Source organism: Panthera onca, chromosome A3 (assembly GCF_046562875.1).
Source record: "Panthera onca isolate mPanOnc1 chromosome A3, mPanOnc1 haplotype 2, whole genome shotgun sequence".
Taxonomy (NCBI): domain Eukaryota; kingdom Metazoa; phylum Chordata; class Mammalia; order Carnivora; family Felidae; genus Panthera; species Panthera onca.
The window spans coordinates 61,422,699-61,494,787 of record NC_138341.1 but is presented as its reverse complement, the minus strand read 5'-3'; the positions used below and the strand labels follow the sequence as shown (position 1 = coordinate 61,494,787).

The window sequence follows — 72,089 nt, the reverse complement described above, 5'->3', positions numbered from 1 at the left end:
AAGTGCCCACTTGAATATCATATCTAACATCACTGAAACTATGTGTAATCAGTGATTCTGTGAAAGCAGACATCACCATCCTATCTAATCAGTGTATCAGCAACAATTATATAAACAAGGTATGTGACTTGGTTTCACTGTTAGTATTAAAATGTTTGTTTTCCAAAATGAGTGAGTTTTCTAGATGTAATTTTGAATACATTTTCCTTATGTGTTTTGTAAGTGGAAATTCTATGTGGTAGATGAAATACATATATAGATACATATTTATTATTGCAAGAGTAAAATACTACAGTAATCAATGATGACTGTGAAGCTAATGATTTTGCATACAAAGTCAATTTGAAACTTTCAAATTATTAAATAGGGAAATAGATTGCACTTAATATGAAGATTTAGAAAGAGTGAAGTAGCTGAATAACTTTATGAAACATATTTTTGAGCCAACATGCTTATAAAATTTTTAAGAATAATATAACATAGCAGGGCACCTGGGTGGCTCAGTTGGTTAAGCGTTTGACTCTTGATTTCAGCTCAGGTCAGATCTAGCAGTTCATGGGTTCAAACCCCATGGTGGGCTCTGCACTGATGGCATGGAGCCCGCTTAGGATTCTCTATCCCCCCCCCCCTCTCTACCCCTCCTACACTCATTCTCTCTCTCTCCCTCTCTCTTTTTCTCTCTCAAAAATAAATAAACATTTTTAAAAATAATAAAATGTAGAGTAAAACAGATTCTATTATAACTTATGGGAGCACTTGGTGTTACTAGCCTGCATTTATAATACAAAATAACCTGTAAGAACTGTATTAAAGTTTTCATTACTTAATTCCATTTTGGCCATGAGTCTTTAAAAAAAAAAACTTACACCTGTCAAATCGGCTATAATCAAAATGTCAAGAAATAACAAGTGTGAGCAAGAATGTGGAGAAAAAGGAACCCTCCTGCACTATTAGTGGGAATGTAAATTGGTGCAGCCACTGCATAAAGCAGAATGGAGGTTCCTCAAAAAATTCAAAATATAAATCAAATATGATCCAATAATCCCACACCTGGGAATTTACCCAAAGAAAACGAAAATACTAATTTAAAAAGATATGTGTATCCCTATGTTTATTGCAGCATTATTTACAATAGCCAAAATATGGAAGCAACCTAAACGTCCACTGATAGATGAATGGATAAGGAAGATGTGTATACACATACAATGGATTATTATGCAGCTATAAACAAGGATGAGACTGTGCCATTGCAATAACATGGATGGACCTAGAGAGTATTAGGCGAAGTGAAATAAGTCAGACTGAGAAAGACAAAAACCATATGATCTCACTCATATGTGGAATTTTAAAAACAAAACAAACGAATGAACAAACAAAAAGTGGAATCATATCTGTAAATACAGAGAACAACTAATGGTTATTAGTCAGGGGAGGGGGAAGGGGATGGGAGGATGGGCAAAATGGGTGAAGGGGAGTGGGAAATTTTGGACTTTTGGTTATGGAAGGAATAAGTTGTGGGAGTAAAAGGTACAACATAGGGAATGTAGTCAATGGTATTATCATAGTGTTGTGACAGATACAGCTACACTTCTGGTGAGCATAACATAACATATAGAGAATTTGGATCATGATGGTGTACACTTGGAACTAATGTAACATTGTGTGTGAGCTGTACTAAAAAAATATTTTTCAAGAACACTTATTTGGGTGTTCTTTAATCCTGTGAAAGCATGGTGTCAACTCTGATACTTCAGAATTTTACTCCTATATCAAGCACCACAGCATCCTTGATACCTTATCTTTAATTGAGATATAATAAGGAATATAAATAGCACATTTTTTAAAAAGGAAACTTTTAGAGAAAAATGAAGTTCTCAAAACATATTGCGATTTCACCAAACTTCTATCATTTTCACTAGGTGAAGTAAAAAAATCTTTTGAGATTTCCCAAGTTATAAATCCGAGGTACAAAGTTTCTCCAAGAACTCAAGGTACTGGAAAATCTTTTCCAGAATCTAATTTTCTGAGCACAAAAAGGATAGTGCTTTTATTGAATGTGTTCCTTTGGTGGTGTTTGTGTAGACATTTGGGCATGTGGAGAAAATACGGCATTTTTAAGTTTAACGGCTCTGTGGAATAATGACTAAGTCAACTCTCCTATTTTCCTTGGTGGCTGAGATAACTTAAGATCTCCCTAAAGCTAATAGCATGGTAAATCTGACTGATGAAACAGTAACAGAATGGAAAAGCATTTAGGTAAACAAACAAGGTAAAGAATGATTAAGGAGTCACAAACATTCAGTATTTTATTCAAATCCGTTAGCTATATTCAATAAGGTAATTACAGTAAAGCATAATATAACAGGGTTACTAGCCAAGGATTAGCCAATGGTGGGCCCTCTCATCATTTTCAGCTAAAAGCAAGCTAATGAACATAGAAGAGGTTTAGAAGCTCTTTTACTTATTATGAAAGATGCTGAAATAAGATGGAACAGTAGCTGCTACATGTTTTTAAAGCATTTGAACAGAAGAAAGGCTTAATGTACTCCACAGAAAACAATAGCAATGAAGCAGGCTTAGCAGCAGGTTGATGGTTGCTTACAGAAAAACTGCTTCTGGGGCTCCTGGGTGGCTCAGTTGGTTGAGCACCTGACTCTTGGTTTCAGCTCAGGTCATAATCTCATGGTTCATGAGATCGAGCCCTGCTTCGGGCTCCGCAGTGAGCCTGCTTGGGATTCTCTCTCTCCCTCCTTGACCCTCCCCTGCTCCTGCTATCTCTCTCAAAATAAGTTAAAAACTTATAAAAAATACAATGACATAGTTAAGTTGAAGTAAAAGGATGAAAAAAAGTTATGCAAACATTAATCAAAAACATCTGAGGCTCTATTTTTTTTTTTAATTTTTAATGTTTATTTTTGAGAGAGAGAGAGACAGAGCACGAGTCGGGGAGGAGCAAAGAAAGGAGACACAGAATCCGAAGCAGGATCCAGACTCTGAGCTGTCAGCACAGAGCCTGACACGGAGCTCAAACCCATGAACAGCAAGATCATGACCTGAGCCAAAGTCAGACACTTAACCAACTGATCCACCCAGGCACCCCTGAGTACCTCTATTAATACCAGATAAGTACACATCAGAGCAAAGAAAGTTACTAGAGACAAAAAGGGACGTTATGTAATGATAAAAGGTAAATGATAAGTGTTCATCTACCAGGAAGACATTGCAATCTTAAATGTGAATCCACCAAGTAAATGAAGCTCATACATGAGCCACAAATCACATGAAGCAGACACTGATAGAGCTGAAAGGAGAAATAGACAAACACACAATTATAGTTGGGGAATTCAACACTCCATTCACAATGATTGATAGAACTTCTTAAGCAGGAAATCAGCAAGGATATCTAAGAACTGAACGAGACAGTCGACCAACAGAATCTAATATCCAATACCCAACAGCAGTGGAATATACATTTTTGTCATATATCCACAGAACACTCTTTAACCTAAAAGAGTTAAAGTCATAGAGAGCATGTTCTCTGACCACATGACATCAAACTATAAATCAATACCAAGAAAACATCCAAACATTTAGAAATTAAATAACACACTTCTAAATAATGCATTGGTAAAATAGGAAGTCTCAAGTCAAAAATACATAATTGAATGAAAATGAAAATATAGCATATCAAAATTTGTGGAATTTAGCTAAAGCAATGCTGAAATCAGGAAAACAAATTGTAACGCTAAAAGCTGTATTGGAAAAAAGAACAGGCTTCAAACCAAATCAATAATGGGGCACCTGATTGGCTCAGATGGTTAAGCGCCTGACTTTAGCTCAGGTCACGATCTCACAGTTCGTGAGTTGGAGTCCCACATCAGGTTCTCTGCTATCAGTATGGAGCCTGCTTCAGATCCTCTGTCCCCCTCTCTCTATGCCCCTTCCCCCTCTCAAAAATAAAGAAACATGAAAAAAAAAAAAAAGAAAAGGCTTCAAATCAAATCAATAATATAAGTTCCTAAATTGAGAAACTAGAAGATAAGAACAAAAATACCCAAAGCACACAGAAGAAAGTAATAAAGATAAGAGTATACATCAACAAATTTGAACAGAAAAAGAATGGAGAAAATTAATGAAACAAAAAGCTGGAACTTTTTGGAACTTTGAAAAAAATCAATAAAGTTGATCAATTTTTGGCAAGAATGACCAAAAAAAGGAAGAAAAAATGAATTACCAATATTAGAAATGAAACAGGGAATATCGCTACAGATTCTGCAGCTACTGAAAGGATGACAAAGAAATACTACAATTTTACATTTATAAAATTGACAACTCAGAAAAAAAGGGGATAAATTGCTTAAACACTACAAACTACTAAAACTCAACCAAGAAAAAAATAGGCAACTTAAGTAGTCCTGTAGCCATTACAAAAATTCTATTTGTAATTTAAAATCTCCCCCCACACACACACACACAAATCTTCAATTCCAGATGGTCCCACTAGAGAATTAAATAAAACATTTAAAGAATTAACATTAATTTGACATAATCTCTTCCAGAAAATAGAAGAGGAGGGAACATATCCCAACTTATTTTATGAGGCTAACACCAAAGACAGTACAAAAATAGAAAACTGCAAACCAATATCCCACAATATCTCATTTAGATACAAAAATCCCCAACAAAATATTAACAAACCTAATCTAGCAGCATATTAAAAAATTGTACACCATAGCCAAGTGGGATTTACTCCAAGTATGGAAGACTGATCCACATGCTTAAAAATAATCAGTGCAATCCACCATATCCACAAACTAAAGAAAAGTCATATGATCATATCCATTGATAGAGCAAAGCATTTAACACAATGCAACACTCATTTAAAAAAAAACTCTCAGTAAACTAGAAATAGAATGTAGTTCCCCAAACTGGAAAAGAGCATTTACTAAAAATCCTACAGTTAAGATCATACTTAATGGTAAAATACTGAATGCTTTCCCTCTAAAACAGGAGGTTCTCTCATTATTGTCATTCAACATATACTAAAAGTGCTAGCCAGTGCAACGAGTTGGAAGAAAGAAAGAAAGAAAGAAAGAAAGAAAGAAAGAAAGAAACAAAGAAACAAAGAAAGAAACAAAGAAAAGAAGGAAGGAAGAGGGAGGAAGGAAGGAGGGAAGAAGAGAGGGAGGCAAGAAAAAAGAGGGAAAGAAAGAGAGAAAGAAAGGGATGGAAGAAAGGGAGGAAAGGAGGAAGGGAGGGGAAAAAGGAAGGAAGGAAGAGAGGGAGAGAAGGAGAGGAAGGAAGGGAGATATAAAGACGAAAGGAAAGAAAGAAGGAAGGAAGAAGGAAAGAAAGGCAAAAAAGGCAGTCTGGAAAGTAAAAAATAAAATCCCAATCTGCAGATGACATGATTGTCTAAGTAGAAAATCCCAAAGAATATACAAAACAAAACAAAAACAACCACACATAAAACAGGATACAAGATCAACACATAAAGTTTGTTTGCATTCCTATATGCTAATAATGAACATGTGGAAATTGAAACTTAAAACACAATACTATTGGGGCGCCTGGGTGGCTCAGTCGGTTGGGCATCTGACTTCGGCTCAGGTCATGATCTCACAGTTCGTGGGTTCGAGCCCTGCATCAGGCTCTGTGCTGACAGCTCAGAGCCTGGAGCCTGCTTCAGATTCTGTGTCTCCCTCTCTCTCTGCCCCTCCCCTACTCATGTTTTGTCTCACTCTGTTTCTCAAAAATAAATAAATGTAAAAAGAGGCCATAAGCTATTTATAACCACCCCAAACAAAATGAAATACTAAGGTATAAATTTACAAAACGTGTACAGGATCTGTATGCTGAAAATTAAAAAATGCTAATGAAAGAAAAAATACCTAAATAAATGGAGAGACATACCATGCTCATGCATTGGAAACAACCTAGCAAGAGTGTGAGCACTCCCCAAACTTATCCATTCAATTTCTATAAGAAATCGTGGACATAGACAAACTTATTCTAAAATGTATATGGAAAGGCACAGGCCCTAGAACAATTCAAACAATCTTGAAAAATAAGAATCAACTGAGAAGAATCACTCTATCCAATATTATCGTTTACTATGTAGCTGGTGATCTACAGAGTGAGGTACTGTTGGAGGGATAGTCACATAGATCAATGGAACAGAACAGAAAACCCAAAAATAGATCCACACACGTATGACCAACTGATTTTTGATGAAACTGTAAAAAGCATTTCAATAGAGGAGGGAGAGCCTTTTCAACAAATAATGCTAGAGCAATTGAACATCCTTAACCAAAAAAATTTAACCTGCCTAAACCTCACACCTTCTATAAAATTTAGCAGAAAATGGACCCTAGACTTAAATGTAAAATATAAAATTATAAAACTTTTAGGGGCGCCTGGGTGGCTCAGTCGGTTAAGCGGCCGACTTCGGCTCAGGTCATGATCTTGCGGTCCGTGAGTTCGAGCCCCGCGCTGGGCTCTGTGCTGACAGCTCAGAGCCTGGAGCCTGTTTCAGATTCTGTGTCTCCCTCTCTCTGACCCTCCCCCGTTCATGCTCTGTCTCTCTCTGTCTCAAAAATAAATAAACGTTAAAAAAAATTTTTTTAAATAAATAAACTATAAAACTTTTAGAAAAAAATGAGAGAAGGTTTCGGGGCTATCAAGCTAGGGAAAGAGTTCATAGACTTGGCACCAAAAGTATGATCAATAAAAGAAAAAATTGATACATTGGACCTCATCACAACAAAAAAGTTTGCTCGATAAAAGAGTCTGTTAAGAGGATAAAAAAACAAGCTACAGACTAGAGGAAAATGTTTCCAAACCTTTAATCTGGCAAAGTATGATTACCTGGAATATATAAAGGATACTCAAGTCTCAACAGTAAAAATGTAAACAATCCAGGGGCACCTGGGTGGTTCAGTCAGTTAAGTGTCTGACTTGGTTCAGGCCGTTATTTTATGGTTCATGAGATCGAGTCTTCCATTGGGCTCCACACTGACAGCGAGGAGTCTGCTTGGGATTCTCTCTCTCTCCCTCCCTCTGCATCTCCCCTACTCTCTCTCAAAACAAATAAATTTAAAAACTTGAAAAAATAAGGTACACGTTAAATGTGATTTCATAAATTTAACATGAAAGATGATTGCATAGATCAGAACATGAGCACAAGACATGAACAGATATTTCATCAAAGAAAATATTCAGAAGGCAAATAAGTGCATAAATGGATGTTCAACATCGTTGGCCATTAAATAAATGCAAACTGAAACCACAATGAGATGTCACTACACACCTATCAGAATAACCAAAATAAAGTGTAGTGACAGCTCCAAATGCTGGCGAGTATGTGGAGAAACTGGACCACTCACACGTTGCTGGTGGGGATGTAAAACGATACATCTACTCTGGAAAACAGTTTGGCAGTTTCCTATAAAATTAAATATGCAACCACCATTCAACTCAGCAACTGTCCCCCTGAACTTTTATCCCAGAGAAATGAAAACTAATGTTCACACAAAAACCTGTACAGAAACGCTATAGCAGCTTTATTTTTTAAATTTCTTAATGTTTATTTATTTTTGAGATGGAGACAGAGTGCCAACAAGGGAGGGGCAGAGAGAGAGGGAGACATAGAATCCGAAGCAGGTTCCAGGCTCTGAGCTGTCAGCACAGAGCCTGATGCGCGGCTCGAACTCCCAGAGAGTGAGGTCATGACCTGAGCCAAAGTCGGATGCTTAACTGACTGACCACGCAGGCACCCCTATAGCAGCTTTATTTATAATAGCCAAAATCTAGAAACAACCCAGATGTCTTTCAACAAGTAAACTATGGTACCATGGAATTCTAGCTGGGAATAAGAAGGAATGAACTATGGATACACCACACAACTTGAATGAGTCTCCAGGGGTGTTATGAGGTGTTAGACCACCATGTCAGCAATTCATGCTCCAATGGTTCAAGGAAAAACTACTCTTTGCCCTATTCTTGCAAGCCTGAAATTATTTCAAAAGGAAAACCACATAACTGACAGAATTAAAGTTTAATTGGACATGAGAAAGGCAGGAGTCAAGAAAGACTCCCAGGTTCCTAATTTAGGTTACGGGGGTTACCAGCTGAGGCTGAAATGCAAGGCTTCCCATCTTAATTACGATGTATATTAAATATTATTTCATAAATTTAATATAAAAGGATTGCATAGATTAGAGAGTCTCTTTTACTATCGCATATTCATTTATTAAGGTGATCTTGACAAATTTCCGTATCCTCAGCTAACTTCTTTCCTTTTCTTTTTTTTAATTTATTTTCTTAGATTCTAGTTAGTTAACATACAGTGTAGTATTGATTTCAAAAGTAGAACCCAGTGATTCATCACTTACATATAACACCCAGTGCTCATCCCATCAAGTGCCCTCCTCAATACCCATCACTCATTTAGCCCATCCCCCCCCCACCTCCCCTCTAGCAACCCCCAGTCTGTTCTCTGTATTTGAGAGTCTCTTATGGTTTACCTCCCTCTCAGCTAACTTCTAAGAGTTGCCTGTGGTCAAATGGTTTGGCGCAAGAACAAGAATCAGAAATCCTAAGCCTTATTCCTGGCTCTAATTTTACACAGAGCACTAAATTTCTTCAATGCTTGCTTTCTCATCTACGAAGTGGGACCAGTAATTCTAGGCTGCAAAATGCTTTCCTCAGGAGAGAGTCATAATTTGAGTGCAGTTAACGGCTTCTAATTTTTCAAAAAATAAAATTCTGCCTAATAGCGGAGACACAATGTCCCAAACTAATTGTTTCTACAAGTGATCATTTTTTGGAAGCCATCAATTCATTTTGTGATAATTTTATGAAATGGTGACTAAATTGGAACTAACTCATATGAAAATAGTATCTTTTAATATTAGCTGTAATGACAGCTTGATATCTTAATAGGGAAGTTGTGTAACATGAGGAGAAAGGGGAAGAGATAAAAACAATGAAAAGTCTATTCCTACTTAAAACTCCAATTTTAAGCAGTGGTATCCACCCCTTCTATAAGTTTTGTCAGAAAGCACCAGACAGAATTATATGTAGTCCCCACGAGAAACTAATGAACTCAATACAAACCATACCACTAGACATGATAAGAGATGCTGCCTTGGAGTATTAGTGTCAGACTTGAATACTGAAGACCAAACTGGGGCCATACCTTAATCTAAAGGGACTGGGTCCAAACAAGATGCTTCTGGTTGCCCATTGTTAAGCCCCTTCCCCAACCTCTTCAGAGTGCTTTTAGGTTGTTCTTTAGAAGAAAAGACCAGGAAGACTCGGAGAGAAAAAACAGTTCATGCATTCATCATCTCTCCTCACAGAGAAACAATGATTTTTATAGTACTGTACAATAATTTTTAAGTGGTTCCCTTTCCTATTTTAATGTGAGTCCTTAGTTTAAATAGATTCATAAAATGATAAGTCATAAAATTATGAAATATGCCTATAGTAGCAGAAATAAAAGAAACTAATGCTTAGAACATGTTTGAATAAAATTCTAGTCACTCTGCAGGGTTTGAGGGGCCATAGGTCATAGTATCGTTAAATTTTTAAGAATTTATATTTGAGGGGTGCCTGGGTGGCTAAGTCAGCTGAGCATCTGAATCTTGATTTCAGCTCAGGTCCTGATCCCCAGGTTGTGGGATCAAGCCCTGTGTTGGGATCCACAATGAGTGTGGAGTCTGTTTGGGATTCTCTGTCTCTCTCCCTTTGCCCCTCTTCCCCACTTGCATGGTCTCTCTCTTTCTCTCTAAAATAGAAAAAAGGAGAGGTGCCTTGATAGCTCAGTCAATTGAGAGTCTGACTTCAGCTCAGGTCATGATCTCATAGTTCATGAGTTTGAGCCCCGCATGGGGCTTGCTGCTGCTCAGAGCCTGCTTTGGATACTCTGACCCCTTCTCTGTCCCTGCCCCTCACCCACTCACACTCTCTTTCTCAAAAATGAATGAACGTTTATTTTTTTAAAAAGGGAAAAAAATTTTAGTAATTCTTATTTAAGTATAGCATACATACAGAAAGAGCATAAATCCTAAGTGTACAAATTGATAAATAATAAAAAGTGACCACATCTATGTAACCAACAATCAGGCCACGAAATAGTAATACATGAAAAACTCATTCCTGATACAAATTGGTCAGAATAGTGGTTAATGTTGGGAGTTGTCAGGGTGCCTGGGTGGCTCAGTCAGTTAAGCGTCTCATTTCAACTCAGGTCATGATCCCACAGTTTGTGGGTTCGAACCCCATATCAGGCTCTGTGCTAACAGCTCAGAGCCTGGAGCCTGATTCGGATTCTGTGTCTCCCTCTCTCTCTACCCGTCCCCTACTTGTGTTCTGTCTGTCTCTCTCTCTCTCTCTCTGTCTCTCTCTTTCAAAAATAAATAAACATTAAAAAAATTAACGTTGGGAGCTGTCATGTGGTTGAAGGATATGCTCAGGGCGGTATTGAAAATGTTCTATATCTTGATCTGGGCGATGGTTATCACAAGTGTTTACTTATGTAACAATTATCCTGTACATTTAAGATTCATGCATTTTCTCTACTTAAGTTATAGTTCAATAAAAAGTAAAAAATGTTAAAGGATTAGTTTTGCCTGTTTTTGAACTGGATGAAAATAAAATCATACCACATGTGTTCTTTTATACCTTGCCCAACATCATATTTGGGAAATTCATCCATGTGGTTCAATATAGTTGCGATTCATTCATTTTTTTCAATAGTGTTCAATCATATGAATATACCACAACTTATTTATCCATTCTACTTCTGGGTTATATCCAGTTTGGGGCTGATATGAATACTATTTATGTACATGTCTTTTGGTATGTTTGTGTACACATTCTTGCAGGGTATATGTTTAGGAGTAACATTGCTGGATCTTAGGGTGTGTGTGTATGCAACGGATATACTGACAAAGAGTCTTCCAACATGCTCACCGATTTACATCCCCACCATCAATGTATGAGAGTTCCCACCAGCCCCATATCCTTGCCAGTAGTTGATGCTGTCAGTTTTTGTAATCTTAGTTATTCTGGTTAAAGCATACAGTGCATTTTATTGTTTTCATTTTAATTTCATTAATTGCTAGTGAGTTTGAATAGTTTTTCATGTATGAGTAGTCATTTTGTGAAATTTGCTCAAATCTTTACCCCCTATTTAAAATAGCCTGTCTGTATTTGCCTTACTGATCTAAAAGAGTTCTCTCTTTTTAAAATTTTTTAAATAAATTCTACCCCCCCAACTTGGGGCTCAAACTCATGACCCCGAGATCAAGAGTTGCATGCTCTACTGACTGAGCTAGCCAGGTGCCCCTGAAAGAGTTCTTTATATATTTTGTATATAAATCCTATGGCTTTCCTTTTCACCTTTGTAATGGTATCTTTGGTGAACAGATGTTATTAATATTAGTTTGGTCCAACTTATCGATCTTTTTCTTCATGGCTAGTACACTCTTTGTGTCCTACTTAAGAAATATTTTTCATCGTGGTCATAAAAATTGTTTCCTATGTTACTTTTAGAAGGATCATAAAGATTGTGTTCTATATTAGTTTTGTAAGTTTATTTTTAGATCTGTAATTTCGTAGTATTTAATATTCTACATGATATGATGTAAAGGTCAGGTTTCATTTTTTCCGCATGGATATCCAATTGTACTCACACTAGTTATTGAAAAGTTTGGCTTTTCCCACTGCTCTGAAGTGTCATCTTTGTCATAAATCAAATGTCCATGTGTATGTATCTACTGCCAGTCACTCTATTCTGTCTAGTTGATCTAATTTATCTTCCTTGCACCATATTATGCTGTCTTAATAACTGTAAGTTATTTAGTTATTTTTTACAGTATATACAGTTATTTACAGTAAGTTTTGATACTCAATGGCAAACCTTTCTACCTTCTTCTTTTTAAAAATTGTCTTAACTATTTTTGCCTCTTTGAATTTTCACATAAATTTTTAAATCAGCTTTTCAAAACCCACCAAAACAAACAAACAGAAAGCTTGCTAGGAATTTTATTGTTGCACAAAAATTGCACAAAAATTGCTGCACAAAAATTTAGAACAATTTAAGGAGAATCATATTCTGTCCATGAACAGGATACTTTCCTCCATTTACACAATTGAGAATAAATTGCAGCCATTTTACCATTGCTTTTATTAAAAACAAATTGAAATATTTAAAGGTAGAGGTGCCTGGGTGTCTCAGTAGTTAAGCATCCAACTTAGGCTCAGGTAGTGGTCTCATGGTTCATGAGTTTGAGCCCCATATCAGGCTCTCTGCTGTCAGCACAGAGCCCACTTCTGATCCTCTGTCTCCCTCTCTCTGTTCCTCCCCCATTAGCGTTCTCTCTCTCTCTCTCTCTCAAAAATAAAATAAACATTTTTTTTTTATTTTTTATTTTTTTTTTAATTTTTTTTTTCAACATTTTTTATTTATTTTTGGGACAGAGAGAGACAGAGCATGAACAGGGGAGGGGCAGAGAGAGAGGGAGACAAAGAATCGGAAACAGGCTCCAGGCTCCGAGCCATCAGCCCAGAGCCTGATGCGGGGCTCGAACTCACAGACCGCGAGATCGTGACCTGGCTGAAGTCGGACGCTTAACCGACTGCGCCACCCAGGCGCCCCTAAAATAAACATTTTTAAATGAAATATTTAGAGGTAAAATATCTAGCAATTTGTGTTTTTAAATAGATTTCTACATATGTCTCATTGACCAAAACGGTGTCGCATGGTGTCTCCTTACTACAAGGGATGAGATGGGACTGAGAACATGAGGTTTACATTTTTTTTGTCCCCAGGAGCAGCTGGGTGGCTCAGTTGGTTGAGCATCCAACTCTTGATTTTGGCTCAGGCTATCATCCCAGGGTCATAGGATCAAGCCTTGCATAAGGTTCTGTGCTGAGGGTGGAGGCCGCTCAAGATTCTCTCTCTCTCTCTCTGTCTCTCTCTGTCTCTCTCTCTCTCTCTCTCATTCTCACTCTCTCTGTCTAAAATAAAATTTAAAAATTGTTTAAATTATTTTCATTTTAATAATTTATCAGTAATTTATGAATTTTCTATATATACAAGTATGTCAGTTGCATATAATGACAGGGTTTTTTTGCCCTAAGCCTTATACATTTTATTTTGTTTCTTGCCTTTTGTACTGGCTAGCATAATATTACACAGAAATGGTGATAGTAAACATCCTTGTCTTGTTCCCAACTGCAGGGGGAAAGGTTTTGATATTCTACTATTTAATACATTTGTTATAGAGTTTTTGTAGAACCACTTGTGATATTACAGAACATCCTTTCTATCCATTCACACTAGGATTTTTTTTTTCAGTAATGAATATATGTAGAATTTTACCAAAAACCTTTTCTTTCTTTCTTACACTGAGAATATTCTGCCTTTATCCTGTAAATATATTTAATTACATTTATTAACTTTTTAATGTTAAACCAACCTTGCATTTCTGGAATAAACCTGACATAGTCATCCATAGTCATACCCACTGGCTATGGTCTTTTCTGGGTTCTTGTCTTTTAGGACTAAATTACAGTTACCCCCAAATCGTTAAAAAGAAAATCTCAAGTATAACTTAGGGTAATTTATGCCTAGGTTATGCTTAATTTTGGTAACTGTTTCAGACTCCCTTTTCCAGACACTATGGTTATGTAACAAATCACCATAACTTAATGACTTAGAACAATAATAATTTTTCTCTCTCATGTTGTCCATGTGTCAAGAATTCCAGAGCAGCTCAGCAGGCCCAGCTCTGCTCAAGGTCTCTTATGGGTTACAAATCAGATTGGTTGGGACTGGAGTTATTTCAAAGGCCTTATTCACATCCCTAGTGCCTGGGCTGGGGGGACTCCAACAGCTGGCTACTGGAACATGGGGGTCTCATCAAACATCCCCCTCTGACTCTGTTGTCATCTCTGGCAAGACAGCTTCAGGGTGGTAGGATTTTTTGTATCAGCTCAGGGTTCCAGAGGCATGTGTCCCGAGGCAGAAGCAGAAGGAAACTATATTGCCTATTATGACCTGGCCTTAGAAGTCACATAGAATCATTCTACCATACTATTGGTCAGGTAGTTACAAAAGCCCGCTCAGTTTCAAGGGTTAGGAACATAGGCCCATCTCCCAGTGGAGGAGTGTTAAGTCACACTGTAAGGAGAACATGTGGAACAGATGTATGTCAGCAAAGGCATCTTTAGAAGATACAACCTGCCACAGCAACATCTCCACAGCCAACCTACACAGTCATCTGTACCATCACCCACCTTTGGCCTGTCTATTTTAGGTCCCACACCTCCTTTCTTACCGCTACCCCCAGTAGTATGGTGCCCATCTTCATTGTCCTTCATGCACAGTCACATACTGGGGTCCCACAAGATCACTCTTAAGACTCATTTCTCAGATATCTTCCCTAGAGTTTTGGAGGGAACCCAGTGGGCTTAAGAAATGGGTATCAAATGTTACCCCAGCCAGAGGTCCCAAGGAATGTTATTATGTACTTGGGACAGCTGGACAGACCCCTGAGTGCATTTTCATGACAATGTGCCAAGATGAAATTCTTTCCTCAATTCCAAGGACCTTCTTAGTGAGGGCCTTCTCCAGACCAGGACTGTGTTAGAAGCTGGTCGCATGAAAAAAGAAGGAACTCACAGTGGAAAGATGTGTCTGTAAACTTGTCAGCACATGACCCAGAGGAAAGGGAAGATTAAAAGATACTAAGCCAAGAAGTGTCACGATCAGGTTTGCACTTTGGAAAGATCATAACTATGGGGCATCTGGCTAGCTCAGTCAGTGGAGCCTGTGACCCTTGATCTCAGGGTTGTGAGTTTGAGCCCCATTTTGGGTGTAGAGATTACTTAAAAATAAAATATATTGAAAAGAGAGAGAGGAAGGGAGGGAGAGAGAGAGAGAGAAAGAGAAAAAGGGAGGGAGAGAGAGCAAGCAAGCAAACAAGCAGGAAAAGTCATCACTATGTTTAAGTAAAGCTTGTCCCTTACTGCCAGGAACAATGCATACTCAGTGGCACTGTGTGTACAAATCTGCATTTCAATGTATTAGACCTGAGGGGGATTTCTTTGATATGAAGCCTCTTTGAGACAGAATCATCAAGGCCTCGCTTGTTTATATACATACCAGAAGCACACTTTGAAGAAAACCTGCAGTGGAATGGAGGCTGCTTTCCTCAGTTCAGAAAACTGGAGGATTTGGAGTTGGAGTAGCGACTACCTCATCTAAAGAATTTACTCCAGGGGAGACTGGGTGGCTCAGTTGGTGAAGTGTCCAACTCTTGATTTCAACTCAGGTCATGATCTCACAGTTGGTCATGATTTCACTGTCGGTTGGGAGATCAAGCCCTGCATCGAGCCCCGTATTGAACCATGCATTGAGTCCCATGTGGGGCTTCGAAACAGGCGTGGAGACTGCTTAAGATATTCTCCCTTTGGGGCGCCTGGGTGGCTCAGTCAGTTAAGCGGCCGACTTTGGCTCAGGTCATGATCTCGCGGTCCGTGAGTTTGAGCCCCGTGTCAGCCTCTGTGCTGACAGCTCAGAGCCTGGAGCCTGTTTCAGATTCTGTGTCTCCCTCTCTCTGACCCTCCCCCGTTCATGCTCTGTCTCTCTCTGTCTCAAAAGTAAATAAACGTTAAAAAAAATTTTTTTAAAAAGATATTCTCTCTCTCTCTCCCCCCCCACCCCCTTCTCTCAAAAAAAATTTACTCCAAAATCTGAATTCATTATTAATTTTCACCATCCCAACAGATAAAGACTAATTTGATTCCGTAGCTGAAAAATGAGCATAGTAACATCCTTTGTAAAATATTTTGGAAATGTCCCTGATTTATTGAAAATGCTATGACAAATCATGACAAAGATCATAAAGAATTTTCACAATAATCTTTTGTGGAATCCAGAGCAGCAGCAGCTCTTCCTGGTAGTACTGTCTTTCCCTGCGCTCTAACCATCATTGGACAAGGAAACTGTACACCTGACTGATTCAGGAAATCAAAGTAATAAAACTGCCAGCAACAATGCGGCCAAGTGATTAAAAGAAGGCTGGTTGAAAATTTAAACACCCTTTTTACTCATTAATCTCCAACTGCTAAAGACAAACAAAAAGCAAAATTAACATGATTGTAAACTAAGCACTTGTGTCCTGTGGCTACCGTGTTAGCCTGCTGAGAGGGAATGGGCTGATCAAAGCCGCGGAGTCCGCAGAGAACTGTGGCTAAGAGCTGCTTCGGGGAACGCACAGCCAGGATCCATTACTGGCCCGGTTCAGAAACAGGTGAGTACCGTAATTAATCTTGCCCTCAATTTGGAGGGAAGTGGGAAACCCACCTGCTCTGTCCACTGAGTTTATATGTTAATCCTCCGAGCTCTGGGAAAAAGTTTTTAAATTGGTGTAAAGACTTTTTCTGCCCTTCCGAAAGTGTAGAGAAGAAACAGTTGGGAGGGGGTGTTGAGGTCTCTAACTTCAGGCAGTTAAGATGCCTCCCAGGAAAGCTGTTGATTGCTACCTTGCTTGGTTTGACGCATCTAAGCCCACAGAGCAGTCTCTTCCAATGAAGCTAGCAGGTTTTTTTTTTTTTTTAATTTTTTTTTTTTTAACCTTTATTTATTTTTGAGACAGAGACAGAGCATGAACGGGGGAGGGTCAGAGAGAGGGAGACACAGAATCGGAAACAGGCCCCAGGCTCCGAGCTGTCAGCACAGAGCCTGACGCGGGGCTTGAACTCACGGACCGTGAGATCACGACCTGAGCCGAAGTCGGCCGCTTAACCGACTGAGCCACCCAGGTGCCCCGCTAGCAGGTTTTTTAATGCAAGAAATACTCAGAGACACAGGGGGCCTCACCCCACAAACATAAACCATGAAAATCCAGATACTTGGAATTAGAATTGATCTTGGGGACAAATTCATCTAACCAATGGTCTCTTGAATTGCTTAAAGCATATCCAGTACTTTATATATTATTCTAGATAAGAAAAATGAATAGGCGTCTGCTTTGTCCCTTCTTTGCACCAAATTCATATTAAAAAAAAAACAACAACAATAGGGGTTCCTGGGTGGCTCAGTCGGTTGAACGTCCAACTTCGGCCCCGTTCATGATCCCACTTTTCATGAGTTCAAGCCCCGCATCGGGCTCTGTGCCGACAGCTCGGAGCCTGGAGCCTGCTTCGGACTCTGTGTCTCCCTCTCTCTCCTCCCCTCTCCCACTCTCTCTGCCTCCCAAAAATAAATAAACATTAAAAAGCAATAAACTGTACAAACAAAATATCTGCATCAGCAATAGAGATTTCACATTAGAAAAACTGAGAACTACTAAAACTCAGTGCTGAATAAATGGGGTAACAAAGTCAAACCACAGAAAGCAATGTTTCTTCTGCAACGAGACAACATATTATGGGCATAAGCAGAAGATGCTAGAAGATGCCCTCTGTCACCCCTAACATGGAGCGGTAGAGGCCACTCTGTGGCAGAAGGCTGAAAGCAAAGCTGTTTGAGGCGCCCAGTAGAAACTGTAATGCTTGGGTGCTCCTCCTTCTGAGACACCCTCAGTGATGCGCTGAGGCCCCAATGGGGCCCCAATTAGTCATCCAAGCATAAAACCTTAAAAAGCAAGGTCCCTTTCCTAGAGAACCTGCCCACAATGATAGAGGTGTGGCTTCACCAGAACTACCTCCCCCATTCCACTCTGCTCCCCGCCCCACACAGTTCTATGATAAACTATTGCTACATTTCTGAAATGTCATTGCTGCCAGCTTCTTTTCCTCTTTATTTATCTGGATCTGCTATCCTACTATTAAAAATTTGGTTGGGACCTGTCTTAGTTTGGCCTGCTACAACAAGACCATAGACGGGGTGGCTTAAAACACAGAAATTTATTTCTCACAATTCTGGAAGCTGAAAAGTCCAAGATCAAAATGCCAGTAGATTCGGCGTCTGGTAAGAGCCCATCTTCCTGGTGGCTATCTTCTCACTGTATCCTCCCATGGCAGGGACCAAAAAGAGAGAAGCAAGAACTTTCCTGTCTCTTCTTATAAGGGCACTAATCTCATCATGAAGACTCCACTCTCACGACCTATTATCTCCTGAAGGCTCCATCTCCAGATACCAGCACATTGGGGATTAGAGTGTCAGTTTATGTATTTGGGGGCAGGGTGGCAAGTGGCATCAAACACGCAGTCTGTAACAGGACACATATCAATTTCTGACAACATCCAACTCCTATTTGTTCAAAATCAACTGAGCAGCACCGAACCTGAATCTATTGAGAGCAGATTCAACCACATATTTTATTTTAGTTGTTCAAATAGGTAGGAAGTCCCTGCATGGTCATTACCTATCGAACAACAGGGTTTAGGATGAATTCCATATGGTCTTTCAGCTTGAGTTAAGGAACAGTCTTTAATGGGGGAAATTACAAGCCAGGGGTCAGAAAGAGAAGACGGCATAGTCTAGGATCTTCCAAACATCCAAGAGACAGGGGTGCTATGGCTGGGTGCTGTGTGTGTTCCAGTGGAGGAATATGTCCCCCCAGATTAGATCTTCTTAGAGTAAACTTGTGAGGAAGCAGCCTCATCAGAATGTTTCTCAAAGAAATTATTTAGAGCCAGGGTAACTGAAGTTAGGTGCCAGCTGCCCAATACTTGGTGATCTTACGAAGTTCAGCCCTGGGGCACCTATGTGGTTAGTCATTAAGCGTCCAACTTCATTTCAGGTCATGATCTCGAAGTTCATGAGTTCAAGCCCCACATCAGTCTCTATGCTGACGCCTCAGAGCCTGGAGCCTGCTTCAGATTCTGTGTCTCCGTTTCTCTCTGCCCTCCCCCTTGCGCACTCTCTCTCTCTCTCTCTTTCTCTCTCTCTCCCTCTCAAAAATAAATAAACATAAAAAAAAAAAGAAGTTGCAGCCCCTTATGCAAGGGGTAGAAACCCATCCCAGGAAGCTAAGTGTGGGCACAGCTGTTTCTGCTGGTAGAAGGAGAGACCCTAGTCCCTTCTGGCACACTATGTGGGCAACCCCAGTGTCATCTTCCAAGGTCATTTTTGGATGATCCTACCTGAAGCACCATACTCTTCTATTCATACTTTATTATTTATTTATTTTTTAAAAGTGTATTTATTTATTTTGAGAGAGACAGGGACAGCACAAGTGGGGGAAGGCAGAGAGAGGGAGAGGGAAAATCCTAAGTAGGCTTGATGTTATCAGTGCAGAGCCCAACACAGGGCTTGAACTCATGAACCGTGAGATCATGACCTGAGCCAAAACCAAGAGTTGGACATGTAACCAAATGAGCCACTTAGGCGCCCCTATTCATACTTTAAAAAGTGTTAGTTATAACCTGCAAATGACCAGTATAAACAATCCTATGCTACAACAATCTGCCAGATAAAGGAAATGCTTTGAGCTAGTAAAGGTTGTTCAGAGATGAAAAGGTTCCAATAGAATACTTGTATAACATTCAGACACATCAGAATATTAAGTTGAAGGCAAAGTGGAGATTGTCTACCACTTGGGGCAAAAAGATGGAGAGATAATGAGATGAAGAAAGACATAAGGGAGAATAATATTTGAAATTAATTCCTGCAACAAATATTTATGTTTATGAAGTTCTGAGACTGAGCTGGTGAGCAAGACAGATATGCCCTACTTGTTCTACAGACAAGTAAACAGCCCAGTAGATGTTTAAAAAGCTAAAATAATAATTTTTAAAGATCTTTCCCCTGAATTACTTGCATGAACATTTTAAACTCTCCCAAGTTGCATTTCTGTTTACCTGAACAAACAAACAAAAAAGAGCTGATTGACGGAACACAAGGAATTTTCAAAGTTAAAAAAAAGAGGGGGGGGGACTTAACCTAATCTTTTAAAAAGTATTCAGGAAAAAAATGTTTAATGTTTACTATGTTCTAGACACATTTTAGGGAAAAGACCGTCATACAAAGGCCTATTTGGACAGAATTTTTAAACTTCAAAAATAAGAATTGTACAAGTGTTTAAGACTCACCAGGTAACAATAAAGCACCATCTACCAAGCTTTGAAGGGAATGTTATGATTTAGTAAAAGGGCATTTTCAAATATGCCAGAAGTAGGAAAATGTACCCCCTTCTAAATAACCTATTTCAAGACTCTTCTAGAGCGAGAGATGATCATAAGGAAAAACTCAAGGATAAGGAAGTTGTAGCTGGAAGAGACTGGCAGTAAGCACCGAAAACATTTCATTTGTAGGGGTGAGTCTTGATAATTGGTGTAAATACAGTTATACCACAAGGAAAGTAGACAAAACATGAATCCACAGAGTAGGAAATATAAATGGCTGGTGAAATACCACTGATCAGAGACATGTAAATTAAAACCACAAAAAAAATACCACTTTCCAACCTATCATATTGATTAAAAAAAATTTTTTTTAATACTAGCAGAGGAACCAGCTTGACGGAGGAACCCACTGGCCAAAGCTGGGATAATTTTAGCATCAAAAGAACCATAACTGTAATTGATTGAAACATGCTGACTACATTAGAAAAATGAATCCATGTGATACTAAAAAAAAAAAAGAGGAATAAAATAAGCAATCAAATAAATAAGAATTTCTTTGAATGGGCCATTATACCAAGTTCTTAACTCTGGAAGGAAAAGGAATTTTTTTTTCTTTGCAGTAGGAATCATATTGCAGGATAACTATCAGCCCTAGTTAATGAGAAAAAAAGCTCTTCTTTCTATAAAAATGCCAGCTATAAATGTAGACAGAATTGGAAATCACAATTTGCAACCCCTAAGGAAATAATTAAGCCAAGAGGATCAACAGATGCTGAAACCATCAGGTGAATGGTTGATGGAGGGCTGGATATCCACCTAGTGCCAAAGTTATCACCCCACAGATTACTAGCTTGTTCCAAGATGACTGTCACTACATAAACCCTTAGTATCTTGGTATCACCAATGATAGGATAACCAGAGCTTCATAATGTGACTCCTGGTGTGATGCAGTGTTTAGCCTGAATCTAATCAAGCCTTTAGATCTAGCTTCCAATAATAGAAAATATGGGGCTTACTGTTAAATTACACCACAAGGGACCAGTCAGAAAAATCCAGATATTGGTACATTCTGGGAAACAACTATCCTGGTCTTTCTGAATCAATGTCATTGGAAAAATAAAAAGCTGGGGGTGGGAGGTGAGGAGGAGATGAGAAGGGATAAGAAAGGGTGTGTCTCTTCTAAATCTAAATACACTTCAGAGACCCAACAACCAAACACAATCATGGCTCTTAACTGGATCCTTATATGAACAAACTTGCTGCAAAAGACATTTGGGGGACAAGAGGGGGGAACTTGGGTGTGTTGGTATTATTGTGGTTATGTAGAAAAGTGTTCCTATTTATATATACATATCAAAATTTAGGAATGAAATGTCATGATATCTGTATTTACTTTAAATTTCTTCAAAAGTAGGTGAAACATGACAAAATACTAAAATAATTGTTTAATCAATGTGATAAGCATATGGTGTTTATTATACTACTCTACTTTTACATACGTTTATAATATTTACAATAAGTATAAAAAGTATTTTTAATATCTAGCATTTGTGAGGGTTCGAGGAAACAGACCATTCTATACGTATTGTTGGTAGTAGTTAAATTGTTATAACCTTCTTAGAGAACAATTTGGAATATATAAATATCATTTTAGAGGTGCCTGGGTGGCTCAGTCAGTTGAGCGTCCGATTTCAGTTCAGGTCATGGTTTTGCAGTTCGTGAATTTGAGCCCCGTGTCGGGCTCTGTGCTAACAAAGAGGTCAGAGTGTGGAGCCTGCTTCAGATTCTGTCTGTCTGTCTGTCTGTCTGTCTCTCTCTCTCTCTCCTTCCCCTGCTCATGCTCTGCCTCTCTCTGTCTCTCAAAAATAAATACATTTTAAAAAAATAAATATTATTTTAAAATATACATACCCTTTTACATAGTAATCTCATCACTAAGGGATCCATTCACGGGACACCTGGGTGGCTTAGCTGGTTAAGCGTCTGACTCTTCGTTTCAGCTCTGGTCATGATCTCTCAGTTTTGTGAGTTCGAGCCCCGAGTCGGACTCTGCACTGGCAGCAAGGATCCTTTGTGAGATTCTGTCTCTCTCCCTCTCTCTGTCCCCCACCCCCACTCGCTCTGTCTCTCTCAAAATAAATAAATAAACTTGCAAAAAAAATAATCCAGGGGTGCGTGGGTGGCTCAGTCAACCAGTTAAGTAATCCAACTTTGGCTCAGGTCATGATCTCACGGTTGGTGAGTTCGAGCCCCACATTGGGCTCTCTGCTTATCAGCACAGAGCCTGCTTCGGACCTTCTGTCCACCCCCCTCCTCAAAAATAAATAAGCATTTTTTTAAAAACTTAAAAAAAAGAATCAATTCAATAACTAGTGACAGAAGGATAGAGGATGTATTATAAAGATATTTATTATAGCATATTGATAATATAAACAAATATGAGACAATAGGAAATGGTTAAGTATATTTCGACAATATATATTATCTATGACAAAGAACACCATGTTACTGTTAAAAAGGACAAAGTAGGTGCACATTTACTGTTCTGGTTTGCTAGAGCTTCCTGACAAAGTACCACTGACTGGGTGGGTGGCTCAAACAACAGAAATGTATTTTGTCACAGTTCTGGAGGCCACAAGACTGAGACACGGTGTGTGCATGGCTGGTTTCTTTTGAGGCCTCTCTCCTTGGCTTATAGGTGGCCGTCTTCTCCTAGTGCCTTCACATGGCCTTCCCTGTGTACCCAGCTGTGTCCAAATTTCCTCTTCTTACAAGAACACCTGTCATCTTGGAGTAGAGGCCACACTAATAACTTCATTTAAACTTAATTATCTTGGGGAGCCTGGGTGGCTCAGTCAGTTGAGTGTCCAACTCTTGATTTCGGCTTAGGCCATGATCTCATGGTTCTGTGAATTTGAGCCCCATGTCAGCATGTTGACCCACACTGTCAGCACAGAGCCTGCTTGGGATTCTCTCTCTCTCCCTCTCTCTCTGTCCCTCCCCAGCTCGTGCACACATTCTCTCTCTCTCTCTTAAAATAAATCAATAAATAAAAACAAAAAAATTAATTTAATTCTCTCTGTAAAGACCCTGTCTCCAGGTACAGTCACATTCTGAGGTACTGGGAGTTGGGACTCCAACATATGAAACTTTAGGGGCACACATCATAACATTTACTGACATGGAAAGATGTGCATGACTTTTAGGCTAAAAAAAATTAAGAAGCAGAACAACATGTACAGTATCCCTTTTTCTCAAAATTTAAAAATAACAAAAGCAAACTTCTGGTACATATTTATACATAGCTTGGGATATATTGAAAACATACCTATCTGAAAGGATAGATATCCACCTGTTACAAAGGCTCCCTGGGGAATAAAATGGAGTTGGGAATGGAAGGGAAGGACATATTTCCACTCTTTCTTTATAAGCATAGGTTACTTTTGTAATTAGAAAGTTTTAGCTTTAAAAAAAAAAAAAAAGACCCTTACAATGAGCCCTGGACAAGACCTGGAGGCATCAGAGACTCTCCAGTCCCAAGTGCCATGAGGCCAGGAAAGTAGACTTACCCGCGCCGAGGACCAGATGTGCACAATCTGTCCTACCTCCTCTAATACATTGGCACCATCTCAAGAATTGGGGAAGGGAAGGTCTAGGGTGACCAAGATTGTCTTTGTCTGCCAGCTCAGAAGAATGAGGGATTCAGGGTCAAAAATTCAGTTTTAGAAAATAAAGTGATATTTCTTGCATGTCTGAACTTTTAGACTGAGATCCATATGGCTACACATACTGTACTCATTTAATTCTCTCACAATCTTACTATCTTCATTTTACAAATGAAGACAGGGCTTTTTAAGGTTAATTTTCCTGAGTATGTAGCAAAACTGGAACTCAAATTTGGGCCTCCCTTGCACTGAAGCCCACACTACCTACTACTCTATGCTGCATGGAATAGGTTTTGCCTCTTCTCTCCACCACCTGTACCCAATCCCGACTACCAAACCTTGCTAATTCAGGCAGCATCCTCTCTTCTAGGAAGCCACTTTCCAACATCTCCCCTAACTTTAGGTGGCCTCTTAGGCCTCCCTAAATCCCTATCTGTATTTCCATGATCTCTGTGTATGTTTGTCCTCCTCCACAAGACTGTGAAGGGCAGGAGTTAAATATCTCTAGTGCCTGACACACAGTAGGTGCTTTAGTTCTACGACAGAAGAACATCACTTACATTTTATTGTTTCCTCACTAAACTCTGAATTTCATAAGGTTAAAGAATACATCCGGTTTTATGCACCATTAAGCCACTGGTACCTAACAGCACTTGGTTTTCAGTAAATATTTTTGAAAGAATGAATGGATAATTTTATAAGTAATCGCCTCTATTTCCTGGGACTCTGAGTCACATTCCGAGAAAAAGCAGCTTCCTGACATCCTTTTCCTTGTAATGGTTTAGTGTATTAAATTATTTCTTGGATTTATCCTTCCATTGCAAACTGCTAGCGATTCTCACTTAACTGACAGAATGTCATGAATCAAGGGAGGTAGAGGTGAAGTGAACAGGTTAGCCTCCAATTTACAAGCTTGCTTTCCACTGGTTTAATTGTAAAGTCACACGTTCCTCGGTGTGACCCTCTCACGACAAAATCTCCACGAGTGGATTGATCACGTAGAACTCTGACTAATTAAAGATGTAGGATAACAGAAGAGTTAAAATTGTATTTGCTAGGCAAGGTTGTGATCTTTTAAAAAATATGTTATAGTCTTTCATTGGTGAAACAAGGAAAATATGGTCCAAATTACCTTCCAAGCGGTTTGCCTAGATTGACAGTCCCACGGACAAAGGAGGGGACAAAACACTCCTTCCGACCGGCATTTGAGGCCAGAGCCGGCGCCCCCTGTGGGCGGGACCACTCGAGCCTCCGGGGACCCAAAGGAGGAGGGGGCGGGGTCGAAGGCGGGTCCAGGCCTCCGGGGGCGGGGCCGCAGCGGGCGAGGGGCAGGCTGGGAAGCGGCGCCATATTGGCGTCGGCCGCGCTGTATTGTCATAAATAGAGCCGGTTTTGTGGTGTTTTCACTACTCGGTTGGATGCCTCGGCCGTAGTAAGTGAGAAAGTGAGTGAGCAAGCGAGCTACAAGCAACCGGAGGAAAGTGGACAGGAGGAGAAGGAAAGAGCAAGAACTTGACTCCAGAGCGAAAGATACTCGGCGGTGAGGGAGACGCAGGAAGCGATGAAAGAGATGTCTGCGTAAGTGATGGGGGGCGGCGGTTGGGGGCGAAGCGGAGAGGGGTGGTTTGGGGTGGTCGGCCGGGACCCCGTTTCCGTTCCCTGCCCCTCGCACCCTGCCCATAGCTCGCCGGAGTGGTCTCCTTCCCCGCTCCTGGCCGGTCGGCAAGGGCACCTCCCCTACACCGGGCGGCTCACCTGGCCACCCCTGAACAGACTGGGGGACTCTTGGAGCCCCCATCTGCTCTCGCCTGTCCCGCCTGCGAGGATGCCCCCAGGCAAATGAGCAGCCGGAGAGGCGCGGGTGTCCGTGGGGAGAAATTGTCGGTCACTCTCCTGCCCCCAGCGCTGTCTGAGCCTGTCTCTGCTCCTGTCTGCATTGGCGCAAATACCATCCCCCTACCTCCCCCTCCTCCCTCCCGACCGGCTGTCTCCTGGTCTTCAGGAGTGAATGACCTATCCTAGCCCATGGGTTTCTTTTTAATAAAGACTATGATCTTTTCGCTCTCCCCCGGCCTCCCCCACCTACCCATAGTATATCTACCAGTCTGGACCTCCTGCTCACACTTTGATAAGTCACAAACGGTTTCCGTGCTTGGCAAGATTTTGTTGTGGCTTCTAACATTTTGGTTTATTAGGAAGTAATTTAAGCAGAAAAATGCAGAGAATAACATAAGCATCATTTGTGTAGTCACAATCCATCTCTCTCAAAGCATAACATTCTGTATGTGTGGAGAGTGTGTGTATGTGTGTACATAAATACCTTTATTTAGAAGAAATCAACTATTACAGATGTGTTTGAAGGATTCTCCTACCTCCTCTGGTTCCATTCACCTCCCTCCCCATAGTACCCCACAGTCCTGAATTTGATGTTTATTGCTGCATTTTTAAAAATGCTCTTACAACATATGTACATGTCCATAATAACTGGCATTGTTTTACTTGTTTTTAAGCTTTGTATAACTGGTGTCACACTTGTCATTCTGCATCTTCTTTAAGTGCAACATAGTTAGTATCTTTGAACTTTGTCCCTGTTAATATTTTCAACTCTAATGAATTCATAATAAGTACTATATTGTATTCCATTGTAGTGATACACCTTAGTTTAGGGTTTGGTTTTTTTTTTCCTGTTTTGACTATTTCAGGTTGTTTTGAAGTTTTTTTTTAACTTTATTTAGAGAGAGTGCTCACACAAGCAGGGAAGAGGGGCTGAGAGAGAATCTTTTTTTTTTGTTAATGTTTTTAAATGTATTTTTGAGAGAGAGAGTGCGCAAGCGGACAAGGGGCAGAGAGAGAGAGACAGAGGATTGTGAGCCTGATGTGGGGCTCAAACTCACAAAATGTGAGATCATGACCTGAGCCAAAGTCCAAGTCAGATGCCCAACCAATTGAGCCACCCAGGCACCCCATGTTTCTAAGTTCTTAATAGTACAGTGTGGCAGTAAACATTCTTGTACATGTTTCCTTGTACACTTGTACTAGAATTTCTCTAGAATGTTTACTTATAAGTGAAATTGATGTGTTGAAGGGAATGTGGAATTCCTTTGCTTGCTTTTTCTTCCCCCCCTCTAGATGAGGGAGTTTCAGAATCATAGATTTAGAATTTTAGTGCTGGTAGGCATGTTCTTAGCTAACTTTTTCAGCATACAGATGAGAAAGTGGGACCCAGGATCATAGTATCGGAACTGAAGTACTTGTTGAAGGGAGAATGGAGTGGTGGAAAGATCTTGGGTTTTGGAGTTCAGATTCTGGCTCTTCGTATCCCTTGGATCTTGGGTACCTATCTGTAAGATGGCACTTATTCACTACCTACCTCTTACAGTTATTGTTGAGATTAATTGATCATATATACTCTGTCCCATCCATTTACCATACACTTATAAACAAATTTTGTTTGTTCAACAGGAAAATTGATACCAGAAAGAAATTAAAGTCACTAATACTGATGTTTCCCTTTTGTGTCTCTTAATCATTTCAGAAGATACATAGGCTATTGTATCTTTCATTTGCTTCTCCCTCCCTCCCTAATCAAATCTTTACCCAAGGAGCATGCCTTACTGTATGAACTTAGTGAATAAGACACTGTTTTGACCAGTTAAAATTCAAAACAATCACTACTGTATTTTGGTGTGTTATTGTTTACAGGGCTGATGTATTATTTAAAAGACTGTTCTTTTATATTTTGAGATTACATTCTTAACTGTTGTTGATGGTCCTTACTGTTGAATGGTAAAGATAGATGGTAGGGTTACTTGGTTATCGTGTATGTTTATTTTTACTTTACTTTCTTAGCAGAATAAAAAGTTATACCAACCCATGGTGGTCCCAAAATTTATTTTGAAATTATTGGCCTGTGTAAATACAAAATCAGAAATTGAGCTGTACTTTATTCAAAACTATAATTCCCTGTTAGGATCTTTTGGAGGCTAGCTTATATTGTATCTATAAAAGTATAAAGAATTTGATAATTATTTAGTGTGACAATGGACTAGGTACTAATCTAAATAAAGAGAACAATTAACCAGAGTCAATGTTAGGACTATAAATTCTGATTTGAGCAAAGGATGTTAATGTAGGTTTCTCAAGGACAAATCCTAGTTGTGATTTCTTTTTAAAAGCGAGTCACAAGGACCTACCTTCTAATGTGATGTTTTGTTTCTTTCTTGGGGGGGGGGGGGGGACATTGTTCTCACTCAGAGCTTTCTTTTCAAGTGGCTGACTGCTCTTCAAAGATTGAATATAGATGGTACTTGACTTAAGTCCGCAGGGTGTAGTGGAGGTGGCCCTGGCCCAGCTCCCATTCAGGCTCTTTGCCTTTGAGCTAAGTGGTGCTGGCACAGTTGTCCTGATGCCAACACATGCTGCTTTTGGCTTGAAAAGACATCCTAACCATGAAAGCTGGAGGCAGTATGAATAGCCCTTCATCAAAATAAACACAAAATACCCTTTTTTCCCTTAAAAAAAAAAAAAAAAAAAGTGCCTGCCCCAACTGTTAGTACTAAGTAAACTTTTAAGGTAGCTAAATTAATGAGTGGATTGAGAGATCCATGTATCAGTATGATATGGTACTTTAAATTTTTTCTGCTGTTTCATTTTTCTTGAACAGAAACACCATGCTGGACAGCCAGCGTCAACAAAAGCATTATGGAATCACTTCTCCAATTAGTTTGGCATGTCCAAAAGAAATTGATCATATTTACACACAGAAATTGATTGATGCCATGAAACCATTTGGAGTGTTTGAAGATGAAGAAGAACTGAACCACAGGTATGTGATATAAAAATGCAAAATATTTAATAGCACATTAAATATTTAATCATTAATTCTGCAAATATATATCAGGTACTTACCATTATCCTGCCTAGGGATACAAAAATGACCAAATGGAGAGAAATTTTGGCCCTCCTAGAGCTTCTGTTTTTAGGTGGTTAGGGGAAAAGACAATTAGCCAAATAAGTACAATAAATACAATGTTACACATAAGAAGTGCTGCTGAGAAAAATGAAGCTGGAAGTAGAGTTGTCAGGAAAGCCTCATTAACATTTGAGGAAAAATTTGAGAGGGAGGGAACTATGTAGATACTTGAGGGAAGAGCATTCTAGGCAGAAGTTTTCAGGTGGGAGTGTACCTGGTATATTTAAGGAATATATAGTAAGGTAACCAAAATGTCCAAAACAGGGGAATATGGTCTTAAAGAATATGAGGTGGGAAGGAGCTTGGAGAGCTAGGTCACTTAGGACCTTATAAGCCATTATAAAAGTTTTGGCTTTAACTCTGAGTGAAATAGGAAGCCATTATGTTTTTGAGCAGAAAATGGACATGATTTACTCATGCCTTAAGACAGTCAGTCTGGCTGCTATATTGAGAATAGCCTGAAGAGGGATGAAGGGAAGAAATGGGGAAACGAGTTAGAAGGCTATTACAAGAACCCAGGGAGGAAAGGACGGTGAGTTGAACTAGGGCGATGGTAGTGGAAGTGATAAGTAGTAGAGTTCTGGATATATTTTAAAGGTAGGGTTGTTTAATGACTGGAATGTGTGTGTGAGAGAGAGAGGTTAAGGATGATGTCAAGGGTTTGGATGTTAGCACCTCAAAGGATGGAATTCCATTACCTGGAGAAGGCTGAGGGAGAAGCACGTTTGGACATCTCAGGAATTCCATTTTTCATGTCATCTTTGAGATGCCTAAACTCTACTCTTCCCCAACCTCTTTTTTTTTTTTTTTTTTTTTTTTTTTTTTTTTTTTAATGTGGATTTGGATATGCTGTTGGTTGAAAGTCTGGTTTAATATCAAATTGCTTTTATTAAGTAATATTATTTCATAAAAATTAGACAGTATTTAATTTACTCATTTTAATTATCCAAAGACCTATGACTGTCAGTGAGACAATGCTAACCTCTATCACCACATTGAATTGATTTTATTCCATAGTAAGGCCAAGAAAGTTGACAATTCAGTTGGCCTCTGCAGACTTATTGAAGGTAATTTTGATTTTTTATTAGGCTTTTTGAATTTTGAAAATAGCTCAAAGACCAAAATACTGTCATCACATTTGTCATTTCTTTGGAACTCTTAGGGACCTAAGAATGCCAAAGAGATGTGCCATGTACCAACAGATGCGACAGCATTAGCCCATGTATAATGTGCTTTTACTCTAGCACCAACACAAAGGTTCTGCCTATATGTTTAACTACTTTTTTAAATACTGTTTTGGGTTTTCTTAGTTTTAATCTAAAGCATGTTATTTTTTATTATAGGCTGGTTGTTCTTGGTAAATTGAACAATTTAGTAAAAGAATGGATTTCTGATGTCAGTGAGAGTAAGGTAAGACTCTAAACTGCATTGAATTCATACTTCATTATGTCCTGGTCCTTAGTCCTAGTTAATAAGATGTAGAAATTGAGAATAATCTGAAATATATTAAAACTAGGCTTTTTGCTCTGCTTGGTAATGAATTGGTCTAGATAGTTGAGTCTCTAAGTGAGAATTTCACTAGTGTCTAGCTATAGATCTACATAGATTTCTTGCTTGAATTATATATAGTGGGCCAAAGTGTAAATATCAAGGGATTTTGGCTTAAAAGCCAGATTTCAGACATCTTGTGAAATACCAGGTCTGGCAACATTGGACCTGCCTTTGGGCAAAGCAGGAAGAGGCTTCAGTGGATTTGGGCTCCTGCCTTCCAGTGCCTCGTGGCCCCCACCAATGCCTGGTCTCTCTGACACAGCACTTGTCACTTATCAATCAATTTTGTGTTTCTTATGTATACTTCCCTCCATTTGCATACCTGCCTGGCCCCTGAGACATAAGAGTTTGCAAATCCTAATTTGTAATTATACAACTTTTTTTCCCTTCCGGTAGCTTAACTATTTTTCTTCTAAAATAAGTTACATTTTCTTACTTTCTTAGAGTATTTTGAATGTAATTGAATTTTCATTTGAAAATCACTGAATATTATTTTACTGAGTATACTAAATTGAAATAGGGTGTGTGCAACTGGGTGATACCATTTTCCCCTTCACTATGTGGTCCAGACTGTTGTATTTTAAGTTTTTTGTTTGTTTTTATAATTTTTCCATTTCTCCCTTAACAATAATCAGTTGAAAGTTAATGTCTCACAGCAGTCAGTGTGTCTCTCTAAATTCTTTCTGCCCCTTACTCTGCCTGATTTTAGAAATTAGATAAACACCTGTCAGAATTCTTTCTTTTGTAAGTTTTATTTATTTCTGTACCTATGATACATGTTTAAAATTGGTTCTTTTAGACTCATGTGCTCTCAAAAATAAATAAAAAAATTTTTTTTTAATTTTTTGATTTCCAAAATTGGTTCTTTTAGACTCTGAATAAGGTCATGAGGGACTCTGCTAAGTCTTCAGTCATTGAGTTTAAATAAATGATCTTTATGTTGTTTATTTTTGCTGCCAGATAGCTATCTGACTCGTTTCTGAGCTCTCAGCAGGATTATCAGTAGTTGAGGTTTTCAGATAAGTTGAATTCTGAGCAGGTGAAATGCTAGTCATGAGTAACAAAAAAAAAATTCACTTTTGTTTTTCTGCTACTAGGTGATCAACTCCTTAAGAAAAAAGACCTGTCTTGGTCATCTGCCTAACTTCAAGACAGAACTCAGGCATTAAATAAATGTTAAAGGAATCCATTGTCCCTTTCTAATCAGCCTATAATTGTTACAAATGTGCAAACCAAATACTCACTAGAATTATTTTAAAATCATAATAACAAGCTTTATGATTTATTGTGTGTGGTCTTTATGTCAGCTATTATGGTTGTACTAAGGTCTTTGTTTCCATCCCCATTCTATGATGCATTCAAGATAAATCAAGTGGTATTATCCACAAAAGAGGCTATAATAATTTGTTGAGAGATGTACCTAATTTTCTTCACAATTTCTTTGCACTTAACTGAAAAATCCAGTAGAATTCTGTTTCTAGGTCAAAAGGTGTTTGCTTTTTATTAAATTGCTTTTTCTCCCATGTTGACTCACATCAGTAGTTTAATCTGCATAAAGCAATCACTGGTTTACTATTTAATTTTTAGGCATAAAAATTTAAGACTGCCACAATTTGGCTTTTTTTAGGCACAGTAAGTAAAATATCTAATTATGAAAAAAATTTTTAATTGGTTTTGACATCTTCCGTTGTGTGGATAGAGTGATTTTTCATTTTCTGTATCAACTATTCCTTTTATCTATGCATATTTTAGTTTGGAAAATATTGGAAGAATTTGAGTTAGATCAAAGCTCATTTAAATATTCTACACATAGTTCGGATATTTTTAGATTGTAAACAATCTAAAACTCAAATTAGATCATTTTAATTACTGTGGTTTGTGATGAAATTTTGTTTCTAATGTGGAACGCTTCACAAATCAGTGTGTCATCCTTGCGCAGGGGCCCTGCTAATCTCTGTATCATTGCAGTTTTAGTATTTGTGTGTTGCTGAAGCGAGCACTGTAATGAAAATATTTTACCCTGATTCAGTGTATCATTTTCTCATAAAATCTGTAAGAATCTTGCTTTTCAAAGTAGAAAAGTAAAAAATAGAAAGTAGGAAGGTAAGCTAAAAGTTCCCTATCTTCTCTACCTTTTTGGTTCATATTAGTCATCAATATCTTTACTGACTTCTTGCTCTAAAATTACATGTGGTACTCTTGAAACATTAATATCCATTAAACAGGGAATAACAAACATATCTTGTTACACAGATAATTTCATTCAAGTGAATCAAGGATATTCTTTGGAACTTGCACTGGGCATTATAAAAACTAAGAGAAGTAGTAGAGACAATTCTCATTTTTAAGGAATTTATAGTTGAAGAGATGGGACATATATTCAGCAAAGAAAGGTCAATAAATGTATAATAGAGGAGCAGAGAGGGAAAAGAGCTTGTTATGGAAGAGAGGGGGATCACCAGAGAAGGCTTCATGAAAAAAGGTAGAACTTGAAATGAACTTTGAAAAAATAGTTGGTACTGAGATACCCAGAGAAGGATGGGCAAGTGCGATGGAAAGGAGACTAGATTGTGTAACATGTTGGCAGTTGGGGCTTTAAAAGGATCCAGGGATCCTTACCTCAGTAGTCAGAGAAGAGTGCATTAGTAAGTTTTGAGCAGAAGAGTTATAATATACAGTAAGAACATCAGCAAGTGAGTTTTGTACAAAAAGAAATTGAAAATACAGACGAAAGGCAAGAAAGTAGCTTAAAATCCTAGAATTAAGGATTAAATTAGAACCTAGAATTAAGGGGGTAGTAGTTGAATAGAAAGGAGGTGACATGTGAGGGATATAAACTACAAATTGGTAAGCCAAGAAGAATAATGACTATAGGTAACAGGTGGTAAGGAGAATGAGGAACAGAAAGAGAAATCAGACAGGATACCTGTTTATCATAGGAAGAATATTTTGTTTCAAGCATGGCTATTGAAGTGGATCAGAATGTCTGAGTGAAAATACCGAAGGGGAAGTTAGAATTGGCTCTAGAGAGAGGTGAAAAGTAGCCTTATAATTCTGGTACAGTCTAAAAGATTTTATTAAAGTTGTTAGATTAGGTCGTAAGGAGATCATGTCAAGAATGGCTCCACTTTCTTACAGAAAGGTTGCAAAGCTAGAATAAAGAAATTAAGCATATTTGTCGCAATAACTAAAGGGGAAATGGAGTCAGTTAAGTGTATGGTACTGGAAAGAACTGAAAGTGCATTAGTTTGGTGCTTAAGACCTCCTTGGTGACTTCTAAGTGATGGAGCCATTGAAAGACAGGCCATTGGAAGGGGACAAGTAAGGTCAAGTGATAAAAAATGTTTTTCATAGAGATTTGTGCATGCATGAATTTGTTTTATCTTCCCTCAGGAAATACTCTGATTACTTCAAGCTACAGCCCAAAAGAGCTCTGAAGTACTTTCACAAATCTCAATTTACCTAAGTTGACAAATGTAGTATATATCACTAGTATTTAGGCAATTTTTATGCTAAAAAATTTGAAAAATGGAATGCCATTTGTTTAATTTAATTTAATTTAATTTAATTTTAGAACCTCCCACCTTCTGTCGTGGCTACTGTTGGTGGTAAGATTTTCACGTTTGGCTCCTACAGGCTTGGAGTACACACCAAAGGTAATTGCTTTTCTTTGTTCTACTGATAAGAACTTTCAGTAACAAGCTCTTATTTATTCATAATTTGAAAGTAAAGAAGAGGAAAATACCCATTATCTCACTACTCAGCTAATCATCGTTAATGCTTTCCTGTATTCATTTTACATATTTTCTTCTGTACATGTTTGTATATACTTTAACAAAAGCATACTTTACTCTTGTTGACTAGAAATAACTTTGATTTGCAGGAGCTGATATTGATGCACTTTGTGTAGCTCCAAGACATGTGGAGAGATCTGATTTTTTTCAGTCTTTTTTTGAAAAATTGAAACATCAAGATGGCATTAGAAACTTAAGAGTAAGTATCCTTTAGTATTTAATATTTTGAACTTATTAAGAAAAGCTAGGCCTTACGGTTGTCAAAATATTTAAGAAGTCACTACATCTGGGGGACCTCGGTGGCTTAGTCGGTTAAACATCCGACTTTGGCCCAGGTCATGGTCTCGCAGTTGGTGAGTTCAAGCCCTGCCATGGGCTCTATATTGACATCTCAAAGCCTGGGGCCTGCTTTGGATTCTGTGTCTCCCTCTCTCTATGCCCCTCTGCCACTTGCGCTCTCTCTCTCAAATAAATAAACATTAAAAAAATTTTTTTTAATTTTAAAAAAGAGGAAGCCGCTACATTTTATTAAAATAACAAATGATTGAAAACATGGGCTTTACAGTTATACAAACCTGGGTTTGAATCTGGAATCTACCACATATTAACTTTTAGATTTTAAGTTACCTATTCTCTTTGAGCCTAGTTTCCTCAGCTGTAAAATGGAGATGTACTGATAACTTGTTACAAGGTTTTTCTGAGGATCGGTGAGATAATTGACATAAACATTTACTATAAGATCTGATAAATGGTTTATGCATATCAAACGATGGCTATTATTATGTATAAGATTAATAGTAACTTTGTGTATATGTAGCCATTCATTCAGCAAATGAAATTTCAGCACCAGTGATTTGTCAGATACTGTCCTTAGTCCCACAAATACAGTAGTGAATAAGACCGTTTATGGGAGGGAGGGATTGGGGAAATTAAACAGATAGCTTTAATACTATCTGAAGTGCTAGGATAAGGTGAGTTGAAAGGATCTGCATTATTTGGGTATCTGGGAATGGAGAAGGAGGTTAAGAATTTGTTAGGCTGAGGAATTAAGGAAAGCTCAGAAAGACATCGGTTTCTACTAAATCAAATTATATTGATTGTATTTTTCTAACAGATTAAATCATGAGCTCTGGTCATGTTTATTTCCAGTACTAGTGCCCTTTGTAAATAATCAGTTTTCAATTTAATCTCAACAAATAGTAAGTACCCAGATGATAGCAGTTCTGCCTGCTAGTTTCTGATGAAGATTTTTAGGAGGATAATAAATTTGATAACTATGGTCTTGACATTTTGTGTGTCTTAAATAACACAATCACAGAGTAGAAGTATTTTTCTAGAATGTGAGACCCAAGAATATTTTTGCTTTTTAGCAAAATTATTCACATTGGCACTTTAGGAAGGATAAAGAAAGGATTACACCTTTGAAGGGATTACTTATGTGTTGTCATCGTTGTCCTCTTGTAGGCTGTAGAAGATGCCTTTGTACCTGTTATAAAGTTTGAATTTGATGGAATTGAAGTAAGTGTTTAATATTTTTCTGACTTTGTAATTGAACTATTTAATACATGAGGTTTTTTTCAGTTTTGTTTTCTTTTTTAAGTCAGACTCACATAGACACATATTTTAAAGAATCAAATAGTCTTTAAATAGTTCCTCACCTTTCTTTCTCCTGTATCTATTGACTTCTCACTGTGGAAAATGAACCAGCTTCCATCCCTACTCCCATGATTTTTATACACACCCTTTGCATTCCCATAATCTAAAATAATTGTATTACTATAATTTTGGTTGGAACATATTCAATATTTACATTATAATGATCTTATAAATGATGTTCAAAACTGACCATAATGTGTACTAGATTACCATTCTTTGCTCTGTGGCACTGTGTTTCTTGGGAGTCAATAATTGTTTTTGCATTTTGTTTGCTTGGTTTTTATACATAACACTATTTCAAACTCAGTCTCTGCTAGCTGTCTAAATCTCCAAATAGATTTAGATTTCTCAGGTGTTCTGTCATTATCAACTTAAAAAGATATCTGACTCTTCTCAGCTGTTCGAATCCACACCCAATTCTCCATGAATGATATACAACTAGCATCCTGGCATCTTTCTTTACTATCATCCCGGGATTTCCTTTCACATCTCTCTAGAGGTTTCTTCTTTTTTGACTTCCTGTCATTTTACGGGCACTCATCCACTAGCTTCCTGAGAAAGAGCACATATTTTTGAGATCTTGCAGGTTTAAAAGTGACTTTATTTTGTTCTCACACCAAAATAATAGTTTGGCTGAGTATAGAGCTCTAGGTGGGAAATAATGTGTCTCAGAATTTTGAAGACCTTGCTTCATTGTCTTCTACCTTCCATGCTTTGTTGAAAAGTGTGATGCCATTTCGATTTCACATCCTTTGCTTGTGACCTGTTTTATCTCTTTGGACACTTAATGTGATCTTTTTTTCCTGGGCTTCATAGTTGTTAAATTCATGGCAATAATATACTTTGGTATATCTTTTCAACCAAATATGCTAGGCACTAATAGTCCTCTTAAGCACTTTGGAAACTCCTGTCCTTCTGTTCTTGGAAATTGTATTGAATTCTGTTGGATTTCCTACCTTTGTTTTCTCTCCTTTTTCTGTGTATTAGACCTCCACATCCCTATATTTTTGTTCTGCTTTTTGGGGTTTTCTCATCTTCCAAACTTCTTATTGTCCTCCCTTTCTGCTGTCATATTTTTAAGAATAACTTTTTTATTTTCTAAATGTTCCTTTCTATTTATTTATGTGTTTATTTACAGCCTCCTCCTTTCCTGGTTATAATATTTTTTATCTCTTAAATCTGCTGAGTCAGTTACCACTCATCCCCATCTGCTTTCATCATTTTTGCTGTTGTCTCTTTATTACCTTTGTTCTAGTGGGTGATGCCTTCAAAAACAAAATAATATAAAAAACAAAATGAAATTATGCTGGTATTTTAATGGGGTTTCAATAGGGAGTGAATGTAAATGTGTGTTGGATCTGCCATCTTTTCTAGAAGTTCACTCATAAGATTTCGATGTTCTTTTTAATGCTCAGCATAAATGCTAAATTAAAATGCTTTCTCTTAATTTGCAAACTTAATTACCATCACAGAACTTTGGTGATTTTCCCATGTGAGATTGCCTAGATAGGCTTTTTGAAGTTTTGGTAGACCTTCCCAAACTAATAATTAGAACTTTATACTTTTAAGGTTGGGAGGGGGGAGAATGGACTAGAAGGAGAAAAAGTAATATTTTTCTCTTTTTTTTCTTTTTTCCTCTTTTTTTTTTTTTTTTTTTTTTTTCATCTTTCCAAAGATTGATCTAGTCTTTGCAAGACTGGCAATACAAACCATATCAGATAATTTAGATCTAAGAGACGACTCTCGACTGAGAAGCCTTGATATAAGGTGTATTCGCAGCCTAAATGGTAAGCTTCTAAAAAGAAATCTCAGATACCTGCTTGAAAACAATTAGACAAAGAGATCTTTTTGCAGAACTATTAATGGACTTTTCAAGGGATTGGACTCAGTTAAAAATGATGTGATTTTCTTTATATAGATCATCTGACCACATTTAGGCGTTTTAAAAGATACATTTATTTGAAATGTTGTTTGTAGTAATGGTGCACAAACTTAATGGTCTCAGGACCCCTTTGCACTTTGAAAAATTATTGAGGACCCCAAAGATCTTCCATTTATGTGGGTTATATCTGTCAGTATTTACTGTATTAGAAGTAAAAACAGAAAATTTTAAAGTATGAGTTTATTTCAAAATAATAAACCCATTCTAAGTGAATATAAATGCATCTTTTCTGTGAGAATGGCATTTTTTGCATTTTTGCAAATCTCTTTAATATTTCCAATATTTAATATTGGAAAAAGGAAGAGAATTTTAATAGCTTTTTCAGAAAATTATGGATATTCTTTGATGCTACACCAAAACTTGACCAGTGACAGTGTCTTTTTTTTTTTTCTCCAACAGCTCTATTAAGGTATAATTATATGCCATAAAATTTGTCCCTTTTGGGGTACAATTCCATAGTCTTTACTATATTCACAGAGTTGTCCACCACAGTCCAATTTTAGAACATTTCATTATCTTCAAAAGATCCCTCTTACACATTTACGGTCATTCTCCTTTCCAACCCCCAGTCCTAGGCAACCACTAATCTACCTTCTGTCTATAAATTTGCTTTTTCTGGACATTTCATATAAATGGGATCATACAATATGTGGTCTTTTGTGTCTGACTTCTTTCACTTAGCATAATGTTTGTGAGGTTCATCCATGTTTGTAACATGTATCAGTAGTTCCCTTTTATTTCTAAGTAAAAGACTTTTTTTAAGGTTAATTTGAATATCAGTTAACTTTTTATACTCTGTTATATTAAAATCTATTGGTCTGTTTTGTTCTTTGAATGGATCTTTTACCCATACATGATTTTATATACAGTCATGCCTTAGTCGTTTGGAAAACACTGGTTCACAAAGTTATTTGGATCTTCTAAATGTTAACACACATTTCCTTATAAGGTACCCCAAAAAAGGTACCTTATAAGGTACCACATTCATTAATGTCCCCACCAATCTCACCAGACAAGTCTTTAAATACTGGAAAGCTGCCAGGCTCACAGCAGATACTGGTTGTCCAAAATTTTAATTTTTACTTGAAAGCTCCAATTTTATTGTTGGTAGCAAGTTTTGTTGTTTGTTTTCCTTGAAGTGAGGGGCTCACTTTGTTTGTTCATTGTTTTAGAATCTAAGTGAAACTGTTCCTTGAAAAAAGCAGGTCGTTCAGCTTTCTTCAAACTTTTCAGACACTGCAGGGTTCCTTTCCTGTTTTCTAACTGCAGATGTGTAGTGGTGAAGATACATTGTTTACTAGTACAGCTTTGGTACCAGCAGTTTTACCCACCACTGCTTTTGCACCATCAGTGCAAATGTTAACGCAGTAAAAGAGGCAAAGCCTTATCGTTATTATAAGAACAGGTTTGACGAACTTTGGAGGAAAAAAAGTAGGTTGACCTGACAGATTCCCCGGGGATCCACAGACTGCACTTCCGAGAACCACTGGCTTATAGCATCTTTTATTTAATCATTGCATTTTTGTTGTACTTCAGGGTCCAACAGTAAATCACAGTGTTTGTGAAATAAGGTTTACTTTAAAGGAAAAAGTTTTGTAAGTTGGGGACATTTGATTAACAGTAAAGTCAAATGTTGAAGAAAGCTAAAGATACTCAGACCCATGTCTTCCTTTAATGTTGAATTACGTTACCCATGTGCTTTTTAATTCTTTAAAAGCAAAGTGATTTCTCATAAAAGTGCTAAATTTCAAATACATAGAGAAAATAAACCCTCGCATTTTATTATCTTTGATATTTTTAACCTTTGAGAGTCTGGAAATTAGAAGCCATCTGAATTAACTGGATGTTGTTGCATAATGAAAAATGAATGCTTTATCTTTTTCAGGATGTAGAGTTACTGATGAAATTTTGCATTTAGTGCCAAATAAAGAAACTTTTAGACTCACCCTAAGAGCAGTCAAATTATGGGCAAAACGTAAGTATCCCAGATCTTTTAAGTTTACACTGTAAAATTACCGCTTTCAGTTACTAATGATAGAAGCACATATGAAAATTCCTGAACCTATTGATACTGTTAGGGATTGAGGTCCAGTAAATTTTGGAGAATCTGTTTCTTTTTCAGGTACAGTGGTTATGGTGATCTGATATGTGACCATACCTCCTTCTTGCTTGATTGAAAACTAAAAACTCCTGACTTCCCATCTTGGGTTTTAGCCAGCCAGTCAGAATGAGTTAGAACTTGAGGAGTGAAACCTTCGTTGTTCTTCATGCTCTCGATGGGGCAGGACCATCTTATTCATCTTTGTCTCCCCATTACCATCAGAGTGTAATTTATAGTAGGTATTCGGTAAAGTTATTAAGTGGAGAGCCTATAGTGATAGTTTCAGCTTCTTTCTGTTTTTGCCTTGTAACACTTTTCTAGTAAAGCCTGGAACTAATTTATATATATACATAGGGTATTGTTCATAAAAGGCCCAAACCTAAGCTGGCACAGCACATTTTTCATAATTTGTAATTATATTTAAGTAGTGCTATACTTCTGGCACCACGTTTTACATAGTCTAAAAATGCACTCGCCGATAAAATTTTTTGTGATGATGGAAATGTTTTCTGTGCTGTCCAAAAGTAACCATGTGGCTATTGATCACTTGAAATGTGCAACTGAGAAACTGAATTTTTTAATCAAATTAAAATTTAAGAGAAGTGAAAGCATATATTCATGTAAAAATTTGTACACAGATGTTCATAGCATTCTTCATAATAGCCAAAAAGTAGAGACAACCTCATGTTCATGAATTGATGAATGGATAAACTAAAGGTGATAGGTATAGCCATAATGTGGAATATTACTTGGCAATAAAAAGGACTGAAGTAAATTCCATTTATATAAAATGTTCACATTAGGCAAATGTAGAGAGATAAAAAGTAGATGAGTATTTGCCTAGGTCTGGGAAGACTGGGAGCAGATAGGAGGGGAGCAACTGCTAAAGGTTTCTTTTTGGGGTGGTGAAAGGGTTCCAGAATTAATTATGGTGATGATTGCACAACTCTGTGAATATACTAAAAGCCATTAATTTTAATCTGTTACATGGATGAATCTTATGGTATGTGAATGATATTTCAATAAAGCTATTACAAAAAAAAAAAAAGTACATATGACTTGTGGCTACCATGTTGGAAGTACATATCTAAAAAGACCTCAGGCAAGTAGGAGTTATCCTTGGACTCAGTTACCTGGTATAGTCAGGATAAAGTAAGTTGCAAGAAAGGGATATCACAATTTTTTTTTCCTTACAAATTAAATTACATAACATGTTTTGTCAATCCTTAGACGTATATTTTACCCATTTAACATATCTGAAATTGAAATTTTTGTATCTTTTTCTCTTGCTTGCTTAGTGGGACATAAAATAACACTATGTTGGGGTACCTGGGTGGCTCAGTTGGTTAAGCATCCGACTCTTGATTTTGGCTCAGGTCACAGTCTCACAGTTCATGGGATCAAGCTCCACGTCGAGCTCTTCTGCACTGACAGCTCAGAGCCTGCTTGGGATTCTCTCTCTGCCCGCCCCCTGCTTGTGCACATGCTCTCTCTCAAAATAAAAACATTAAAAAAAAATGTCCTATTATGTAATTGAGGACTTAGTAGTTTTGATCAAATATGGTAATATTTTATAGATTGCTACAAGAAACAATCATAAGAAAAATGAGTACTATCAATGGTGTATTGTACTTTATGGAGAGGTACCCAAAGTCTGCAAAATACTAAAATTAGTCCAGCTTTACACTTGATTTTTAAATGCCCATGAATATAACTAATGAAATGTTTATTCTTCCTACTTGTAGTCCCTCCAGATATCTTTCCTCTTTGTTTTCATTTTTTTCTCAACCATAGCTATTGAAAAGTGGGAAATTCCAATGTTTTATAGTAGAGCCTGCTTGGGCAGTCAGAACTTGGGCAGAGAACTGAGGGGTCTGTTTTTGGAGGGCAAAATAGGGGGATAAGATGCAGTTAATGGCTTACTAATAGAACTGTGGGCCTAGCATGAAGGTCTGCTTATTGATAGTAATGTTATTTCAATAACTAAGCAACAATCTTAGGAACTAAGTTATCCTATTCCTTAGAGTTGAATGTCATGGATAGTAGATCCTAACAATAGTTAACAAAACATTAATTTTCTAGGACGTGGTATTTATTCCAACATGCTGGGATTTCTTGGTGGTGTCTCCTGGGCAATGCTGGTTGCAAGAACTTGCCAATTATATCCAAATGCAGCAGCTTCTACTTTAGTTCATAAGTTCTTTTTAGTTTTTTCCAAATGGTAAGTATTTATGGGCATACTTTCACTATCTTATTAACTTCTCCCTGTATGTAAATTTGTTTGGCAATTTAAGAGTAATGCAGAGACGTTTTCTCTTGTCTTACATTCTTTTTAAGTTAAAAGTTTAAAAATGTCAAATTTGAGACAATGATGAGACACCAGATGGTGCTCTCTTCTGGCATTGAGGGTTTCTGTAAATGTAGGCTTTTAGCTTGAGAGTGGTCATGATAGATTTTGCTCTGCTGACTACTAGCTATGTAGAGGTTAACATATCCTATGTAAAATGGAGGTGATAATCATAGCTACTGCATGGATTTATTAGGAGTATTTTCAGTTAATGTCAGCTCTTAACTGCTCTTAAATTATCAGTTAAATCCATAAAAGCAAATAGAAGGAAGGGGAAAATTCAGATTTAAATTAGCTACAGCTTAATGAGCAAAACAATATTTGTTTTGCCCTTTCAGAAGATACATTTAAAATAAGCAGCTTTTAAAAAAATAAAATTAAAATAAAATAAAATAATAAAAAATAAATAAAATAAGGAGCTTTTTCCTTTGTGTACTTCCTTCCCTTGCCCACTTTTTTTTTTTTTTTTTTTTTTTTTTTAATACCAAATACCCAGCCATAATGTTTGCCATATGAAAGTTGAAACAGAGTCTAACGACTTTTATGGTTCCTGAAGTGAGGTCCTATGTCAGTTAATTTGCCTTATTCATGTTAGGGAATGGCCAAATCCTGTCCTGCTGAAGCAACCAGAAGAAAGCAATTTGAATTTGCCTGTTTGGGATCCTCGGGTATGTGACTTATTATGGAAATTAATTAAACCTTTTAGGAAAAGGACGATTCTCTAAACTGCAATCTAAAGATAATTTCTCTTGTTTCTGCTCATCTTCCTTCTGTATAGCTATAGTTCTTTCCTTCTGTCTGCTGTGTCTTTTGGTGAAGATGACCTGTATTCCAAATTCTGATCCAAATGTTATGTCATTAAAAATCACCCACATAAGACTAGATGAGTGAGTGTATCAACCAAAATGTCGTAATCTGTTGCTAAAAACTTACAAGTAATTAATTACTAAAAGTGCTGAAGTATATAAAAGATTTACTTTGCAGTGCAATTTAAAGCAGACTCATGGTTCTAAGCTAGCATAACTCTCACCTTGCATTTTAATTTGCTTTTAGATTGAGTGCTCATTCCTCTGAGTTACCTAGGGGAAATTACCCATTGAGTAGGTGCAGAAAGAGGAGTGAGAAACCATTGGATTAATGCTTTTTGCAGCTCTGATACTGTGTTTCCTTGGTTTTAAGAGACCATCGTTTATAAGATGCACCATCCATTTAACAGCTTTTCAGGGGAAAAATAAACTTCTGCAGAGTTTCCTTTGACTATCAGACACATCTGACTTCAGAAATAAATGTAGTTGGGGAGGGAAAATGTACTTCTTAGAATTGAGGAACTGTAGTATTAAATTTATATTTCATATTCTTCAGACTTTTGGGGAAATGAAGTGAGGACAACTGAAATAGGAGAATAGATCAATTATTCTGCTTCTAATTTCACAGGTAAATCCATCAGATAGGTATCATCTCATGCCCATAATCACCCCTGCCTACCCACAGCAGAATTCTACGTATAATGTGTCCACCTCAACTCGAACAGTAATGGTAGAAGAATTTAAACAAGGTAAACTTGTTGGCCCTTTGCCCTTTATGTATTCCCACAAGTTTTTGGTTTACAACAGTTTTATTCTAAAGTTCAGTTATGCCTATTATTTCTAAAAATTCTTTCAAATATGTATTTTTTCAGTAGTTAGTTTTCTAAAATATAATATTAAGTCCAAAATGGAACCAGCCCAATCTGTTTGAAATTGATTTTTGTGTTATGAGAAATTCTTTTTTTTTTTTTTTTTTTTTACTCAAGAGTTTGTTGAGGTTAGAGATTTTGGGGGTAGGTTGATACAGAAACTGATAATAAAATAGCCAGTTTTCAAAATCAGTCTCTGTCTCGTTTTTAATTTAGGTCTTGCAGTCACAGATGAAATCCTTCAAGGGAAATCAGACTGGTCCAAACTACTTGAGCCACCAAATTTTTTTCAAAAGTATAGGTATTTGAAATTTTTCATTTTGTGTGTGTGTGTTTAAGGAAGAATGTTAAATTTACAAAGTTAATATATGATGGGTGACTGTTGTCCCTTACATTTCAAGTGAGGTAGAGAATAGGTTAGCAGAAATCCTAAATGATGAGTTTGTGTATTCTAGTAGTATCTCACCCAGTATTAGTGGTGTTTTTGTTTTTAGTGAATTGATTTTTGATTATAGTGTCTAGAATTGATTTTGTGAAAATCAGAGCGTGTTCTAATTTTCATAAGCTATGTGTCTGCATTAGTTCTTATGTTCATTGGGAGGAAGAAAGAAAAAATAATGATGGAAAAGCAGACCTAACAATGTTTCTGGCTTTTTTTTTTCCATGACTGTTGCTAAAAATTCTTCACAGACATTATATAGTATTGACTGCCAGTGCATCAACAGAAGAAAACCATCTAGAGTGGTAAGTGATATTCAAGTTCTGTACTTAAATTTGTAGTGATAACATTTATATGACGCTTTAGGTTTATAAAATACTTTATCACTAAAATTATTAAATCTTATTAGTGACTGTTATACATGACCATGGAGCATCAGTGTTTAAGAAATGCCATCAAATGAATGTTTCAGAATTAGAGGTAATACAGGATAAGGATATATGTATGTTCTTTGCCTTTGCCACTTCTCAGATTTAAGCAAAATTGTGAGGCACTTCAAACAATTCTGATACCTAGGCTCAAGTTTTCCATCCTTGCCATCATGTTTCCCCTTCAAAACTAAAAGGAAAAGATATTTTATATATTCTTTTAATTTAGGAGATTAGGGACATGAAAGCTTCTGTCAACAGAGAGGCATTTTTGGTCAAGGAGCAGTGCTTTCTTTCTAGTACATTTAAGTTCATGCCCTTTGCCTCCAGTGTGTAGACATCCCTAACTCTATTAGGCAGAAGCTATTAGGCCACCAGAGATGGCTGTGCTTTCCTCGGGTCTGACTTCTGGGAAAGAAAAACACAATACTGTCTTACTTTTGCTTCCAAAGTTTAGTGCTTATTTTATTGATAATTAAAGAGGCACTGAAAAGAATCCTTTCACTAAAACAACGTATTTCATTTGTCTAGATTGGGAATCAGGAAACTATGATCTGGGCCAAACCTAGTCTGCCACATGTTTTTATAAATAGTTTTATTGAAATACAGCCACACTCACTCATTTATATGTTGTGTATGACTGCTTTCCTGCTATATGGCAGGGTTGAATAGTTACAACAGAAACTCTATAGCCACAAAGCCCAAAATACTTACTCTCTGACCAACACTGAGTAGAAACCCAGTGTTTCATAAATGTGCTGTTGAAGCACACACAATTACAATGTATAAGCTTTTTCAAGTGTTTGAATAATTAAAAATGTTCTTGTAGTTTTTCTAATTAATAAAATCATTGTAAATTTACATAGCTGACAGCAGTCACATGTGTTAAATGAGATAGAAAATAAAGTTGCAGATACCTGATGAAACTTTCTATATTTTAGTAGTATCTGATCTGACTTTACTGAATTCTTTTTTAAATGTAATATCTAGTACCAATTTTATGAAAATCAGCATGTTTTATTTCATTTAGTGCCAGTTATTAGCTTTTTTTGTTCACATGATTTAAACATATCTTAGCCTTACGGTTTAGATACAAGATTTGAAAGTGAAAAAAATCAACAGTTTTTGTTCATACTGAGATCATGACTATTTTATGGTCTAAACAGGCAGGGTAGTTTAGATTAGGAATTCATTAAGTAGATCATTTCTTTTAAGGGGGGGGGGGGGACACAGAAATTGACAAAGTAACTTGTCATTTACTTAAATGGTATTTTAAACAGTCCCTAATATATTAGACTGAATTTTTTTTTTTTTTTTTTTAATTGAACATGTAAAGCATCATAGCTATCATATGCCTTTTTGGGTTACTTAGGTGTAGTTTCCAAATTTCATATGGAAAGATTTTGTCCACTCTTCTATTTCAGGGTTGGATTAGTAGAATCTAAAATCCGTGTGCTTGTTGGAAACTTGGAACGGAACGAATTTATTACTCTTGCCCATGTAAATCCCCAGTCATTCCCAGGAAATAAGGAACATCATAAAGAGTAAGTTAAATATTTTTTAATACTGTGTTTCTTAAATAATGTTATTTGACAACAGGCATGATTTAAGATCAGTTGTGACATTGTCATTTAACAAACATTGATGGGGGATGATGATACATTATGTATTTGAACATGAGTGGTCCTACATTAAAACTAGTATATGCTATGTTGGTAGCCCACAGACCCCAGCAGAAACTCCCATCACAAGTTTGGAGCATCTTTATGAATATATTTGATGCGTTACTTTCAAAGCCATTTAATCCTCTTTATTGCAACACAGGGTAACTGATCAGTGTTTTTTGGTGTCAATTTTAAGAATTTAGCCAAACCAGGGTGGGGGGCCACCTGGGTGGCACAGCCAAGCATCCAACTCTTGATCTCGGCTCAGGTCATAATCTCACAGTTCCTGAGTTTGAGCCCCACATGGGGCTCTATGCTGATGGTGCAGAGCCTGCTTGGGATTCTGTCTCTCCTCTCTGCCCCTCCCCTGCTTGTATGTATGTACACTTTCTCTCTCTCAAAATAAATAAATAAATAAGCTTAAAAAAAAAAATGAATTTAGCCAAACCAGGGAGACTGGGTGGCTCAGTCAGTTAAGCATCTGACTCTTGATTTCAACTCTGGTCATGATCTCCTAGTTCATGAGTTTGAGCCTTTGGGCGGAGCCTGCTTGGGATTCTCTCCCTCTCTCTCTGCGCCTCTCCTGCTCATGCTTTCTCTCTCTCTCAATAAATAAATAAATAAACTTACAAAAAAAAGAACTTAGCCAAACCATTGCAATTTGTATTTATGTTTCCATGGAGATTGAGTTTGAATTACCAAATGACATCTGTAAAATTATAATAAATAAATAAATGGAAATTAAATTTTTTTATTTTATAGCAACAATTACGTGTCAATGTGGTTCCTTGGAATAATTTTTCGGAGAGTTGAAAATGCAGAAAGTGTTAACATAGACCTGACCTATGATATACAGTCGTTTACTGATACAGGTAAGACTTTGTCATCATGGAGCTATGGTTCTCAAGTTTGGTTGTAACAGTATCATCTGCCATGGATCTGGCTGGCTAGATTTGTTAATTGGTTAAATGAATGTGTACATCCATATTATGAAAACCTATGCTCCTATTTTAAAAAGGCATAGTGAAATAATTTCCAAGACATTAAGTAGGGCTAAAGTTGCAAAACAGTATGTATAGTATGCTACAATTTCTGTAAATAAATAAACACATTTGCTTGTAAGTACCTAGAATATCTTTGGAAGGATATATAGTTTTAAAAAAAAGAAGGTGGTAGAACTGGTTGCTTTTTAGGTCAAGGAACCAGGTGTGTCTAGGGGATAGTGTGAGGAGACTTCTTTGAACTGCTTGAGTTTTGTGCCAAGTGATGGCATTATCTATTTCAGAACAAAAAGAAGACTAAAGAAACTATACAGGTTATTTTTATTTTCAGTGTGCGCAGATATGTGCACTTGATAGTCTTGATTAGGTTTCAGAATCAGAGAAAGAGTGTCTTTTACATCTAGCTCCCTAATAACAGCTCTCTGGAATATCTTAACGTATCTTTTATAAATTTGGAGTTGTATTAATCTGGAATAGTGTACATTCATACTATTAATATTTTTGGCTTGGCTTATCTGAGTTTTCTAAATTCTTCTAAACTAGCTTTCACATTTATCATGAAAATGCAGATTCCTGTACATCACGTCGGCACTACCGAATCCCACACTCTGGGAGTGGAGCCAGAGAATCTGCAAGTTGAACAAGCACTCCTGGTGATGCTTTTATAAGCAATCTGGAATGAAAACATGGATATACATTTTTCCATTCTAATTTGGGCTCATTTTTCCAAAAGCAGGAGATTGGGAAGCTCTGTTTGTTGTAGATTTATAGAATGTTCTTCTCCAGATAGAGATTCTGAGACCCCAAGCGAGGAGATAATGTACCACATTTCACAGTAGTTAACTATGCAAAAGAAGCCTCTCCTCTGTGTCTTCAGTAAGCTTATGATCTAATTTGGTATTCACAGTTAAACGTACATTAAATAATTCGTGTTAATAAAACTGACTTTGTTACAAGATGTGAAAAGTGCTAGAAAGGGACTCTAGGGCTGTGTGTATTCCACCATCAGCAAGTATTCAGGGCTTTTGAGCCTCATTTCCCCACCTGTACAATAAGGATGTACTTCTGGATAGTTCCTGACAGTCCAATATTCTATGATTAGTGTAGTAAAAGAAACATCATGGTGGATGACAACTTGTATTGCATCTTGGATCTTTAGTATAAGGATTAGCTTAGACTTGGGTGAGTAATTATGAGAAGAGATTGTCTTTTGGGAAAATAACAGTAAACAGGATTTGGAAAAAACTTTTTTCATGCATTTTAATGAGATTTGATTATTGGAAAGTCTTAGAAGTTGGACATGGGAAAACTAGTTGGTACTTAAATAGGATTGTGAAATGAAAATGTTTTAAAAATACTTGTTCTGTAAGCAGAGTGGGTATGTATGTTTGTGAGATTATGGGGACATATCAAATATATGCATTTTGGAAAAGAAAACAGACTTCCTGGTTGAGGAAGAAGTTGCCCATTTAACATACTAACATTGTTACAGTGTACAGACAGGCAAACAATATAAACATGCTAAAGGAAGGGATGAAAATTGAAGCAACTCATGTTAAAAAAAAGCAACTTCATCACTACCTTCCCGCAGAGATTCTTCAAAAGAAGAAAAAGGTGAGTTTGTAATGTTAACTCTCCAGTATGGTTCCCCTCAGACAGATGTTCCTGGGATCAGATTGGCATTCTCACAGCTCCCAAACCTATTAAGAAAAAAAGGAAAGAAAAGTACATTTCAGTCTAGAACTAAAATCTCCCCTTCATTCATCACAAAAGATTCATTTTATGTACTTCAGAATTGAAACCAGTAATTATTCTCATTTGCTTTTTGAAATCCTAACTGCTTTTCCCTCTTTCAGCAAAGTCTTTCTGATGTCAGTCGAAGTTCAGGTGGACCTCAATCCAAAAGATCATCTCTGGATAGCAATTGTTTGGATAGCTCCAGAGACACTGATAATGGAACTCCTTTTAATTCCCCAGTGTCTGCAAACAAACCTTCCAAGCCTGACGGTCTTCCTTCAGGAGAAACAGAAAGGTCTGCACTTCAGAATTTTCCTTTCACTCTTCAGTTTGAGGATGATGTAAACTTTTCTGTCCTTAGCTAAGTATCTTAACTGTTAAAATACCTTAGCAGTTACTAGTCATTTTCTGACTAGAAATACTTGACAATGCGTTGTAATCCTGTGGGACGTGGTATCGGCTCATGAATATGTAGGACTTTAAAAGTACACAGAAATGCCCAGGTCTTTTCAGTTTTTTCTCATTTTTCACTCAGTCCTCTGCCTTTTTTCCTCTTTTCTCTTCCTCCAATGGAACATTAAAGTAGGAGTACTTGAAAGAAGTCATCCTGAATGTTAGAATATGAGTGTTTTAAATAAGTCACACAAAGTATTTAATGATAATTCAACACTTTTAATAGGAATAATACTGAGCCTGCTGCTGTAATTGCGGAAAAGCCACTGAGTGTGCCACAAGCTCAAGGACTGTCTATCCCAGTCATTGGTGCAAGTATGTATCTGCACTTCTGTTAATAACCATTCTACTATGTATATATTTAATTGCTAGAATTTTTCTTTTTTCCTTTTCAGAAGTTGATTCTGCAGTAAAAGCCGTATCGCCCCCAGCTGTGTGCACCATTCCTACTGTAGTAGGACGAAATGTCATTCCTAGAATCCCAGCACCCCACAACCCTGCCCAGGGACAGCCACATCTTAATGGAATGTCAAACATAACTAAGAATGTTGCACATAAGAGGTCCCATTCCCCATCCGTAGATGGGTCTTCTAAGAGGTTGAAAGAAATAGAAAAGGTAAAGTTACAACCTTAGTGGTAGTCCTTTTTTTTAAGTTAAACTAAAGAAATTCACAACTCTCCATAGCTGTCTTAGTGTTCTGTTAGGATTTGTTTAAAAAGAATATTTACCCAAACCCTAAAGGAATAATACTGATTGTTATCCTAAATTCAGATTACTAAAACTTGATCTGAAAACTTGAGTAATTGGTCTGAGTTTCTCTTTGACTTACACAGAAGTTACTATTGGTAACCAGTCATATTTATTGTGTTATAATGTTGATGTTTTCTGCCTCCAGTAGGTGGTGGTAAAACTATTATCATCTGAATTGATTTAACCAAAAAGGTCACTCAAGTTGAAGTTAAAGGTGGCAGCTAAATTTAGTCTAATTTAAGTTGCAGTAGTTTTGACAGTAGCCTTATCATTAGCCTCTCAGTTTATATAGATTGTATGGGTTTTGTAGGTGATAATAGCAATTCATCTTAGTATTTATATTCCAGTTTATTCGACTTGAATCAACATTTAAGGAATCACGTGCTCCTGAAGACAGAAAAAGAAAAGCAATGGTAAATACGTTAACAGTGTGCTTCAAAATATTACTTTCAAAGAGCCATAGATCAGGAAAAGGACTGTATATTTGAAAATGGATCATATTAGATAGGTCCGTGAAGTTTGGGTTATGTTTTATTTTGTGTAGACATAAGCATACATAGGAAGGAAAGTTTTCATTTGTATATAATTCTATTTTTAGGATGCCATTGGAGGAGAATGTATGCCTATTCCAACTATTGATACATCACGCAAAAAGGTAAAGTCTTACTCGTAGGTAATCTACAGGTACGAAAAGCTTAAGAGCCATGCACTGGGTGAAAGAAAAGGGTAATAAGATTTTGTCCCTGTCCTCAAAGATGAGCAGTATAGTTTGGAGTTGGGGTAGAAACGCAAGCAAGGTCTGGTCTTAAATATATGTACTTCCAAAGTCAGGAAAAGAGGAAGTTATTTAAGCTTAGCTATTCATTCACATTACGTTCAACCTTTGTTCTTTTTTCAAGCACAGTAATTTCTTACCAACGCTTGATACATCTTTTGATGTATACCATTGCTTACTGTCAAAACTTAGGCTTGATACTTATTAATATTTTGGAAGAACCTAATGTAATGGAATACATAGTACCTTTAAAACATGAGCTAAAGAACCCCTAAATCTTAATTTCAAAATTTATTTTTCAAAGAATCGCCATTGAAACTAGTAATACAGTATTATTAAGCATGGAAGGCTAATAAGTAGGTGCTGAAAACTCAGCCTTGTGTAGATCAGAGAAGTCCTTTTCTGAGCATTTACAGTCAACAAAATGGCTTATTTTCACCCCCATCGAAAAGTACTTATCACAATCAACCAGGCTCCTCACAATGTAATAGCCATTTAATTTTATTTGTTAAAGTTTATTTATTTTGGGAGAGTGCAAGTGGGGGAGGGACAGAGAGAGGGAGAGAGAGAATCCCAATGCAGTGCTCCATCTTCCAAACCGTGAGATCATGACCTGAGCCGAAGTCAAGAATCAGATGCTAAACCGACTGAGCCACCCAGGCACCCCTTTACTGGCTTTTGAAGCAAATAGTATCATACTTTATATTAGCTGTAGAATTCATAAAAATTCCTTTTAACATAAAGAGTACGTTACAAAAAATATGAGTATATGATTATATGTGATAATGGAAGAAAAAAATCTGGTATGGTTATTAAGGTACAAGACCATGAAATGACAGGCTGGGTCTAGGTTGAAAATATTTCAAGTATAGAGGGTAAGGATATAAACCAAACAAATGTGGCAAATGTTTAATAATGTCTGAGTGTTAATTGTGGCATTAAAAAGTCTTCATTGTCGTATTCTCTACTTTTTTTGTATGTCTGAAATTTTTCATGTTTTTTGAATGGCTGTGGGTATGTAGGTTTGGCCAAGTTAGTGACATGAGAGAATTAACTCTTGCGTACTGTTTCCATCACACAGCTATCTGTAAGAGGTCTCTTTCTCAATTTCTCAGGATTTACCTTCATGATATAATCATCTTTAGTATCCTCAGAAGACTTTATATAGATGTACCTGAGTTTCACTATCACTGAAGTTAACGTTACCTGGTCTGACTACAAAGTCCATTTTCCTGAAAACTCCTCTCACAAGTTGGATTTACAGTGTTGTTCTCCACGAATATATGACAGATCCTGTTTTCTTCTGTAGCACACTCTTTTTTCACCCACCACCACCACTTTCCTGCTTAGTGACCCTGCTTTTCGTACTTCTCTTTACCATTGCCTGACTTTGTGCATTTCTCAATCCAGAAGTGGCGAGTGATTTAACAAAGCCCTTTTTCCTATACATACACTCCTCCCACTTGCACCCTTTCCCTGTGCCTCTGCTTTTCACCTCTGACTGCATAAAAAAAGTCCCCAAACCAAGGAAATGACTATGAACATTGGAAGAAAGTATTCAACACATATGTGAGTGTTTAAGAGCTTAAGGAATTTGAAGGAAAACTCAGTTTTGTGACTGATTTACTAGTTGAGGCTTTATAATATATGTTTGCTTTTCCTTCTTTATTTCTATTCCTTTCTAATAGAGACTACCCAGTAAAGAACTACCGGATTCATCATCTCCGGTTCCAGCAAATAACATTCGAGTCATCAAAAATTCCATTCGACTGACCCTTAATCGGTAAAAGCAGTGCCTCCTTACTTAAGTGAATATGCAATCATTTAGTGGCATAGAGCAGCCACTCTTTTTAAAATAGAAGTGGCTGTCACACATATAATAAGGTGAAAGTTACAGTCATCGGACTAACAAGCTTGAAGTGGTTTTGAACTCTCACACTTTGACCTGCAGATGCCGTAGCATTCTCTCATTGATTTGCTACGTACACTTCTGTGAGGATCATCTGCTATCAGATTGTCATCTGCAATGTTATGGCTTTGCGTTGGAGGTTTTACTGCCTTAACTTTCAATGCTTGTTTCTCTGTTGTGGGAACCAGTTCTTGGCTCTTTGGACATGGATAAAACGAGGCCAGAACTTTTTTTTTTTTTTTTTAAGTCTTATGTTATAATCATTGTATAGAACTGAAAAAGTTGAAAACAAAAAAACTGTAATTTTCCAAATGTTAACACATTTACTTTAGCCTTGAAGCCACTTTGTGAAACCTGAGATAAGTGAATGTGAGGTATCTTTTCTGCTTTCCTCATTTGTGTAGATGTACTTATTGTCTATTCTGTTGATTTAAATTATTTTTTTCCAGAATGGCACATGGAATATTTAAATTTTTATTTTTTTGTGCCTTTCTGTCCAAATGTTGCATAGTTACCAGGGAGGATTAGTCCAGTGATTACATAAGAGTTGGGCACCATAAATTCTCTATATTTTGCCTCCCATGGAGGCCTTCGAAATGCATCTTTATTAAGAATCAAAATGTAACCAAGATACTGAAAGTCAGTATATGAATGGTGAAATTGTTACATATCCTAGCTCATGCCATTCTTGTTAGTTGACTGGTGTTTTTTACCAAGGAGCAACTCATTCCAGCATCAACGAGATACCTTTAAATATGGCAGACTTGTATTCTTGAGGTGTAAAATTAACTCGGCATGATAATTCTTGACCATTACTTACCCCACAACTTCAAATAGTTTCTTCATGGACTAGGCATGCAGAAATAAGCAGTGGATTTTACTGAAACCTAAGGCTTTGGACGACATTGTTACCAACCATTAATTGGCTCAGGACCTTTGTAATTTTTATTTAACGATATGAGTTGTCTTTTTTTACACTGCTTTTTTCAATGCATTTCTTAATATTTTTTAAGTTTCATGAACGCATGCTCAGTTTATTAAAATCCATAACCATGTAATTCTTCTTGTAATATGTTGATTCAGTGTTTTGTAAATGAAGTCGTATGTATTTTCAGAGTATTTTTGTATGTACTGTAAGATACCATCTTTTCAAAGAGAAAACTTTAAAACCTTTACTGTCTCTCTTTAATTTTTTTAAATGTGGATTAAGCTTGAATTACTCTTAAAATGAAAATGTATAGATTGCACAGCCAGGAATGCTGGTATTTATTACTTTCTTCAGCTTTCACTCAGCAATTTAGTAGGTTCTGGTAGGAAAAACACAAATGGTACATTTGAATGGAGCAGGGAAAATACTTGGTTGTATATTTTATAGGACTCATGGGACCCGTTTAGCCCGTGGAATAATAGTCCATTTTCTCTCACAAGCCCCTTACCACAGAGTTGAAATGCTTGGAATCCTGATAGAGAGCAGTATCCTTCTCCCACTCCTGTTCCGTGATCCCTCGGTTACTGAAATGGAAATTCTAGTATTTAATCTCTTACAAGGGACAACTTAGAAGAGCAAGGAAAAAATAGTTGTTGTTCTGTTACTCTCTTTTTACATAGTAAAAGGCAAAAGTGAAATCCTGTAACCAAGTTGTAGCTCACTTGGAAAGCTCTTCTTTTAGCCAACCCTTTCCTTTATTCAAGTATTTTTAAATTTGTCCTATAAAAACTCTTTGAGCAGAAGTAAAAGATTATGAAAGGACTAAATAATTTAAAAATTCTTCAGTTAGGAAGATTTGATTAAATTTTCTGTATGTGCTATGTTTGCATTTCTGTGTTTAATATCTAGCTATTTTCCCCTTCTTTTATCAGTATTCAAGTCTCTAAGAATTCTCATGTTTGCCTTCCTATATAAACATTCTTTAGAATGACTAGTAGAGTTTTTCTTCAATAAGAAAGCAACAGGCCTAACCCTTATACCACAGTATAGTCATTTCTCGTCTGTTCAGCATGGGGTTGAGACACAGCCAAATCGGTTGAATGTTAGACACCTCAAAGATCACATTCTTCAACCTGTTTGATAACTTGGGAGTTGAAGAGATGCTTTTGAGATGGTGGGTTTGGTCAGAAATGAAGTGTTTTCTATCCTAAACAGTAGATAGAATGTTCAGTACATTTTGTGAGCGTAGTAGGAAAGCTCCATTGTACTGGTTCCAAGTAAGTAAAAGGGGAAGGTTTGTATTGGGATTGTATGTTATGTTCAGAGGCACTAAATAAATGGGTCTTCAAGTTTGAAACTTACCCAGAAATATATTTTATAAAGTTAATAACCTCCGGTATGTAGACACATGTTCATTTTCCCAAGGGTATGAAATCTTAATCTCAGTGTTCAGGACTGGCTCTGAAGAATAGTATGTATCAAAGGAAAATACTTGTCTGCTAGCTTAAATCACAGGGACTTAATTCATTTGAGAGGGTACATGGCTTAAAACCTTGTAAAATTGGGGCAAAATGAATTTTAAAAGACTATTGGTGCTTACAATAACTGTCTTAAAGCGACAAGTAACCTTATTAAAATGCTTACTTTACTACAGTAGCAATAAAGTACAGATGAACAGTGTGGAAATGGGCTAAACTTATTTTGTGTTCCTCAGCTTTGAAATAGGAATTCCTAACTCGGGGATCATGGGCCTTTGGGAATCCTTTGCAAATGTATATAAGAAATTTGTTTATATGCGTTTTTGTTTTGTTTTTTTCTGGCGGGGGCGGGGGAATTCATAAATTTGATCAGCTTCTCAAAGTGGTTCATGACCCTTAAAAAAAAAAGGGATGATGGGGCATTCTTGGGAACCACAGCTTTGCAACATTGAATTATCCCAGACTCTTTGAGGTTTTTTCCCATAAGCTTTCTCTGTTGTAGATTTCTGAAACTGTAGTATGGCTCTTAACTAGTAAAGTGGGCTGTTGGAGGATTCTGGAATACCAAATTTCTCCAAATTTCTTTATATATTTCAGATGAACCAGTATTTAGATGAATCAGTATTTAGAAGAATGCTTACTATTGAATTTATAAATGTCCTCATGTTTACATTCATTAACAGGGTCAAACTTTAATAACTTTCAACCTAAGATTGATCAGAGCAGAATAGCTCAGAATGATCTTTAGAAATAGTAAACAATAGAATTAATCAGTGAGGATCCTAATCCTTTGGTTTCAGCAGCATTAACGTTCTCTCTTGTTCCTTCAGGTTTGTGGTTCAGAGCAGAACAGTCTGAACAGAAAGATAAAGAGAGAACTTTAGTTTTAAAAAATAACGTGTTCTTAAATAACCATCAAATCTTCCAAAGCTTAGAATTTAGGTCATAATGATATGGTAAATAGTGCAGACAATGGAAGAAAACAGGTCTCAATAATGGTAACTATTTCCTTTGGGTTTTTTTTTAAAGAATTGTACAAGGTAAGATCCTCACCAGATTCCCTATTTTTTCTGAATTTTACTGATACCATTTTATATCTGTAGTTGAACATAAGATTATCATCGGGTTTGCTACAATTTTTAAGCCATTGCTGCATTTCAGCAAAGAGTCACATAATTACCTTATAAAGAACTTAAGATATCTTTGAGGTAAATGGTGCTACATCATTCCACAGTATTATGTAAAATGAATGCAGCTGCCGTTCCTTTCTAGATAGCTGTTTGTGTAGTTCATACTAATATTTCCTGCCTTTTATTTGGATTGTCTTATTTCTTAGTTGTACACACAAGCCTCACTTGTCTGGAATAAGTAATCAAATAAACTTGCTTTGCTAAATAGGTGTTGATGATTGATATTATTTGGGAGCAAGTCAAAATATCTTAGTTATTTTTCAAACCAGCAGCCAATTTGGGTCATTTATCACCAAGACTCTTTCTAGCAGATTATCGTATCCAGTATCTGCTTAATATGAAAGCAAAGCTCATACTCAATTTGTCTCACAAACGTTAAACATCAGCAAGCAGTAGCACATGGTGGCATCTGCCTCAAGAACTGGGGGCAAAATCTGTCACTTGTGGTCAATAGAAGGCGACCAGAATTCTCTACTAATGGCTGGACAGAGGTGCATTTCACAATCAGGCCTTGGGTACTGTTTACAGAAGTACAAGTTACAGAGTTGATTACATTCTTGTTACTTTAACAGTAACTTGTTTTTAGCCAAGCCACATATCTTGAATACTAGTACTGAATTCACAAATAACCTGTGTCTACATCAAGATTATTAGTTAGCCATTCATGGCACCAATGGAAATACATTTGACATTAAGCTAATTAGCAAAGCCTCCTGTATTTATTGATCTATGGGTGACAACAGTAGGGCTTCTAAACAGTTACTTGGGATTTCTAATGTCTTGCTGATTGGACTGCCAGCTGACCATCCCTGGAGTGAATTTATGGAACAACTTGCTGCTCCTAGGATATAACTTTTAACACGATTATCACACTATGCTGAAATGTTCTCAAGAAAATTGGCAGGTACTGTATGGATCCCAGTGCCTTAAGGTATTAAGGCAAAATAGAATTGAATTTATTGCTGTTAAAGCACATATTCTAAAACCTATCTTTCAAACCACATGATCTAGCCAAACTTTTACTTCTTGGTCCCCAAAATGACATACTTCTAAACCCTTCCTTACCAGTGCCCAGTTGCTGGCCTTTCAGGCCTAATGGCTGCATAAAGCCTTCTGATAACCGAATGGCCAGCGTGAATCACCCTACCTTCCTAACATACACCTTTTAACATTTCAATTATTCTAACTTGTGAAATGTTCAGTTGTTTCTCCTAAAGAGATTGTAGGTTTGAGAGTAGTAACCTTTAGCCAAGAATCTATATGTAGTGGGTGCCCAGAAGATGCTGAAGAGGAGTCCTGTTTGGTTGGCTGGTTTTTTGATTTGTGTTTGTTTCTTATTTGATTAAGATTATCTAGGAGACCTGATGAAGGATCTCAATCACAGAGGCAAACAAAAGCCAGTGAAAATCCTTGTTTTACAAACCTTTTCAACCGTTAACGCTAAGAAGTACATTTTATATTGCAAGCTAGCATGTGTACATACACCAATGTGTCTGTATATATATAATTTATATGCAAATTATGTATGTACACATACATAATTAAATCTCACCCCTCCCCCCCAAAAAATGGTTTCCTTGGTGTGATACAGGTTATTTTTAAGTGCTAATGTTGAAGTTCTCTCTCCAAAAGCTGGAGGGTGGGCTGGGATAAACTGAAGAAGAACAAGCATGCCTTACTAACCAAGTGTCACTCCAGTAAGGTGCAGAAATTACTCACTTTGATTATTACATGGTGCTGGGGAAATGACAGCTGCATGCCAAAAAAAAAAAAAAGAAGAAGAAGAAAGAAAGAAAAACTGCACCACTTTCTTACACTATACACAAACTCAAAATGGATTAAAGGCCTAAATGTGAGACCTAAAACCATAAATCTCAAAGAAAACATAAGCAGTAATCTCTTGGACATCATCCTTAATATTTTTCAGATATGTCTCCTCAGGCAAGAAACACAAAAATAAACTATTGGGACTACACCAAACTAAAAAGTTTTTACATAGCAAAGGAAACAAAACAAAAAGGTAACCTACAAGATGGGAGAAGATATTTGCAAATGATGTATCTGATAAGAAGTTAGTATCCAAAGTATATAAAGAACTTCTCCAACTCAACATCAAAAAACCCCAAATAACTTAATTAAAAAATGGGCATGTATGTCTTCCAAAGAAGACATGGATTGCAAATAGTCACGTGACAAGATGCTCAACAGGGAAATGCAAATCAAAGCTACCATGAGGCATCACCTCACTCCTGTCAGGATGGCTAAAATAAAAATCACAAGAAATAGCAAGTGTTGACAAGGATGTGGAGGAAAAGGAACCCTCATGCACTGTTGGTGGGGATGCAAACTGGTGCAGCCAAGAGAACAGCAGTTTGGAGAGTCCTCAAAAACTCAAAATAGAACTACCATATGATCTAGTAATTCCACTACTGGACATTAATGCAAAGAAAATGAAAACACTAGTTCAAAAGAATATCATTTTTTTGTTCACTGTAGCATAATTTACAATAAGCAACTGTGAAAGCTACCCAAGTGTCCATCAATGGACAAAGAAGATGTGGTATATGTATGCACACACTGGAATATTACTCGGCCATAAAAAATAATGAAATCTTGCCATTCATGACAACATGGATGGATCTAGAGGGTATTATGTTAAATAAGCCAGAGAGAGCCAAATACCATATGATTTCACTTATATGTGGACTCTAAAAAGCAAACAAAAAAGCAGAAACAGACCCATCAATACAGAGAACTGGTAGTCAGAGAAGAAGGGGTAAGGAGATGGGCAAAACTGGGTGAAGGGGAGAGGGAGGCCCAGGCTTCCAGTTATGGGATGAATAAGTCACAGAGATGAGAGGTATAACATAGGGAATATAGTTGATGAAACTGTGATGACATTGTGTGATGACGGATGGCAACCATACTTGCGGTAAGCACAGCATAACATATCCAGACTTGTCGAATTACTATGTTGTACACCTGAAACTAATGTAACATTGTGTGTCAGACTATACTTCAGTAAAAGTACCTCTTTGGCGGGAAAAAAAATTTTTATTGTACACAGCCGTCATATAATATCCCAATGTGGTCCAGGAACCTAAGGATACAAGAGAATTGGGATTAAACAGTAAAAGTATTACTATCTCCTGAGAAATTCTAGACCATCATTATGAGTGTTTAACATTTACTAAGCATTTAGGATATGCCTTTTAAAACATTGTAGTGCTTAATCTTTACAATGATGCTATGAGGTAGCACTGTTAATTATTTTACAGATAAGGAAATTGAGGCTTAGAGAGATTATGCAATTGGCTCCAAATTGCATGACTATTTCTTGGCATTCTCAGGAAATATGATTCAAAGCCTAGTGTTCAACTGTATCTCCCACTTAGGAAAGTAGATGGAGGTGTGGGGCAAATCTCTGCCTCCTTGCACTCTTCCGTGGAGTCTGGAACTTTTGAGGTAGCCTGGCCAGCAGCAACAATGATCATCTGTGCCAGGCTGCAGGGGGCACTGTGGCTTCCTGCAGGGAGCCCGTGGCTAAGTCAGGTCAGCCCAGTTCCAGCCCAGCTCTGCCACTTACATCTGTGTAAGTATGACACTCAACCCCCACCCTGCTTTGTTTTCTCCCATCTGAAACACTTGCCCTTCAAGCCTCACAGGGAACAGAGAAGACCCTGAATAGCCAAAGTAATGTTGAAAAAGAAAACCAAAGCTGGAGGCATCACAATTCTGGACTTCAAGCTGTATTACAAAGCTATAATCATCAAGACAGTATGGTACTGACACAAAAACAGACACATAGATCAATGGAACAGAATAAAAAATCCAGAAATGGACCCACAAATGTATGGCCAACTAATCTTTGACAAAGCAGGAAAGAATACCCAATGGAAAAGACAGTCTCAGAGTACCCGGGTGGCTCAGTCGGGTAAGCATCTGACTGGCTCAGGTCATGATCTCATGGTTCATGAGTTCGAGCCCCACGTCAACTCTCTGCTGTCAGCACAGAGCCCACTTCGGATCCTCTGTCCTCCTCTCTCTGCCCCTCCCCTGCTTGCACTCTGTCTCTAAAATAAATAAACTTTAGAAAATAAAAGAAAAAAGACAGTCTCTTTAACAAATGGTGCTGGGAGAACTGGACAACAACATGCAGAAGAATGAACCTGGACCACTTTCTTACACCATAAACAAAAATAAACTCAAAATGGATGAAAGACCTAAATGTGAGACAGGAAACCAACAAAATCCCGCAGGAGAAGACAGGCAATAACCTCTTTGACCTCGGCCACAGCAACTTCTTAACTTGACATTTCTCCAGAGGCAAGGGAAACAAAAGCAAAAATGAGCTATTGGGGCTTCATCAAGATAAAAAGCTTCTGCACAGTGAAGGAAATAATCGACAAAATTAAAAGGCAACCTTCAGAAGGGTTAGTATCCAAAATATAGAAAGAACTTATCAAATTCAACACCTCCCCCCAAAAAATAGCCCAATTAAAAAATGGGCAGAAGACATGAACAGACACATTTCCAAAGAAGACATCCAGATGGCTACCAGACACATGAAAATATACTCAGCATCACTCATCATCAGGGAAATACAAATCAAAACCACAATGAGATACCACCTCACACCTGTCAGAATGGCTAAAAGTAACCACAAGAAGAAACAAGAAATGTTGGTGATGATGTGGAGAAAGGGAAACCCTTTTGTACTGCTGGTAGGAATGCAAACCGGTACAGCCAATCTGGAAAACAGTATGGAGGTTCCTCAAAAAATTAAAAATAGAACTACCCTACGACCCAGCAATTGCACTACTAGGTATTTATCCAAAGGATACAAAAATGCTGATTCAAAGGGGCACATGCTCCCAATGTTTATAGCAGTGCTATCGACAATAGCCAAATTGTGGAGAGTCCAAATGTCCATCAACTGACAAATGGATAAAGAAGATGTGGAATATTACAATGGAATATTACTTGGTGATCAAAAAGGATGAAATCTTGGAGCACCTTGGTGGCTCAGTCGGTTAAGCGTCCAACTTTGGCTCAGGTCATGATCTCACGGTTCGTGGGTTCAAGCCCAGCATCAGGCTCTGTGCTCACAGCTCAGAGCCTGGAGACTGCTTTGGATTCTGTGTCTCCCTCTCTCTCTGCTCCTCCCCCACTCACACTCTGTCTCTCTCTTTATCAAAAATAAACATTAAAAAAAATTATTAAAAAAAAAGAATGAAATCTTGCCGTTTGCAACAACATGGATGGAAATAGAGTGGATTATGCTAAGTGAAATAAATCAGTCAGAGAAAGACAAATATATGATTTCACTCGTGGAATTTAAGAAACACAACAGATGAACATAGAGGAGAAGGAAAAATATGATAAAAACAGGCAGGCAAACCATAAGAGACTCTTAAATACAGAAAAAAAACAGGGTTGCTGGAGGGGTGTTGGGTGGGGGGAAGGGCTAAGTGGGTGATGGGCATTAAGGAGGGCACTTGTTGGGATGAGCACTAGGTGTTATATATAAGTGATGAATCACTAAATTCTACTCCCAAAATTTAAAAAAATAGGCAATAATAAAATCCAGAAGGCTAAAAAAAAAAAAAATGACCATCATAAGGAAGCCGCGACGTGAAATTATTCCAACAGATTGGCAAGGTTCTACAATTAGGATGGACAGACAGACAGGATCTCCCAGAATAACATCCATGTAGCATTCCTTAGCCATCAATCTAGACTGGAGCAGGAAGAAAATGAATCCAGGAGAGCTATCACCAAGAAAAGCAAAGTGAAAATGAAGGTTCATCTGATAGGCTTAATCACAATGAGAGGATATTAACATTTATCTCAGAGTTTGAGAGCAATCAAGTAAACTCTTAAGTGACGCATTAATTTCGGGGAAATGAAAAAGCTAAATGAAAAGGAAATGTAACTAGGAGCGCATGGGTGGCTCAGTTGGTTAAGCATCTGACTTTGGTTCAGGTCATGATCTCGCGGTTCGTAGGTTCAAGCCCCAAGTCGGCTCTCTGCTGTCGGCCCAGAGCCTGCTTTGGATCCTCTGTCCCCGCTCTCTCTCTGCCCTTTGCCCCCTCCCTTTCAAAAATAAACATTTTAAAAAAGGGAAATATAACTAGAGTGTATCACACGGCTCAGCTGTGAAGATTCACATAGTCATAATAATATAAGTAGAGAATAATGAACTAGCCCCAAATTGTAAGTACACTGAGAAGTGGGATGAGGGAGGGAGGAGAAGGCAGAAGACAGTGAAATCCTCATCTTTAGTGTAGATAAGTAGAAATATCTAAACCCAAAACGTGTAGCAGAGTGTAAGCATATTATTTAGAAATAACAGAAATGTCTTGAAAATCATTGCCTCTAGGGAGCAGAAATCAGGAATGGGGAAGAAGAAAGAGGAGGATTAAAAAAAAAAAATTTTTTTTAAAGGAAGATTTCTGGGACTTTTTGACTTTCTAACCAGCACGCAGTAAGAGAATGTTGTAAGCTTTGGAACAGACAGATCTCAGCTGCACCTCCTACTGCTTGTGGGACGTTGGGCCAGTTGCTTAAACTCCTGGGGCTCCAGTTACTCATCTGTAAAGTGGGACCATCAACACCTATCTCACAGGAGAGGAAGTATAGGGAAGTGGTTAAGAGACCCTGCAGTCACACCGCCTAGACTCAGATTCCATCCAGCTCTTACTGATGGACTAACTGTGGGGAGCTGTGAAAATTACTTAATTTCTCTGGGCCTGTTTTTCTCTTTGCGAGAATGGTGAGTATAATAGAACCTACCTCAAAGAGTTGCTAAATGGATTAAGAGAGACAATCCAGAAGCTCCCAGCCCACAGTGGAGTTCAGTAAATAACTCTGAGGCATTACAAGGGTTACACAAAATAACACACCAGGAGCTATCCGGAGCACTTGACCCACAATGGGCATCGCCTTCTCCTAAAAACACATCAGGAAAACCCAGGAGGAGAGCCGCTGTTGGTCTCCCCAGCCAGACTAAAGTAACATGTCCAGCTCCCCATGCAATGATGCCAAGGTAAGTGCTCCTTGACCCATCACCAAGCCCGGCTCCAAACACACTTGTCAGAACAGCCGTTTTATTTGGAGGAAGTGTGTAAGACTCCTTTAACGCTGATGGAGTTTCACCAGCTTGTTCTTACAGTCTACTTACACACGGGAGAGCCTGTCAAGGCCGTCACTGCCAGGCCAGGACTCAGACTGCCCAGCACAGCAGGTACACCACGAATGTGCAACACACGCTCTACAGCTTGAACAGCCTTCCCCTGACGCCAGATCAGACTCCATCTGGAAAACCGGCCACAGGAATGCTCTAAAGCCACACCCATACTCCGATGCCCCTAACCCTCATTACTCCCACCTCGCCCAGGAGCAAGACGCCTAACCCAAATCCCAAGTCACTTCCTGCCAAGGCTTCTCAGCAATTCAGAGAACTTCTAAGTGCAGGTTCTTTCCAAATAGATCAGTTTCTTGAAACTCACAAGGAGTCAAACACCAGAAGAGAGGGGATTTCTGAAAGCCACCCACTAGGATGGCAACTGGTGCTTGGTAGTTTCAAATATTAAGAAAAGAAGAAACAAGCGACGTTGATTAGGCCGTATCTAATCTCCCTGAGCACAGGAAGTGAGTGAAGGCGAGTGAGTCTGATTTGCAGGAGGCCCTGAGGTTGCACAAAGCAGCCGCTCCTCTAGCAAGGCCCACTCACTGCGGAGACAAGACACCCGCTTTGCCTGCCTCCAGCTGAGCACACCAGAGGGAAAGCACCACTAAATTCCCTGTGAGCTTTGAGCCAATTAGCTGCAACAAGGTCACCAGGTGAAGGGGACGGGGACGGGGGAAGGCGGGAAGACATGGGTTTGGCAGGACTAATCTGGCGGGGCCAGTGGAAGACAGTAGCCAGGATGCCGCTCATTTCTAAATGTTTATAGAGCCCCTACCATTCACTAGGCATTAAATCAGGCACCCAGGACACACAGAATAAACTCGTCCCCACACTGAAGGACCCCACAGACTAGCAGGGAAGCTGGCTGACATCCTGGTTAGCTGCACTGTGGGAGGCACGGATGGTGTTAGGGAAGAATAACCTCAGGGTTGAATGCTGTAGGGCAGTTAGGGGTTGTCCGGGCAGACAGACAGCTGGGGGAGGTGGGCGGAGGTAGAAAGAGAAAACCTCATGTTTCAAGGATGAAGATTCTGGATATTAGATGTTGTTGTAGGGGTGTGTGAAAGGAGTATTAGATGCATTTTGGGGAACAGGTATAGGAAGAAGCTGGAAATGTAGGCAGAGTCTCGCTACCCAGGGATGGGAGGGGCAGAGGCAGGGAGATGGGTCTTGGTAGGGTACAGCAGACCAGGAGAGTAGACAGTGGGAAATACTGGCCCGGAGCCCAGGAGGGAGGCCTTGTCTGGATGTCCAGATGTCACAGCGCAACAGGGTTGTCTTCAGAGATATTTATTTGTTAGAGGGCAATGAGCCTCATGAAAGGGGTTCTCCCACTAGAGAAACAGGGAGGAAGAAGATTATCTGATCCCCCACACTGTGCCTGGGGAAGGAATGCGCATGCACAGCCTGGCCCCACACACTCAGCCCCTCCTCATGTGTTGGGCCGTGTGCAGATGGCTCCCCAGGGACTGTAGCAGGTTGGTCTGTAGAGTGAACTGCTCAGAGAAAACCCAAAGCCATGGTCTCCAATCAGCTTTATCCATAATAAAGTTAAAGTTTTGATCTCCATCTATCTCCTACAAACTCGTGAGGGAGAAAGTGTTATTCATTGAAGCCACTGCCAAACTCCCAACAACACTAACGTATGTTTTGTCCACTGTGCTTTTCTATCCCCGTGTTCCAAGCAGGTGGTCGGGCATGCAGGAGTCCCTTTCCTGACACGCCTTCTCAGGGTGAAAAAGCAATCACTGGTTGTCTGTGCTTGGTGTCCTGGGGTGGGGGCTGTGAGAGCCTCACAAGGAGAGAGAAGAGATTGGCCCCTGGAACTGAGAAGAGGGGAAATATCAGGTCCCCGGGGGCTGGGGCCTAGACGCTGTCCTTGTCAAGTCCTCAGAGAGGGCAGCCGATCAGTGTCATTAGGAAGGCTGGACCCCAAGCCCAGGAGAACTTCCCTTGAAAAAGACTCCTCTGTTCCAAGTAGCAAGGGCACTGGACCTGAAGGGCCTGTGTGGCCGGACAAGGGAACACCTCAGCAGTGATCAGGCAGAACCAAAGAGCAATGACTTTGCTTGGAAGGGCGATAGTGACATAACCCCTGGGTGGAGGGGCAGGCATTCCACAATCAGAGATCAATTTCCTGCCAGCTCAGTAGAGTGGGGGCTCTGGGCAGCCTGAAGCTAATTTAAACAAAACCAAGAAGTGTGTTTCCTTCACCTCAGCATTGGACGACTAACATTCACAGCTCCAACAACAGTCATCAGGACACAGAGGGTCTGGGAGTGCTCAGCATGGGAATTCGGGAGTGAAGCCAAGGCATGTGGGCAAAGCCCAGACAATCTCAGACTTGGCGGTAAGTGAAGAAAGAAGGGGCTGAAAAAAATGCAGTCGGCAAGGCAAGAGACACTAAAGAGGAGAGTTAACAGCGTGAAATATTGCAGAGGTCAATTGAGGAAAGGAGTGAAAAGGTAACCCTGTGATCTGGCATTTGGGGTGACCTTAGAGCAGAGCTGTGGTTGTGGAAGTGAATGCAGGGAATAAAGGTCGCATTCTCAAGAAGAGCAGCAGGGGGAAGAGGGAGAGAGCAGGGGTCATAGATCAAGATGGAAGAAAGGCTTATTTTTAACTCAGGAGATTTCCAAACATGCCTACGGTTGAGGGGAAGGAGCCAACGGAACAATGGTAGATACTTTATAGAGCTAGATGGGGAGAACAGGAACATTTGCACGTGTTAAGAACTAGCCCCGGCACAGAAGAAGTGGAAAGGAGTGGAGAAGTAGCGGTAGACAGTTTCCCACTGATTTCTACCTCCTGGTGCTCATGCCCTTGGGTAATCCCCTCCCCTTAAATGGGGGTCGGGCTTGTTGACTCACTTCTAACAAACAGAATGCTGTAGCAGTGATGATATGCCACTTCAAATATCAGGTTATGAAAAGACTGTGGCTTCTATCTTGGGCTCTCTTGTCTTACTCTCCCTTAGATCATTTCTCCAGGGAGACATCAGCTGCCAGATTGGAAGGCAGCCTTATGTAAAGGCCCACATGGGTGCCCTCAGAAGAGCATCCTTCAGGCCAGTCAAGCCTTGAGGCGACTGCAGCCCCAGCCAATCACTTGATTGCAATCTTATGAGAAACCTTAAAGGAGAGGCACCCAACTAAACCACAGCCAGAGTCCACATACTGTAAGATAATAAGTGTTACTTTAAGCCACGAAGTTTCGAATGCAGCAATAGGTAACTAGTAAGAAGTAGATAAGCTGGTGTGCAGGGCAGACAAACATTTTAGGGAGCATGTGCCCAAAGGCCTTCCATTTTCTGTGCCAAGAACAAGTTGAAAAGGGGGACAGAAGTTTGGCATGGCCACAGTGGAAGATGGGAAATTTAGTTGGACAAGGATGCATGAAAGAATGGACCACTACTCTTAAAAACCCAGCTGAGATTGGTGACAACAGTGTTGAGGCTACTGCAATATGCAGGTAAGGAGCTGTCGTCCAGCTACCCCCACACCCTGAAATAGAAGAGGTTGTTGCAATGACCAGGATTGGGAGTTTATAAGATGATGGAGTAGAAAGCCAAAGAGGCAACTTAGGAAGATGCTAGCCAGACATGGGCTACAGTGAAGGAACCACAGGAGGGGAACAAGAGGTGGTTGGAAGGTCATGGTTAGATGGGCAGAAAATGGCAGTCTCTGTAAAGCTGATGAGCTGACGTCGTAAGTTAAAGAGCGAGAAAACCAAAAGGCCCCAGGTCTGGGTTCAGAGGGGAAGCAGTTCTAAGGTGACCAGATGACTCAGGGTGTATGCATGGGTGGGGTTCTTAAAATGGAATGCCCTCTGCCAACTCTCCCCATCCAACCCAAGCCACTCTGAGCTCCCTCTAACCCATCTCCCTGAATGCCATGCTCCCCCCGAAAAGGAATCCTATGGTTCTGTTCTTGCCATGTCTGCCTGGACAGCCCTCCATTCCATTCCCATCTGCCCCCTTCCAATGTATTCCTTTCATTTTCCCCCAACATATTCCTTTTCAACTCTCAAGCTCCAGCTCACGTCCTGCTTCCTTAGTGAGATCCTCCCCCAAATCTCCAGTCTGAATTAACATCTCCCCAGCCTAGTGTTGCACCTGTTACAGCCCTACAGCTTGTCACACGTTATCATTAGGTTGATGGGGTTTTTGGTTTTCTCCATTGGAAGGCACATCCTTGGAGGGTAGAAAGTGTGACCCGGGATCTTTAAGTGGCTGATGTTCTTGGCAGAGTGGCTGACTCACGGTCAGTGCTCAGTCCTGAACCATGTAAAGTAGTTAAATAATAAAGCTGAAGACACCAAGCTGTAATAGGTCTGCCTGAGGAACTCTGAGATCAAAGAGGCAGTGAGCACTTTATCCACTGTGCTTCTGCCAACACTCCCGACAACGGTGCAAGAGTAGACCTTCCACCGTTTGGGAAACTAAGGCTCAGAGGTTCAGATACTTGTCCATGATGGGTGTTTTCACACCTCGCTAGGCTCTCATCCAGTCTCAAGGCTAAGTTCCATGATTATGCTGATGACCCCCAGATTTCATCTCCAGCCCAAGCCATTCCCATACTGGAAACAATTCCCAACTGCCTATACTGCATCTCTAACAGACTTCTTAATCCGCTGTCTTCATCCTGGTAAATGGCAGCTTCCCTCTACCAGCTAGGACTAAAGCCGACTCCTCGCTTTCACACACCCATACCCAGCCATCCTATCAGCACCTGTCAGCTCCACCACCAAAGGCTGTCTAAATTTGACCGCCCACTCCCACTTCAGCACCTGCTGGGAGCCCCCAGCACCGCCCACCTGGATTATTGCAAGCTTCTTACCATCTCCCTGCTTCCACACCTGCGCCCTACAGCCTGTTCTCCACACAGTAGCAGAGAGGATCTTGCCAAATGTAAATCCAACCAGTTCACCCTTCTGCTTAACACCTTCCAGCAGTGTGCCCATCTGAGTAAAAACACAAGTCCACACGAGGGCCCATGGGCCCTACATGATTCAGGCTCCTGTCAGTCGCTGCTCAGATTGTTCAAATAGCTTCTTCAGGTGTAATTCACATGTATACAGTTTACTTAATGTGTGTGGTTGTGTGGCTTTCAACATATCCTTAGAGCTGTGCAGCCACCCTCTCAGAGAATTTTGGAGCACTTTCGTCATTTCAAAGAGAAATCCTGCCTCTTGCAGCTGGCACTCCTCAGCCTCCCCTCTCCCTGGCCTAGGCAACTTGTTTTCTGTCTCCACAGATTTGCCTACTGCAGAGATTTCCTATAAACCTGTCTGATTTTATCACCTACTTCTGTCCCCCTTCCCCAGGCACCTCCTACCTCTCCCCCCCTTCCCACACCTGAACATCCCCAGCATACTCCCTTCCCAGGGCCCTTGCCCTGCAGCTCTTGTGCCTGAAAGCCACACTGCACAGCCACACCTTCCCCTCTTCAGGTCTCTGGTCAAAATGCCACCTTCTCAGGGAAGCCTTCCCTGACTTACGCACAAAACAACCCTCCCACCGTTCCTGAACCACTCCCCGCTCTACTTAATTTTGTCCATGTCACTAATCATTATATCACAGTATATATCATAATTATATATATTATATATTTGATATTTGTTATATATATATATTTTAAATTGTGCCCCCTCCGACACCCATGGAATATAAGTTCCAGAGGCAGAGATATCATCACTTTTGTACCCTCAGTGCCTTGAGAAGCATGTGAAATATACTCTATAAATATTGTCAAATGAATGGCAACAATAGTTTTCCAACAGGAGCCTATCAGACTCCAAAATCCATACCCTTGGTGGTGCCTGGGTGGCTCAGTCAGTTGAGCGTCCATCATCAGTTCAGGTCATGATCTCATGGTTAGTGAGTTTGAGCCCCCCCATGGTTAGTGAGTTGTGCTCTGTGCTGACAGCTCAGAGCCTGGAGCCTGCTTCAGATTCTATGTCTCCCTCTCTCTCTGCCCCTCCCTTGCTCTCACTCTCTCTCATTCTCTCTCTCTCAAAAATAATATTTTTAAAAATCTATACCCTTAAACATTATGCTCTGCAGATCTTAGAGAACAGGGAGGATTTGAACAGATGGTAAAAGGCCAAGATCTACCGCCCACGCTCAGGGTGGTGGATGCTGAGGTACATTGCCCAGCTCTCCCCTCAGGACAGGGCATGCATTACCCCAGCTGCAGCTCACAGTTGCATCTTTAGGGCTTGCCCTGGCCTAAAGAGACTGCCCTACCCAAGACCACTTCCCCTTTTCAGCACAGCCTGTACTCAATGGTCAATGCAGGGGCAGAAAGCCTACCCTGAGCTCCGGTTTTAAAAGGCCATCCTATATGATCCAATAATTCCACTATGGGGTATTTATCCAAAGTAAACTAAAACACTAACCTGAAAAGATATATACACCCTTATGTTTATTGCAGCATTATTTATAATAGCCAAGATATTGAAGCAGGCCAAGTGTCCATCCATAGATGAACAGATAAAGAAGAGGCAGGGTGTATGGGTGTGTATGGGTGTGTATGGGTGTGTATGGGTATGGGTGTGTGTGTGTGTGTGTGTGTGTGTGTGTGTAATGGAATATTACTCAGCCATAAAAAAGAGTGAGATCTTGCCATTTGTGACAACATGCATGGACCTAGAGGGTATTATGCTAAGTGAAATAAGTCAGACAAATACCATGATTTAATTCATATGTAGAATATAAGAAACAAAAGCAAACAAGAGACAAACAAGAACCAGACTCTGAAATACAGAGAACTAAGGGGAGGTGTGTGGAAGGATGGGTGAAATGAGAGGATTAAAGAACACACTTAATCATGATGAGCACTGAGTAATGTATAGAATTGTTGAATCATTTACATTGTACATCTGAAATCAATATAACACTGCATGTTAATTATACTTGAACAAAAGAATCTTTTTTTAAATATGGCATATACATACAACGGAATGTTATTCAGCCTTAAAAAGGTATGAATTTTTGATGCATGCTGCAACATGGATGAAACTTGAAAGCCTTTTGTTAAGTGAAATAAACCAAACACATAAGGAAAAACTAATAATAAAAGAAATAAAGGACCATTCTAGCTTCTGAGCTCCTTGTGGTACTGGCTGAAGCCTTTGTTGTGACAGCATCAAAGTTCAACTTTTTGCTGTGTCCATCCTGTTTCCTTCCCTCCCCCCGAAGGCGTCCATCTTGAGAACACTCCCCAATAAGCTTTGTTGTGCACACAAATCTCACAGGGCCTGCCTCCTGGGGAGCTCAACCTGTGATGCTCTGAACAAATCATCTGATGGCTTTTTAGAAAGGCTGAAGGATCTTTGGGAAATTGGACACCGAACAAGTAAGCTGGGCCTCTGAAATCCACACCAACAACCAGATGAACCAGTCCCACCTGTATCTGCATGAACCTGGCTCTCATCATAGCCCTTTTAACAAAAATAACATGGAAAGGAAAAGAAGGTGGTGTGCATAGCCCACGATCAGCTCCACCGCTCTGAAGTGTCCCTCACGTGAAAAACAGCCCCATCTTGGTCAAGCACAGCTGAGCTTGGGCTGTCTGTGCTGTGACCTCACTCTGCGGAGCCAAGTGTACAATGACTCATAAGTCATCAGGCTCAATCAAAATTTCCTCTTGGCTACATACCCCGCCCCCACCACAAGGCCCGTGGTTATCTCCACCTCCCCCTTGTGGAGCATGGCTGCTGAGTGGGAGAGAAGTGGGAAGGGGGAAATCAGTCAGTCAAGAAGTGACAACCCCAAGGGGGCAGCAATATCCCTGCCTGAAGTCTAGAGAGGAATAAGCAAAAATGATTAAAATCATACTTGCCTGTCAGTCTTTTAGTAGAATAAGAAATTAGAGGGGCACCTGGCTGGCTCAGTCAGTAGCATATACAGCTCTTGATCTCGGGGTTGAGTCTGAGCCCCACTTTGAGTGTAGAGATTACTTAAAAATAAAATCTTTAAAAAAATTTTTTTAAGTGTTTATTTATTTTTGAGAGAGAGAGAGAGAGAGAGAGAGAGAGAGAGAGAGATAAAGAGCAAGCAAGCAGGGGAGGGGCAGAGAGAGAGAGGGAGACACAGAGTCCAAAGCAGGCTCCAGGCTCTGAGCTGTCAGCACAGAGCCCAATGTGGGGTTCAAAACCACAAACCGTGAGATCATGACCTGAGCTGAAGTCAGACGCTTAACTGACTGAGCCACCCAGACACCCCATATAATCTTTTTTTTTTTAAAGAAAGAAATTAGAGGGTGCAACCCTCCCTAGTGTGGGAGCAACTTGAGGGCAGGTATCGATTATCGACGTAATAGTAAAGGTCAATGCTCACATTGGAGAGACAGTG

General features: G+C 38.7%; 1 protein-coding gene and 1 non-coding gene across 4 annotated transcripts; one reads left to right on the top strand and one right to left on the bottom strand.

Moving 5' to 3' along the window:
• The first annotated feature begins 25,078 nt into the window (after window positions 1–25,078).
• PAPOLG (poly(A) polymerase gamma) lies at window positions 25,079–54,118 on the top strand. 3 transcript variants are annotated; one of them, XM_060604993.3, is made up of 22 exons: window positions 25,079–25,328; window positions 28,414–28,575; window positions 30,066–30,132; window positions 33,848–33,929; window positions 34,157–34,266; window positions 35,532–35,585; window positions 37,399–37,510; window positions 39,551–39,640; window positions 41,849–41,987; window positions 42,709–42,781; window positions 43,548–43,668; window positions 44,005–44,089; window positions 44,479–44,532; window positions 46,080–46,199; window positions 47,082–47,191; window positions 48,813–48,934; window positions 49,177–49,352; window positions 49,737–49,825; window positions 49,906–50,126; window positions 50,609–50,674; window positions 50,860–50,916; window positions 52,725–54,118. In XM_060604993.3, the coding sequence occupies exons 1-22, from the start codon at window positions 25,312–25,314 to the stop codon at window positions 52,821–52,823; spliced, it is 2,226 nt and encodes a 741-aa protein (XP_060460976.1). In that variant the 5' UTR covers window positions 25,079–25,311; the 3' UTR covers window positions 52,824–54,118. The 3 variants fall into 3 exon arrangements, with proteins under 3 accessions (XP_060460976.1, XP_060460996.1, XP_060460986.1); XM_060605013.2 differs by lacking the exons at window positions 49,177–49,352; window positions 49,737–49,825; window positions 49,906–50,126; ... (1 more) ...; window positions 50,860–50,916; window positions 52,725–54,118 and adding an exon at window positions 47,890–47,973 and having other exon boundaries at window positions 48,813–48,925; XM_060605003.3 differs by lacking the exons at window positions 49,177–49,352; window positions 49,737–49,825; window positions 49,906–50,126; ... (1 more) ...; window positions 50,860–50,916; window positions 52,725–54,118 and having other exon boundaries at window positions 47,890–48,831.
• Window positions 32,168–32,273, bottom strand: LOC132672603 (U6 spliceosomal RNA). The gene has a single exon (XR_009607594.1). It is a non-coding gene; the product is annotated as a U6 spliceosomal RNA (small nuclear RNA).
• Window positions 54,119–72,089: the final 17,971 nt, after the last annotated feature.

Excerpts from the sequence above, each read along its gene's own strand:
- PAPOLG (XM_060604993.3), top strand. Across the intron at positions 30,133-33,847 it reads CTGATGTCAGTGAGAGTAAG|AACCTCCCACCTTCTGTCGT; the intron begins GTAAGACTCTAA and ends ATTTAATTTTAG. Across the intron at positions 43,669-44,004 it reads GGTAGAAGAATTTAAACAAG|GTCTTGCAGTCACAGATGAA; the intron begins GTAAACTTGTTG and ends TTTTTAATTTAG.